The 58,517-nt window shown below is 40.0% G+C and overlaps 1 protein-coding gene across 1 annotated transcript; it reads right to left on the reverse strand.

Annotated features, from left to right (window-relative positions):
- Positions 1-10,709: 10,709 nt before the first annotated feature.
- On the reverse strand, positions 10,710-58,227 carry GARS1 (glycyl-tRNA synthetase 1). Its single transcript, XM_076006330.1, has 17 exons — positions 57,926-58,227; positions 47,295-47,396; positions 46,068-46,170; positions 44,427-44,568; positions 43,085-43,173; positions 42,252-42,328; positions 35,350-35,495; positions 32,933-33,082; positions 29,389-29,551; positions 28,186-28,350; positions 24,172-24,280; positions 23,201-23,345; positions 18,302-18,387; positions 16,423-16,532; positions 13,144-13,237; positions 12,260-12,450; positions 10,710-11,003 (listed from the first exon to the last, which is right to left on the reverse strand). The coding sequence occupies exons 1-17, from the start codon at positions 58,148-58,150 to the stop codon at positions 10,878-10,880; spliced, it is 2,223 nt and encodes a 740-aa protein (XP_075862445.1). The 5' UTR covers positions 58,151-58,227; the 3' UTR covers positions 10,710-10,877.
- Between the last annotated feature and the right edge of the window lie 290 nt (positions 58,228-58,517).

The raw sequence follows: 58,517 nt of genomic DNA on the forward strand, positions 1-58,517 counted from the left end.
TTCATTGCCCCTGTAGAATTTTATGCTAATGCAGTATTTTTATGGTTGAAAATCTTTTATTGCTTACCTATCATACTTCTCTGCTGCAAAATATATTTACAAATTGAAATTAAAATATTTCATTTCCTGTGACTAGAGGTTCTAAGGGTTTTTTAAAAAGTCTTCTGGATTGAGTTATTACACCTATTTTTTTTACTATAAAAATGTAATGAACAATTAATTTAAACATAGATATTGAACGTTTTTTATAAGTAATCATTAAACCTGAAAAGGAAAATTTCTTCGAAACACATCTTAATGAAATGGATAGGCATTTAATTGCTCATGAATCTATGGGTGAATATTTATTGCTAGAATGAATCAGGACTCAGCATCAATTCTTTCCCCTTTTTTGTTGTTTATAGCTGCTCAAGCTAAGAAGCCTTTTCAAATAAATAAGTAGATGATCGAGCAATGTCACTCAATTCTGTACACTCCTTCTGAGATGTATGACCCAAATTGCAGTGATCTGTCCTCAAAAATGATCTGTCAGTTGGCCATTTGATTAAGTCCTCTTTAAATTTGGCTGAAAAAAAAAATGAATTGAAAATTATCAGACCTGCAGTAGGCTTCGCTGCCCATGACTTCTGCTCATCCGTTTCTCCCGGTGACCCCAGCCAGAGCACGGTGGGCTGCATGCGAGCCCTGCTTCTGGGGCGTGGGGACCCCCCCCCATATTGTTTTCTCAAGAGGCAGGACACAGGGGTGTCTTAGAAAGTCTTCCTGTGCACGCAATGGCTGAGTAATGGCGCATCCACGAGCATCGTGGGGGCTCGAACAGAGCAAAGAGCTGCAAATGGCTTGGTCCTGAGAGGCCACTTGGAGAGCTGTCAGGAGAGACTGAGGAGAGACTGACTCTTCAGAGCAGACGCCACAGAGCCTTGGTGTCACGTCCCCAGCCACTCATCGCTGCTACTCAGATACAGCCCTTGGCATATTATCCCGCCTGTCCTCTGCTTCCTGGCGGGGCCAGGGCCTGCCCAGGGGTCAGAGTCGCTAACCTTTGTGCAGCAGGGGGTATGACCTGCTCCAGCTCCGGTTCCCAGGAGGCTCCTCTTTGGTCCCACCCCGATCCTCTCACTCCCTGGGCTCCTGGCCCTGGCCCCAGCCAAGCTCTGCCCTTGAAATGCCACCGGAGCCATTAGGCCATCGCTCTGGGTCCCCGCTCGTTAACCTCGTCAGGCACTTGTTCGTTGCCACCAAGCCAGGCCTCATTAGCGCCGGCCTCAGCGCTGGCAGCCCTTCCCTGAGCTGGCTTTCCTGGAAAGTGGCCTCATTAGCACACTGCCCTTCTCCACAGTAGGCAAGTTCCAGCACCCAGACCCCGTGGGCGCTCAGGTCCTCGTGTTGAACCCTGTCACCCACCCTGATGTGCAAAGCCGAAGACGTGGGCCCACTGGGGACCTGCACAGCAGTCTCCCGGGCCCACTCCCAGGGAGGAACCATGGCAGGGCCCTGCCCCCAGCACGCCCCGAGCCCTGGGCCATCATCAGAGCCAGGCAAGAAAGTGCCTGCTGGGCCACAGGCCGGTACACGACACACATGGCAGCAGGAGTGGCAGGTGACGGAGCATCTGTGGGGCAGGAAGGGTGAGGATGACATTTCCCTCCTCGGGGCCACGTGCAGGTGCTGCCCGAGGGAGGGTGGCTGGCCAGCAGTGGCCTTACATGCAGCTGAGACACTCACAGAAGATGCCAGCACCCAGACGTCCTCAGAGATGCAGGCACACCCTGGGGCCCCAGGGAGGAAGGCCCAGATGGACACAACATGTGTGTGAACATGGACAGGCCCCTAGGAACACACGTGTAGATCCAGAGACGGAAACGCACACACATGCCTCCGTCATTCGTTCCCCATCTACAGAACAGCACGCTGCACCAGGTGTGGAAATAGCAGGACTATGACAGTGTTCTTGCTCCAAGAAACTCAAAATCTAGTTGAGAAGTAAGGGCCCTGAGAACAGGGCAAGGTACACGTAGCACAGGATTGGTGCCTCTGCGTCTCCACCCGGCTGGGCCTGTCCGCATCCATCTCTGCACGTCACATTGGGGCCCACTGTGGGCAGGTGGGCCCAGCGGCCTGCACCTGTCCTCACGCCCTGGCTCTGCCCATCTCCAGCCCTCACCCATGGTGGCCCCAAGCCAGACAAGGTGCTGGGCACAAGGACGTCAGCTGACCTCCCCTCTTCTTTCCTCTGTCCCATCATCCAGGCCTGGGCCTCCCGCATGGCGGCACAGGGGAAAGTGTCGGGGGAAGCCCAGCTATGCCATTCTTGCTTCCCTGGGTGTCTTCACGGGCCCATGGCAGGTGGGGGCACACGTGGCGAGGCAGCCAGATGGGAAGGGGGCTGGTCTGTCCTAGGAGGGAAAAGGGCACACTCGGGGGAACAAGGCGTCCCGTGCACGTGTCATGGGGCTGGGGGACCAGGCCTGCGTCAGTGAGGCCTTTCCTAGAGTGACATTTCAGCCACTGGGGGAGTTTGGAGGTTAAGAACTATCCCTCAGTGGAACTGGTGGCTGGGGTGGCAGTGCGCTCTAGCAGGGAGTCTGGCCAGGGGCCACTGCTGGGAGTACACCTGGGCTATCATCGGGACCAACTCGGTGGTGCTGGAAGGTGCTGGAAGGTGCTGGAAGGTACTGGAAGGCAGGCTTTGGGTATCAGGCTAGGTGGGGTCCAGGAGTCTGCACTTCTAACAAGCCCCCTTGCCTGGGGACTCGGACTGCTGTGGCGAGGGGCCAGTGAGCAAGCAGACATCCCTCATTTCTTCTTCCCGCACACAGTGTGGACAGTGAGGTGCGGAAAGTAAAGGTGAGTGATTTGCCTTTCTGGAAAACTCTCAGGGAAGGCAGCTACAGCAGGAGAGGAGGAGATGCATTTAAAACATGTAAATTTACTCATCAGTATGCCCAGTATGGTTTCGGGCGCTGCCCTGAAGCTACCACGAGTGTTCCTGAGGGGGCTGCGCCACCCAGGCACGAGAGGAAGAGTCCGCGCTCGGCCTCCCTACCCCGCCGCGCCCGAGCCGGAGGCCAGCCCAGACTGAGCCCCACCTTCAGGCACATGACAGCAGACGGGAGGAGAGCCCTCGCCACTTCCTGCGGACCCTCCTGCAGATGTCCCCAGTTTACCCCACTCCAAGGGGCCCCAGGCCTCGATGGGTCTCGGCTTCCCGCTGGCAGCCCACGCAGCTGTCCTTCACCAGCCCGTTAGTGTGGGACGGCGTGGTTTGGCCCAGCTAGTCCAGGCTTCCTCCTGCTGTCCTGGTGTCATCAGCAGCACACCTTCCACTCTCAGAAGAGCCCCGGTTTGGACAATAAATTGTACGATCACCCTACTTAAGCCCCACATTTGTCTGGCTACACGGTGGGCGACACAAATGCCGCTTGAATAAATGACGAAAAGCCAGACCCGCAGAACATTCTCAGGGTTAGCTACTACCGCCCTTGGGGAAGAGAACCTGAAGGGACCTTCCGAGGCTGAGTCCCAGGTTCCATCTCAATATCTGCTTGTTGGAGCAGGGGCAGGTAGGAGCTCAAGATTACAGCTCTGGAAGAAAACTGTCCCTCAGCCTCTGCTGTGAATATAACAAAGTAATTAATGGTGCCTCTTAATTAGCTCTGCAAGGCACCGAGTAAGGCCCCCTCTGGCTCCCCGAGGCCCAACCATGATAAACAATACAGCATCGCGGATCCCCACAGAGGCCCCAAGACATCATTTCTCCTTCCAATCCCGGTTCCGGTCCCCGAGTTCCCTGGGGAGGGCCAGTGCGGGGCCCAGGAGCAACCCCGCAGCCGAGTCCTTTCCCTGTTTTTCCCGGCCTGCCCAAACACCGCGCCTTCCACTCACAAGGAGAGGCCATGTTCCCCCCTGCCATTCAGGGCTTCCCAAAGTGCACTCTGTGGCGGCTGTGGCCCAGTCCCCGAGCAAATCTCCACCCTCAGCGGCGGTGTCTCCATCTCATCCCTCAGCTTGGAGCAAATTCCAGGCCACCCCCCAGGCCCCCTTCAGGGCAGACTTGAATGCGAAGGTCTTCCCATCTGAAGGAAGGAGGTGTCCACGCTGGGGGGGTTCCCCGCAAAGGAGCCCCATCAGGAGAAAGAGGCCCTCCCCTGGCCTGCAGCCACAGCTGGGTTCATTTGGGTAGCTGGTCCCTCAGAAATGTCATAGGGCCATTTCCCTAGAAAAATGCAAATTTGTATAAAATAACGCATGACATTTCTACAGAGATCCTTGAAGAAACCAGAGGCCCAAGCTTACAAGCCCCTGACCTCAAGGGAACATTATGACGCTCTAATTTAGCTAATAATTCCCTAAGCTGGTGGTGCTCGGGCCTGGCTGTGTATTAGAAGCACCGGAGAACTTCAGGCCACGCGGGCTTCTGAGCCCGACCCCAGACCTCCTGAACACGCACTCCGCACAGGCTACAGGGGCGGCTCTCAAGGCCCCTCACCCGCTGGTGCCCACCTCCCCTCTGCGTGGGCCACTCCACCTTTCTGGCCCGGGCCAAGTGCTCCTGGGTGGCCACGCTCACTGTACGCAAGCTTAGGCCTCCACCGTGAGGTCGTGGGGGCCCGCGGGCAGGGCCGTGCCCGGTCCAGGTGGGAATCACAGACACCAGGAAGCCGGTGTCACTGTTCCCTTCAGGAGGCCTCACCCAGCCACAGAACTCTGGTCTCTAAAAGACCTCGAAGCCTTACAGTTTCTCTGCCTGGAGCCTCTTCTCAGAGCCTACGAGTTTGGAAAAGATCTTTAAGTTCGCTACTTTCATTTTAGCGATAATTTTAAAAAAACTCACTAGTTACATCTTTTTCATAGTGTCAGGGGAAAGAAGGTTTTACAGTAAGTACACAACAGTAGTTAAAGTCCATCAGAAGGGGCATTCCTGGTGTGTTCCAGTGGCTTTGAGGTTGTGTCCTTCAAAAAGGGGCACCACTGGGCTGAGTCCGTGGAACCTGCTCGGTACCCTAGCACTCAGCGGCTCAGGCTTTCTGCAGAGTGCAGACCTGGGTTTCAGCCAAGGCTTGAGTTCCACCTTAGTACCTATGTATGTTGTGGGGTAGTCATTTAGAAGCAAAGGCAATTTTCACATTGAAATACAGAAAGCAGGAGCTGCCCTGCAGGAGAGGATCCATTCATTCGTTAAGTCATTCAATTATTTACTGAGCATCTACTAAGTGCAAGGCACTTCTCTAGGCAATGAGAACAAAACAGATCCAGGCCAGGCGTGGTGGCTAGCACTCTGGGAGGCCAAGGCGGGTGGATCACTCAAGGTCAGGAGTTCGAAACCAGCCTGAGCGAGACCCCGTCTCTATTAAAAATAGAAAGAAATTAATTGACCAACTAAAAATACATATATACAAAAAATTAGCCGGGCATGGTGGCACATGCCTGTAGTCCCAGCTACTCGGGAGGCTGCGGCAGGAGGATTGCTTGAGCCCAGGAGTTTGCGGTTGCTGTGAGCTAGGCTGACGCCAGGGCACTCACTCTAGTCTGGGCAACAAAGTGACACTCTGTCTCAAAAAAAAAAAACAAAACAACAACAAAAAAACAATAGCCTGAAGCTAAAAAAAAAAAAAAAAAACCAACAAAAAAAACAAAACAGATCCAAATCTTTCTCCCCTTAGCACTTACATTCTAACGAAGAGAATGAAAATTAAAAATAAAATAGGTTATAAAGTGTTTAGTGCTAAAGAGGAAAACAAAGGAGACATGAGGTGTATGTGTCTGAAGGGGGGTGCGGCAACATGTTGAAAGTTTAGGTGACATGGCCGAGGCCTCACTGAGGCAACTGTGGAATAAAGTCCTGCGGAGGTGACAGGTTGGGAGGAGCCGCTCTGTGGAGGGAGCCCTACAGGCAGATAGAGTGGTGGGTGCCAAGGTCCCGCCCCGGGCACGCTGGGGCCATGGGGACAGGGCCAGAGCGAGCGTGGTTGGCCGGGTGGCAGGGGCTGTGTATGTAGCTCATGCAGGTGCTACGGGTTTTTTTTTTGGTTTTTTTTTTTTTTTAAATTTTGGACAGTGCTTATCCTGTCACCAGGAAGATGCTACTCTTGAGTGAGAAGAAAAGCCACTCCAGTTAGAGGACGAGTGGGGCCACTCTGGCGCTGGACGGAGAGAGAACGTGAAGGCATGAGGGTTCAGGCAGAGAGCTCGCACGAGTCTTTTGCAATAAACCAGGTGGGTGATGATGTGGGTGGCCCACGGAGGTGGCCACGCAGCTGGTAAGAAGTGGCCCAATACCGGACACAGAGTGCAGACGGCGCTGCTGGCCTGGACGTGGCACGGGAGAGGAAGAGGAGAGGAAGAGGAGAGGAAGTGACAGCACCCAGGAGCTGTCACTGAGGCAACAGGTCGGTGCAGCTATCAGTTTGCACGCTTGCTTCAGAGTTCCTTTTCCAAAAAATGGCAAGTCTGGACTCTATTTTTTTTTAAATGTTAATTAAGATTTTTTAAAGTTTGTCAGTGGGTTTTTTCTTCCCCACAATTTCATTATACTTAATCTCACTGTCAATTAATTCACACTCAGATGCAGAACAGTGAGTTTTGATGAGCCAAGAAAGGTTTTAATTAGCTCAAATTGTTTTAGTTAGCATAACTGCTAACTGCTAACTGCTAAGCACTAATTGTTGGAGATTTGAGTTTCAAGACCTAACAAAAGGAGGCAAAAATTCGATGCCAGCTCACTTCTACACTAACTCTTACACATTAAAAAAAGGAGGGCAGAGAGCTTTGGCTCCCAAAGAGAGAAGGGCTCTCTCTTTCCAGCCTCGCAATCCTGAAACTACATTCGGTTCAGACCCAGGCTGTGGCCTAGCACAGAGGCTTGGAGGGTTAGCGTAGCTGGCCCGGCTAGATGTTAGAAGCCACAGGAGGAGAAGCTGGCTTGCTTTGTGGCCTGCAGAGAGCTCACCGCACCCCTCTGCTCTTCAGCCCCAGCACACCTCCAGCAAAAATGTGGCTCTGTAAGATTCCCTGAGAGAAATGGCAATCCCACCGCTCACTTCTCCTCTCCCACACCTGCTTCTCTAATGGTCTCACCAGACAAGGTCCTACAAATTCATATTCTCAGAGGAAACTGCTTTTGGGAGAGAGCAGTGAGTCTGGTCTTTCGCATGGCAAGAAAGTTCACAAGGTGCAAAAGCAGTAGCAGTGGTTCTCCTAAGGGACTTAAAATACTGACACCCAGGCTCTACCCTAGAGAAACTCCTCCCATTGGTTTGAGGTGGGGACCAGACGTGAATATTTTCTGAAGCTCAAATGATTCCCATGTGCAGCCAGGGCTGAGAACCACTGTCCCAAAATCTTTCACTGAGCCAACAGGTTTAAAAAGATGTGTCCCTTTAGCATGCAAGGAAGACAACCTGGCCAGCTGAGAGGCAAGCATGTCACCAGCCCAGGCAAGTGAAGGAGCTCTTAGGCTGGAGGGCAGGGCTGCAGGCTGTTCCTCTCAGGCAATCCTTGGCGACTCTCCCCAATCATATCCCAATTTCTGGAGGAGACACTGATTCCATCCGCATGGTCTTAACACAATTATTGCTTAGAGGCAGCACAATGCCCAGCGGTGAATTTTGAAGCACAACATAATCATTCACCCATTCACTTATGGAATCATTTTTTTTTTTTTTTAAGAGGCAGGGTCTTGGTATGTTGCCCAGGCTGGTCTCAAACTCCTGGCCTCAAGCTATCCTCCTGCCTAGGCCTCCCAAAGTGCAGGGATTCCAGGCGTGAGTCACTGTGCCCAGGTCACTTAATCTTCAACCAACTTTCACTCTGAGGTTGACCAAATGCCAAAACCTTAAACATAGACTATCAGCAAAAATGCTAGTGCAGGCTCTGTATGTAAGCTATGCTCTCAAAGCCTCTCTAACCTAGCCTCGTGCAAAAGACACAGATACTAGTTTTCCCTTGTGAAGGGAGGTTCAGCTAAGTGCCGCTACATCCAGAGATAATTGGGATTTCTCTCTAGGGCATCCAGTCCTTTCAGGAATAGACTCCACCGACTAAGACAGTCACTGCCATTACCCTGAGATTATACTGATTAATGGAACAGTAAATAAGAGTCTACAATGAATCTATTTCAAGTGGCTTATTATAGAAGAAAATAATTTTGCCAAGTTCTTATCACAAAGAACTTGGGACATCTGACATCTCTAGTAGCAATTCATGAAAATAGTTAAGATCATTTCTATATTCATAGGACTTGGCAATGAATTCCTTTTCTGGAACATCTGTCTACATTCAGTATTTTGCTATCATGAGCTGTCAGGCAATATTAAGGTGCTGAAATCCTATAGAAGCCAGGCACAGACTGCCCTTTCTCTCTCTATATATATAACTCCACATTATATTTGACTGAATGCCCTGAATTCCAACCTCAGTTTTAAAGAATCTAACTACTGTGTTCTTACATATAGTCCGTGGAAATTAGTTAGAATCTGACCCTCCTCTACCACTATTTTTGGGGGAAGTAATGACAGGAGTAACTTCTCTGAGAAGCAATGCTATTTATCCAGCTCTTGTTTAACTAGCCCACAGTTCCACACACACAAATACATAAATAACAAAAAAGGCCTCATGGAGCATCCAGCCAGAAAAACCCCGGCTTTAAATAGACACTGGGCTTGCAGAGAAGAGGTGTGTGTATATGCACATGCAAACTCTCATGTCCAAAGAGCCTCTTCATTTAAAAAACAATTCTTGGCCAGCTTATACGTAAAACCAGGCAAAAATAATACAAACAGAGCCAGGCTACTGGTGGCCTGTCTTCCTCACTCAGGTAATTGATACTTTAGAAACCTACTTTAGGTCGGGTGCGGTGGCTCATGCCTGTAATCCTAGCATTCTGGGAGGCCGAGACAGGTGGATTGCTCGAGGTCAGGAGTTCGAATCCAGCCTGAGCAAGAGCGAGACCCCATCTCTACTATAAATAGAAAGAAATTAATTGGCCAACTAACATGTATAGAAAAAAAAAATTAGCCGGGCATGGTGGCGCACGCTTGTAGTCCCAGCTACTAGGGAGGCTGAGGCAGGAGGATCGCTTAAACCCAGGAGTTTGAGGTTGCTGTGAGCTAGGCTGACACCACGGCACTCACTCTAGCCTGGGCAACAAAGTGAGACTCCGTCTCAAAAAAAAAGAAACCTACTTTAGAGCAGGTGTTCTCTGGGAAGCAATCGTGTATTGCCACCTAGAAAGAAGAACAGAGAAAGGGAGGGCTTGCAGGTTCAATCCCCAGCCTCTACCTCATAACAAACGCATCTGCCAGTGAAAACCGAAGAGAGCTTTGGCTTCAATCCCTTTATGATCCAAAGTAGGTAAATTCCACTATGTATTTAATATCTCTTTCCCTAATAAGCAAAACAGTGTCTGAGGTGGTGGTGGCCATTTGACTATGGAGGTAGTCATGCTGTAAAAGGAAGTAAATAAATTGGAAGAAGACAACCCCCTGCAAGGTGACACTGCTAGAACATATGCCCAGTTATGAGCTACATCATAAGGAGTTAGAAGTGAGAAGACTCTCTAGAAAATGAAAATTCAGTTTATTTAAAATCTAGCTCCTTCTAATTTAATAACAAATGCTTCAAAAGTACCAGTCAGAAGAGAAATGAGCTTTAGTATAAGACTTTCTTCCCAAAGAGGTTTGTTCAAAACTTCAAGACCTATCTAAAGACTATTTATTGAATACCTACTATGTCCAGGACTGCAACAGTCCTCATCGGAGATAAGATACAAATGGGAGAATCCCTGGGCGATTCTTATTTTGCTTTTAAGAAATGACAACTTCAATTGTTCTTCATACCCAAGACAAAGGGAAATATTTTGGAGATCATGACTCTCCCACCCAGTACTGTATATCACACCTAGACAAGGTCCTAACTCTGCAAATAAGGAGCTGTTCAAATTCACACATCCTTGAACTTTTTCCTTACAAATAAGCAAGCATACATCTTCTGAGTATTCTAACAAAACCATAAGAGAAGTACCTTAAAAGCTGAGCCAAAAAATACTAGGCTAGAATCAAGACACTGGGGTGGCCGAAAATTGCTAAGTGAGACAAGACAGATGGAGTTCCTTTGGCAGCCGGAGCTCAGTGATTTTCAAGGCTACCAGTGAAGCCAAGCACAAGCATGACTTAAATTAAAGGTGCTTCTGTTGACGCAGGCCCTCCTGGAGACTACGAGAACAGTGGGGCCGGCAGCCCTGTACCCCGGAGCCAGCGCATCACCTCCTCCCCCTCCACCACGCCTGCCACCCCATCCTCGCCTTGGCCTTCTCAGAAGTGATTCCACCTACTCAGCGACTGTGGTCTCTTTAGCATAATGTATCATTTTCCCAGAAAAAGAGAAAGAACAGAAAAGGCAAATCTACGGACAGAAAGCAGATGAGTGGCTACATGGGGCTGAGGCTGGAATGGGGATTGAAGGAAATGCTCTAACATCAGACTGTGGTGGTGGATGCACAACTCTGTAAATATATTACACACTAAGGAATTGTAACAGCATTGAATTGTACACTTAAAACAGGCTAATTTTACAGTATGTAAATTATATTCCAATAAAGCTGTTAATTAAAAAAAGTATTGTGTTTAACATTAAGCTGTGAGCGTGTCTGCCCAAAGATGGGAGAAATAGCTTTGCTGAGAACGCGAAAACATGAGCCAATGGATTACGAGTTTGTCCAGAATTTCTTCAGCTTTAATTGTTTGAGTAAAATCAGGCAGCCACTGAGGAGAAAATGCAGTCCCTGGGAAAAATCACAATGCTGTTTTCTTTTGCAAAGTGGACATGATAAGAGTTATTTTTTTATTACTGCAAGTGGTCAAAAGTTGCCAAAATTGTCCTCATTCCTCGATTGTCTCTTTTTTTCCAGTCTCTTGCCCTTCAAAGAGAGGATACCTGGCCTCCACATCGGCCCACGTGATGCTGCCACTGGCCAGATCTCGGACTACACCGGGAAGTTCAGAAACCTGGAGTAAAAGAGAAGACTAAGTATCAATGAATTTGTTTAGATTTTCAAAAAGAGGATTCACCCTGAACTCAAGAAACCTTACACAGAGCCAAACAGTGTCATTCCAGGCCTGTGTTCATGCTCTTCTTCCAACCCAGAATGCCCACCAGCTCCCCTGGATAACCTAATTCTGCCACAAGACTTTTCCTAACTTTCCTAAATCTCTGGGTCACTTGGAGTTACTTCATGTGTGTTAAATTCAACTCTTAAAACAGGAGTCAGTCAAGTAACACGTGTGAAGGGAGTCAGGCGAGATCAGCAAACTGGAAAGCTCCTGCTACAAGGGCCAACTGTTCCTCAGCCACAGCCAATGCTAGCTGCCACAGGGCAGTGGTTCTTAGAATCATCTGGAGGTCTGCCTGCCCCCTCTCCCTCTCCAATCCCCAGTTTCTGACTTAGTAGGTCTACAGTGGAGCTTCTGCCCATCTAACAAGTTTCCAAGTGATGCTGACACTGCTGGAAACTTTGAGAACAACAGCAGATAGGGAATGGCCAGATCTAGTTTGTAGAAAGATAAGCCAGAAATCCATGACTTCTGGATTAGACTACAAACTCCTTTGGAAAAAAGCAGCCTTGGACTTCTGTTTTCCCTATTACTACCTGTATCAAGCCGAGCACATAATAGGCACTCTAAAGAAACATAATACTTGTTCAAAGTTAATACACGGGACAGACAGTTGTCAACTGAAGCCAGCCACTCTTTTCTTTTCCCATCCATTCCTTCCCCTGTTAGGCTTGTGCCGTCCCCATCATTCCCTTCCTACAGAGTGAAATTACTGAAACATTACTCACTGTGTTGAATAGGTTAACACAGAGAAGTTTATACATACACACACACACACACGTTTCTATAGAAGTAAGATAAAAATGTCTAAGCTCCCGAAAGCTTGCCAATAAAACTATGGCAACAACCTCTTGGGATCCTATTTCTCCTGCCCAATAAACAAACAACCATTAAAAGCAGCTGCTGGAGAATGGGCTCAGAGCAGTCCAAATGGCTAGAAAATATTAGAGAAGTGCTAATGGGTATTTCCATAATTAAACTAAGGGGACTTGGGAATCTGGACTCTGTCTGATACAAGGCTATCAGACGATTAAAATTAAAAAGAAAAAAAAGGAGGAAAGAGAGCATAAATACATCAAAATCCAATTCAAATCAGTAAGAAGCAGTAAACATTTCTAAGACTAAAAAACACCAAAGAGAATGCCAGATACCTCCGCTCTTATCTGCCGCATTGAGTCTCTGTCCCTCAGCGTTGCAGTGTGAGGGGTCTTGTTCACTGTATCAAAGTCAATGGTGATGCCAAAAGCCACACCGATCTCATCAGTCCTGGCATAGCGTCTTCCAATCGACCCAGAGGAATCATCTACTTTGTGAGACACGCCGTTCCTGGTCAGAGCTTCCGCTATCCAAAATAAATGAAGTAAATTAAAAATAAAATAATGGAGTAAGTCTAATGTTATCTAAATGCTGTCTTACAAGCTCAGGAAACTTATAAAAGGGACCAACACAAGACAGCAGCAGAGGTTATACTTCCAAGAGAAGGAAAAAGCCCCCAAATTTTTAATAAATCCCTTGCTGAAGTCCAAACCTTCCCTCATACCCACATCTGATACAGTTGCAGGGGACTGAGAGTTGGACTAAGAGCCAAGGCCAGGAGGCCAGTTCTGGCTCCACCACCGCTATTTGTATGGCCCCGAGCAGCTCAATGGACTCTTCCCATTTCCTGACTCTGAAGTATGCGGGCCGCACCAGATGACGAGAGGATCCCTTTCGGCACTGCAGATCCAGTGGCTGTAGACCCACCAGAGTTGTTACACTCCACTCGGGTTCCCTTGATGAAATAAGCACCAAGGTCAAAATAAGAGGTCAGTAATCTTTAAATCTGACTCTTGGGTCCTACCTTGACTCATTCAAATGCTAGGATAAAAAATCCTGAGCAAGCATACTCTCTCTCTACAAATAAGAGCACAGGCTAATATCACTTAGATTTATTCTTCATTCAGTCTATATTTTTATTGCAATCAATGATACATTTCCTAAAATTCAGTCTACTTGATGGTGTTCCCATGGAGATTACCCAATTCGATTTGCTTACATAATTCCTTGACAAACGGCACGAACTCCTGGTTTTGGCTCAGTGGGAGGACGGAACATTTGAATGGAGCAACTACAGCAGGAAAACTGAAGAACTAGATGGTTTAAAAAGAAAGAAACCCAAATATATTAATTTATAAACATTGAAATGCTAATGTCTCAAACTAAGAGGCTAATGTCTCAAACTAAGAGGTCAGTGAGTGTCCAAGCATAACTTCACTATCAAAATGCCAGAAAACGTGATATGAAAAGCAATATGACAAAAGAAAAAGAGGAGAACAAGAATCAGAAACACCCAGGGTTTTTTATTTGTTTTTAGTTTTGAGACAGAGTCTCGTTCTGTTGCCCAGGCTAGAGTACCATGGCATCAGCCTAGTTCATAGCAACCTCCAACTCCTGGGCTCAAGCGATCCTCCTGCCTCAGCCTCCCGAGTAGCTAGGACTACAGGCATGTGCCACCGTGCCCAGCTAATTTTTTCTATTTTTAGTAGAGACAGGGTCTCGCTCTTGCTCAGGCTAGTCTTGAACTCCTGAGCTCAAAAGATCTGCCTGCCTCGGCCTCCCAGGGTGCTAGGATTACAGGCATATACCACTGCGCCCAGCCAGAAACACCCAGTTTTTTATCTGAATTTGGACCAACTCAGAGAATTCTCTCTGAACCTTAGTTTCTTCACCTAAAATGTAGATCTCCACCACCTGCTCTGCTTACTCCTTAAGTCTGTTATAAAAAAGCCCAATAATGTGGAAGCATTCTGAAAGCTACACATATATTAATAGAAGATGGTAATGTTTTGGTCCAACATAAAAGCCTCACCTATTTCTGTGGAGACCACCTGAAGAACCTTCCCACAAATCATCAAATAACAAGCTGTAGTGGGAAAAAACTAAATCCCATTTTGTCTTTTAAAAGAAGAATCTGTGAGCCTTAGTGACCAAGTGAAACAAAGAAGTTTAATTAGCTCATAAACATATATCCAAAAGAAACAGTACAAAACCAAGAAAGATGTTCTGTATACCTATGCCTAAAAAGTAGAGCCTTCCTAAATTGCTCCTAAAAAATAGGTTTCTGAGTACTCAGAATCAAAGAAAGCAAAGATATTCTGTGGAAGGCAAACCAACCTATCGTTTGGGGTTGGAAATGAGAGCTGAAGGCAGCTCTTAAGTAATACTTGTATAAAAGGTTCACTTGAAGGCAAAAATATGGAAAAAATTTGTCCCATAAAAATAACAAATCACACAGATTCGAATTTAGCCCCTCACTCAAAGCTTAATTAACCTTTAATGCCAAGCAATGAAAAATATCCCATTATAAGTAAGCTCCATACTCCATCAATATAGCTGCCCACATCACAGAAAGTTCAGAATTCTACTCCCCTCCTCCATCCTATGATAATTTTATTTAACATGAGAGAGAGAGTAGGGACTTGCCTTTATATGAAAATACTTTTTTCCAAATTTCACTAGAAATGTTTTTATACCAAATTTATAGGCAAATGGATTGAAGGACTAGGTGCTAATAAATTAGAAACAGTTTTGGCTTCCCACAGCCTAATCAAATTTCTCTTCATGATGGGAATTCATAAAACACTGTGATGACTAATTCATTCTTATTTAGCCCTTACGGAATTTCTATTAAAGCTCTAGTTATATCAATATTGTTAGACTCAAAGGAACAGCTAAACAAAAAAATATATATATATATTTTTATTAGGAAAATAAGCAGAGACGGCTTGAAGCAAACTTGACATCTAAAAAGAATATGTGCAGTCATGTATGTTATCATTCTCCAAGAAAAATTGAGCCTTATGATGGCCTAGGTGGGGCCTGCCCCAGGTTCTTACTATCTGTTGAATGAATGAAGAGCTATTCCTTCAACATCAGGAAATGAAGATGCAACTTAAAGGCACAGATTAAATGCTAACTTTATTAGCTATATATTACAATAATGTGTCAGATCTCTTAAAATACTGGCGCCGAGAACTCACCAGTTCATTCTTCAAGATTAAATGTCCTAGAAAGAACCACAGGATTGATGTCCAACATTACGTACACTCAAGCTTTAGAATGGTCAAGCAGATGAGACTATTTCTCTCTTTGGCTTTTTTGTTTTGTTTTGTTTTTGTTTTGAGACAGAGTCTTGCTCTGTTGCCTGGGCTAGAGTGCAGTAGCATCATCATAGTTCACTGCGACCTCAAACTCCTGGGCACAAGTGATCCCCCTGCCTCAGCCTCCCACATAACTGAGACTACAGGCATCCTACCACCACATCTGGCTAATTTTTTCTATTATTTTATAAAGACGGGGTCTTTCTATGTTTCTCAGGCTGATCTTGAACTCCTGGCCTCAAGTCATCCTCCCACCTGGCCTACCAAAGCACTAGGATTATAGGTGTGAGTCACCACACCCAGCCCAAGACTGTTTCTTTCAATTAAGTTGACATATATACCCTCTCCTTTATATCCACTTTTTTGATTGGTTTTCCAAGAAATCTGTGCCTAGAAACTAAAGGAGTATAATCTCTGCAGGCAGAGGTGAGGTGAGGTGGTGAAGTAAGGCAGACAAGGAGATAAAGTGGAAGGCAAGGAGGAGTGATTCAGAGGCAGCAGTGCCAAAGAAAACATGTGGGAGTTGAAGACTTCTTATAAACGTCTATCTTCAGCAATGCTTGAGTGCTAGAAAAGGCTATACCCCAGATACTACTGCCCAATTTATGATGTGTCAAGCTCCCACACTGGAATCACTTGTGGTTCTTATTTAAACACACACACAGCCCTCTCCAAGTCTCAGACCTAATGAATCACCATCCCTGGAATAAAACTAGGAATTTACATTTTTACCCCAAAAGTACGCCAGACAATTTTATGCAGTTTGAGAGGCTTCCCTTTAATGCCTTACCAGAGTATAGCTACAGCTTGGTGGTTTAGCCAAAGACTATAAGCCATCTCATGAATCCCAATTTTCTGAAAACAAGTGTATACATAGAAAGTACCATTTCTTCCGTTGATACAATATAGATTGTGACCCAAAGTTAAACATTTAGTCTCAAAATAGAGAAGCACCAGGCAAATGAAACAATAGCTTCTAGAATAACCTATACATCCTAAAGCTCAAATAAGATTATATATGAAAGTGGTTTACAATAGTTAAGCAAAGATGAGTAACATCATTAATATGTTACAGTAAATAATAACTAATCAATCATTCCAGAATCTTATTAATGTACTTCGGTAAATTTTATTTTCTGACATGAAAGAATAGCACACCATACAGGACAACCTACCGTTCTCTGTTCATCTCCTTCTCGTACATGGAATGTATGTTCAAATACCGTATACATGATCCTGCCCAGGCCAAAGGAGGGTTCAATTACATTTGGAACAACTTCTTCCACTGCAAACCAGAAAGAAATTCAATACCATTCTCTGAAATACCACATAATGCATTTCAGATCCTTCCTAAACAATTCTTAGCCCTAAAAATATCTCTATTTCAAATGGATCTTTTGGGGTCTTGCTCTATTAACCTGGCTGAAGTGCAGTGGCTTGATCATAGCTCACTGCAGCCTCGAACTCCTTGGCACAAGCAATCCTCCTGCCTCAGCCTCCCAAAGTGCTGGGATCACAGATGCGAGCCACTGTACCTGGCCCTAGATGGATTCTGATCTCTGTACATCGGGACAAGAAAATCAGAACATACGTAAAAGCTATTTGCTGGTAGGAAACACACCTTTTGAAGAGAAAGAGTGAAAGAAATTTTCACCAAATTTAATTCTTTGTTTATAGAGTATAAAAATGAAATGAGTTACTAGAGAATTCCTTTCCCACTTGGTAAGCTACAAACATTAGCTATACCCTATTAACTGCCTTGCCTATCTAGAAAGCATAAAAATTTTAAAGCTTTTAGTAAGACTTTGTTATAATTAAAAATCTACCATTGCTGGAAAAATTAACAAAAACAATTCCTACATGCAAAAAGTATCACATGGCTTCTGTCTGTTTTACTTTTTGAGCTTGTTATCTTGATGAGAACCTGTTCAGAGCCAAGTTACTGGCACTGTGTCCCCAAGGTTCAGGGGTGAAGAGGCCCTCAGGAAAGAGTTTGCTCAGGGACATCAAAGACAGCTTTACCAGAGGCCCCATGAATGAGACAATACCTGTGGGTACACACAGAAAATGTACTGATAATTATTTGAGAAGGACACACAGCTAAGCACCATCCAGGTCTAAGGTAACTGACCATAATAACCTTGGAGAGTTTCTGTTTTTGGGAAATGAGATAATTAGAGCCAAAATTCACATATGGGGTGGGGGCAAGGAGAGGCTGTTTCTTTCATCTGGGATAAAGAGTTAGAATATTTTAGCAATATGATCGAGGCATTTTCCACCCATCCTTCCATGGCATCCGCGTAATGGTGAAGCACAGCTCTGAACCAGCTGCCAGGACAATGACCACAAAGCTCTGAAGCATGCAGAAGCAGCACCTGCTCACTCCTACCACCCCTCACTGAAGCCTGGCTATGGGGCAGGCCAAGGAAAATGGAAAGGTAGGTCTACTCTCTCCACTGACAGCAGCTTCTCAAACACCCACCACTCTGTTTCGAGGAGCTTCAATTCAGCCACAAGTAACCATCAGTACACTTTATATATGTTCCAAAATACTCATTGCTCAATTGATAGAATTTGTTCTACAAAAAATAATCTCTTTAGCTTTTAAAAAAGCATGAAAGATCACTCATCTAAATGACTTTTTTTAAGCAGGGCTAGAGGCTGGTACAAGGGCCACACACCCAGCTCTAAATGACTTTTTAACAAGTTATTTTGCCAAAAAAGACAAAGGGGTGAGTTCCCTCTTTTGCTTAAGAAACAAAAGGACTTTTCCTTATAACAAACAAACAAAAGAAAAATATTTTAATCAAAGAAATATTCTTCATATGCACCTCAGGCCACAGAAAACGTAAAGATGGTAGTATAAATTATTTTCAGTACAATAATGTTTTAAAAAGAAGAAGAGGCCCAAGTGAATGTCTTAAACATATTCACCAAATTTATGGTTGTGGCATTAAGGATTTTCTTTTTCTCTTCAACGTTTCTGTAAAATGATTATGTTATAAAAACATTGCTTTAATGAGTAATGAATTTTAATTATTTTTACAAATTTACCATGCAGTGTTTTCTGGAATCTCTTCACATTGACCATGTCTTTTGTTAACTGAAATGTTTTCCCTTCGGTTTCAATAGTGAATTCCCTACAAAGAAACAAAACACATTTTATATTAGTTAAAACACACATCCCTCTGCCTTAATTTAAAGGAGTTTACAGCTTGGTCAACTCTCCAGATATAATAGCTGATGTCACATTTAAATTATTTCATAAGGAACACCAAATTAAGTATTATTCTAACTTACTCTGGATAGGCACTCAAAAATTTGACTAGTTTTATAAAATTCCACAAATGACCTCATTACAAATTCCTTGGTTTTCAGATTAAAGTAAAACCAAAAACAACTTTTTAAAATTTCAGTTATAGAATAACAAGTTATTCAGAAGTAGATTTGCAGGTAAAAAGACAATTGTTCTCATTACTGTCCCAATGAATATAAAAATGAACCAGCTTGTCATTTTACAGAAGTAATTTTAAAACTCCCACACTATTTCCAAAATAATCTTTGACTCTTATGCTGATAAAGACCAGTTTAAAAGAAGTTTAATGATTGTTTGTTATGTCAATACAAAATATTAGCCCTCCAAATCAATGGCTGCCAAATGCTCATGTACAGAGATACACCGATTCAGTTTTAGGTTATAAGAATTCACCTTTACAAAAAGCTTCATGTAACACCTATATTTCCGCTTATGAGATATTTCCTCACATCAAGGAGATCATTTGGATTTCTCTTGCCTCACAAACAGCTCAGTGCTGGGAAAGAGAGCCCTCATGTGGTTATCTCTGAAGCTGTATAGCTGGCATGTGCTATAATTGCATTTTGCTAGTTTCTACCTGTGATAATGTCATGCCTCATTGGATGGTTTTCACCGAGTTCTTCCGTTTTTCACTATTCTGTCTGAAGTTTTTGTGTGCATGCATTAAAGGCTCCATTACATAGTATCTCATGTATCCTCTTTGTGAGCACAGTCTAAGTGTAGCAGAAGTGATAGTTATAAAAAAGCTGCAATTACCAAGGAAACAGACGTTATCTGAGAATAATTAATAAAGTAAATTGTGTTGGTATGTATTTGTGTATAATGATATCTAAGTGGTGATATAACTTTGTCCATTTTAGTGGAAGCTGATGCATAAACAGATGGTAATTCTAAAAGACCAGAAACGTATTTAAATTTTCCTAGTGAAATGGATAATTTTATCTTCAATGTGCAAGAGTTCCTCTTATGATAGTTCTTCCGACAAATGTATACACACATGCAACCAGCATGGCCCCAAAGGTTCCCTTGGGTCCCTTTCTTGACTATCTCCCCAACTCCTATTATAAACTAGATTGGTCTTTCCCAGAGCTGCACATTTACTAACACATAATTGTTTTGTGTAAGGCTTCTATCACTTAGCCTAATGTCTATGATAGGAGCTGGCCAACTTTTTCTGTAAATGCAGATATAAAATATCTCAGGATTTGCAGGCCATGTGTAGTCTTTCGTAGTCTTCATTTTTTTATTTTTTTTGAACAATATTCAAAAATGGAAAAACCATTCTTAGAGGGCTGTACCAAAAACAGTATGATGATGTTTCAAGTACACTTTTAAAAATGTGCACTCTAGCTACTACATGGAGTGTTCTATAAATGGCAATTGGGTTAAGTTAATAGTTTATATTGTCTAATTCCTATTGACTTTGTCTACTCCCTCTACCAATTACTGACAGAGGGCTATAGAAATCCCCAACTATAACTGTGGATTGATCTATTTTTTCCTTCAGTTCTGTCAAGTTTGCTTTGTATATTTTGAGTTCTGTTTTGAGTTGTACACACATTTAAGAGCAATATGCCTTCTTGATGAACTGACCTCTTTATCATTATGAATTGCCTTTTTGTCCCTAATAATTTTCCTGTTCTAAGACTTACTTTGTCTGATATTAATACAGCCGCTCTAACTTTTGGTTAATATTTGTATGGGAAATATCTTTTGATCCTTTTACTTTTAAACCTATTTGTATTGTAGTGAGTTTCCTATAAACAACATTTAATTGGGTTTTGAAATTTTTAACCAGTCTGACAATCACTGGCTATTAATTCTGGTGTTTAGATTGTATTTTTTTTTTTTTGGAGACAGACTCTCGCTTTCTTGCCTAGGCTAGAGTGAGTGCGGTGGTGTCAGCCTAGCTCACAGCAACCTCAAACTCCTGGGCTCAAGCGATCCTCCTGCCTCAGCCTCCCGAGTAGCTGGGACTACAGGCATGTGCCACCATGCCCGGCTGATTTTTATATTATATATATTAGTTGGCCAATTAATTTCTTTCTATTTTTATGGTAGAGACGGGGTCTCGCTCAGGCTGGTTTTGAACTCCTGACCTTGAGCAATCTGCCCGCCTCGGCCTCCCAGAGTGCTAGGATTACAGGCGTGAGCCACCGCGCCCGGCCTAGATTGTATTTTAATGTAATTATCGATATTGCTCAGTTTAAATCTATATCTCACTAGTTATTTCTTATTTGTAACATCTGTTTTTTGTTCCTTTTCCTCTTCTCTTGGAGTAAATCCATTATTGGTTTATTAGTTATACCCTTTTGGTTTTTGTGTGTTTTTTTCCAGGTGACTGATTTAGAGTTTACTATATGCATTTTTTTAACTTATCATTGTCTACATTCAAATAATAATACACCACCTGACACATAATGTATGTGCCTTACAACATATATTCCCAATTCTTTGCTCCCATCCTTTGTGCTACTGATGGCATACATTTTACTTCCACATGTTATAAATTCCACATTATCATTTTTGCTTTAAACAGTCTGTTATCTTTTAAAGAGATTAGGAGATGAGAAAGAAAATCTCATTTATATTCACCCACGTATTTCCATATTTCTGCCTGAAGAACTTCCTTTAACAATTCTTATAGTGAAAATCTGCTGGCAATGCATTCTTGGAGCTTTTGTTTGCCTAAAATTATTTTCTCTTTATTTTTGAAAGATATTTTTGGTGGATATAGGATTTGGCTTTGAGTGCTTAAAAAGATTTCATCCCATTGCACTGTGGACTTGCATAGTTTTTAAAGAGAATTCTACTCATTCTTATTTTTGTTTTTATGTAATGAGTCTTTTCCCCTCCAGCTACTTTAAAGATTTTTCTTTTTATCCCTCATTTTTTAGCAATTCAATTCTGATGTGCCCCTGTGGTTTTCTCAGTGGTTATGCTGCTTGGGGTTAAACTTCTTAAATCTGTAGTTTCATAGTTTTCATCACATTTGGAAACTTTTTAGCTACTATTATCATCAGGTATTTTTTCTATACACCCTCTCTTTGACTCCCAATTACACGTATGTTAGATTGCCTGATAATGTCTCACATTTCCCCCCCCCAGTCTCTTTTTTTTCTATGCTTCACTTTGGATAGTTTCTATTGCTATGTCTTTCAGCTCAATGATCTTACTTCTGTAATGTTAAAGATCATTAGATCTTCAGTAAAGATCAACAGTAGATGGATTCAACTACTGTTATCATATAAGGTGAAATTTCCATTTGAGATATTACCTCTAAGATGTTCCATTTTTTTTTTAACATATATCTCCATTTCTCACCTCATATGTTCATTTCTACTTTACAACCTTGAGCACATGAAGCACATTTATAATAACTCTGAATATTCTTATGTATTTACTCTATCATGTTTGTTATTTCTGGGTGTTTCTTTTGACTAACTTTTCTTCTCATTATGAGTCACATTTTCCTGCTTTTTCATATGTAATTTTTTTATTGCTTGCCAGATGATGTAAATTTTACATCGTTTAGTACTGGATATTGTTGCATTCCTTTAAAGACACTTGTCTATTGTTCTTTATTTATGCTTGAAAAACAATTACAGAGAGCACTCCAGACCTCCAAAAAGGAGAAGTGACTTGCGAGGTAGCAGATATAGTTTCTAATCGTTCTTCAGGCACTACCTGGGACGAGTCTCCTCTAACAAAGTTATTAGAAAAATAAAAATGATCTTTATGGTCCCTTTCAAATCTATTTGTAGGATACAATGCCAAAATTCCAATGTAACCTAAAAATAAAATCCTAAGCCCCCTGCCGACTGAGACCCCCTCTTGGCCAAGGGGACCCCTCAAACTGAGTTCCTGGCCATAAGGGGAAAAGAGGTCAGACACATCTTGTCATACCTCCTCCCTTTTAGAGTTCAGATACAACTGACCAACATTAATGTTATTAATAAAAAAGAGATAGGTAAGACTGACAAAACAGACTCTTGGTGCCAAAAAGATACTAAATTATTAATAGGACCTAAGGCCATGCAGGCAAAGGTTAAATCACACCTGTAGGCTAACAATTCACTTAACAGATGACTTGCATTTATATATTGTAGCTTGTCTCTGATTAATAGACCTCCTTATCTTAAAACATTCTAAGACTATAGACAAAGTTTTATTTCTTTAACCCATTTACAAATCAAAGAATCTCTGAAACCACCAACCTATAAGCCCTCTGCTTAAAGCTGCCCCACCTTTTGAGGCCAAACGAATGTACACCTTCCAGGTATTTGTTTATGATTTGACCTGCAATTCCTGTCTTCAGGATTTTATATATATGGATAAAATATACACACACTCCGAACTTAATCCACCTGCTCTGATGCATTTTCTCAGGACCTCTTGAGACTGTTTCCTGGGCCGTCGTAGTACATACTCAGCTCAGAATAAACCTCATTAAATTATTTTAGAGTTTGGACTTTTTTCTATTAACATCAGCAAAGACAGTCCTTTAAATGTAGCCAAGAAACAGTACTTACCTGCAAAAAATTTCTGAAGAAACTAATCTTACCCAACTTTCAGAAACTGGCAGAGAAGACATATCTGACTGGAGCCCAGGTAAAAGCAAACATTTTAAATCTTACCCTTTCTCACTCAGTAGCGTCTCCATTTCTGTAACGTAGCACTCATCACAAATGGCGAGATACTCCATCACCAGTTTTGCATCTTTCTTATATGCCTTACCAATTGCTCCCTTATTGGGTTCAAACTGAACAACATTGACTGTTTTGTAGGAAATAGTCAAGGAATCCTAAAATACAGGACTATCTCAGTATGTCAGAAAATGATCTTGAGAACAATCAACTTAAAACAACCCCAGTTTCTCCATTAGTACCCCAAATCCTATTCATGCTGATTTCAAGTGCAAGATGAAACAACTATCCACAAAATCATCCCGACAAACCTCACTCACAAGTAAGTCAACTTCATCAATAGAGACCTTTTCAGTTATGGTCTATGATGAGATAAAAGGGGTATCACCTCATCAGCAATATGACCCCATTCATAGCACAAAAACTTCTGATAAGTATTTATTTATATCTACAATGTCCAACAAGATCTATTTCTTGTCACTGGCCTACCCCTAAGAAGTCAGCTCACAACCTCACTGGCCTGGTAAAGAAAGAAAATTTCTACTTTGCTGATTTTCAGATCAAGTGAGCTATTATTTCATCTACCATAAAATGGCACTCATTTTTAAATAAAAAGTATTCACCAGGTACCCAGATGTAAAGAGCATGTAGGTAGGTACAGGTGTGGAGATACACATTTTTGGAAGCAGCTGAGAAAAACTGGTCAACTTTCTGAAAGACATTCAAAGCATTTTTCTGAATATGCTTCTTTTACGGGCCAATCACTGAGTGGACACATGTCAGACTATAATCATAAATAATACAAAAGAAGCAATGAGATGGGTAAAATAATAAGTTTAAACAAGTTTCATCACAGTATCCAAAACATCTCAATTTATCCAGAACAAAGTATAGACTTGAATTTATGCATCAGCAAGATGTTTACACTTCAGTCCTGAGTTTTGGAGTGACCAGAAAGGATATGGGTTCTTTCAGAGGTTTCTCAGCTACAAGTGGGACTTTGGTGGCTCGTGCATGACAAGAGAGGTCATAACAGGAACGATCAGCACATCCAACAATCTCAATCCAGCCCTAAGAAGACATGATCAATAAAAACATTACTTACACTGGGCTTGTTCACAAATGCATGCAGATTATCACAAACCCTTTCATATATTCAAGCCTGTAAGTATTTGAAATGGTAATAGTTACATATGTCAGGCAGCTAACAAGCTTATAAAATACATCTCATACTATACACAAAGTAGTAGTCTTATTTTCTGGATGGATTTATACTGCCACATTGTAACTGTGGGGTAAATGAATGTATTCTAGAATTTAATTATGGAAATTAAACATGAACCTAGACAAAGCCTGTGGATTTTGTTCAAATTTACAACAAAGATTCAAAGTGAATTTGGCAGAAACCACTACTCTCTTTGGTACTATTCTAACAACTTGCTATCAGATGGCTGACTAAACATACTTCAGCTGGCCGTGATGTGGGCATTCGTACTTAATTCACTTTCTTTATAAACAAAAGAAAAATCAGTAAAGAACAGGTAAAGTTTAGGTCACAGAATAAAATTAAATAACAGCATTACAATCACATCATTTCCCGGTTCCATTTCTTGTTAACACACACATACTCTTAAAAAGCAAAATTTAAAATTATTTTCAAAGAACCAGCAATGAACTGAAAACATGTGTCCCTTCCAAAATTCATAGGTTGAAATCCTAACCCCCAACGTGATGGTATTAGGAGGAGGGGCTTTTGGGAGGTGATTATGTCATAAAGGTGGAGCCTTAATATGAGCCCTTATAAAAGAGACACCAGAATGCCCTCTTTCACTATGTGAGGACACAAGAAGATGGCCACACACAACCCAAAAGAGAGCCCTCACCAGAACCAGACCATGCTAGCACCCTGACCTATGACTTCCAGCTTCCAGGAACTGGGAGAAATAAATGTCTGTTGTTTATAGGCCACCCAGTATGTGGTACTTCAATATTGTAACCCCTTAAGAACCCATTTTTTAATAAGAACAAAAGAGTTGTAAAAGGTTTATTTTAGTAGTTATCTAGTTAGTCCTTCTCATGAATATTTATTTGTATGCTTTTGATCCAAAGCTTGGGAAAATTTAACCATCAAAACTACTAAGCTGGCCAGGCGTGGCTCATACCTGTAATCCTAGCGCTCTGGGAGGCCAAGGAGGGAGGATTGCTTGAGCTCAGGAGTCTGAGACCAGCCTGAACAAGAGCAAGACCCCGTCTCTATGAAAAATAGAAAAATTAGCTAGGCCTCATGGCACACACCTATAGTCCCAGCTACTTGGGAGGCTGAGGCAAGAGAATTGCTTGAGTTTGTATATTGTAGCTTGAGCTCCAAATGCCAGGAGTTTGAGGTTGCAGTGAGCTACGATGACATCACTGCACTCTACCCAGGGTGACAGAGCAAGACTCTGTCTCAAAAAAAAAAAAAAACAAAAAAACTACTAAGCTTCCCCAGCACATGTTATCACGTGGGACACTGGTAACAAAGCTGGCAAATAGTAAAACTTCTGTGATAAGCTCAGAAACCTCAACCCAAAACAAAAAAGGAATTAAAGAAAATAAGAAAGCCTGAAAACATCTGATTTGGTAATCTGACATTCACTAAACATGCCAACATATTTATGTAGTAAAAGGTAAAATTACAAAAGTATGCCTGTGAATGATAACAAATTGAGGACAGTGGTTACTTCCCTGGAGGAAGAAGGAATTGGTGTGGTGTTAACTGCAACAGTAACTTGTTTTATTAATAAAATAAAATATGAAGTACACAAACAGAAAGTATTAAAGTTTGTAAAGAAGTTCTCCCCTCTTCCAAAGTTTCTGTTACTTTGGAACGTCTGGTTTTGTTCAGCCCTGTTTTCCACTGACCTTACATAAGTAGTGTAGCCTAATCTCAACGTTAGGCCCACGTTTCCCGATCCTCAGCCCTCTCGGGGGCACCCAGTTAAAAACTGGCAGGCACGTAGCAGGGTTTATAAAGCAGCACAGCATAAGGGTTAGGAGCATGGGCCTGGAGGCAGACGGCTGGGTTCAGACCTCAGCTTCACCACTTACTGGGCGTGAGACTTGAGCAAATTATGTAACCACTTGGCACTTCAGTTTCCTTAGAAATAGTACTTACAAACAGAACTACTGTGAAGACCTCACAAGATAATACATGTGAAACACTTAAGATGGAACCTGGCCCGTAACAATGACAAATGCAGAATGAACAAACAAATGAAATAAATGAAAGGTAAGACAGGTCAGATTCAGAATCTAAACTGAGATAGCAAAAATACCTGGTTTAACCTGAAATTAAGGGAGAGCAAACTAAAAAATGGAACTGGTATGGAACAACAACAAAAAAATGAAATAAACTTCTCTCATACAAAGGAAAAACATTTTATTGGTTTGATCTGAAAATAAAAGGAAATTTCAGAAAATCCAAAAAGTGTAAAGAAATTAATGATCACCCATAATCCTAAAATAATTACTGTTATTTTGACATGTTAGCAAGCTTGGTAAAAAAATTAAGTGATAAGAAAAACTCAACAGATTATAGTAATTCTTTCTCAATTCCACAAAGGAAAAAGAATATATTAAAACATTATTAATAGTTACTTACAGACATATGCATATCGTTATGCATTTATGTACGTGTATATGTTTGTAGTGTACAGAAAAATAATTTACAGTGGATGGATACACCCAGGACCACAGGACTAAGCATAGTTTTTTACATTTTTTTAAAGAGTTATAAAAAACAAAAAAAGGAGGATACGAAACCCTACGTGACTCACAGCTGAAAATACTTACCATTTGGTCCTTTATAGAAAATATTTGCCAATCCTCAATATAGAGAAGAGACATAAGCACTTTTGGGGAGAGGCATGCAATTAGAAGTTTTACTTTCTACAAAATATTCTTCAGAACTATTTTATCCTTTTTGTTTTATAAAAGTAATCATCACTTTTTAAATATGACTGACTTTTATTTTTAATTAAAAAAAAATGAGTCCATAAAAAGAAAGCCACTTTAAAAAGTAAAAACTAAAACCAAGGGTATATGGAAACCAATGACCCTGGGGCTCAAGTAAAGCCTTTTCTCTATTACTAAGGAGACCTCTCTAATACTCAGTAAGGGAAATACCAAAAGGCTCCCAACCCCCTTGTTTTAGACACCACCTTTATCACTGCCACCAATACAGAAAGCACTTCCTCTATCCAAATGCCTTTCATTCCTGAGCTTCGGTACTAATGTCCATGCTGTGGGGGTGGAGGTTAGGAGGGTACCTGGAGATTTTCTCTGAGCTTTTATTAAATACACAGAATTTGAGAAAGATAGTTCTTAAAAAGAGATCTGAATATACTAGTATATCCCCCAAATCTACCAAATAGCTCTCTAAGCTAAGAGCATGGTGAGTCTGTTTCTTTCTTTCTTTCTTTCTTTTTTTTAAAGATGAAGTCTCTCTATGTTGCCCAAGCTGACCTTGAACTCCTGAGCTCAAGTGATCCTCTTGCTCAAGTGAGCCTCCAGAGTAGCTGGGACTCCATAGTGTTTAAAAGCACTATGACTTTCTTTGCTCAACCCCACCACCATTTCCAACATTTGCTGGGATCCTTATCAGGAAGAAGACCACCCTCTCTTAGTTCCACTCAAGGATATTATCAGTAACACTGCGCATCCAGCAACATATACATCAGCACTGCCCCATCATCAACCTTCTCTCTCCATCTCTCCCTCTCCCGCAGCTAAGTCTACAAAAGGTCTTTCGGGACGTAAAGAGTAACTGCCTCCTTATAAGGCAAGGGGCAATGGCTTTTTGCATTTTGCTCAGGAAAATCTCTTTTCTTTTCTCTTTGTTCCACCTTGACAAAGTGCACAAAAGTCAATTTTGATATCTACACTTCTAAGTTAACAATGTGAAAACCACACAGCAAAAACCATGCCATTCTACTTACGTAGGATGTTTTGGATTCAGCATCCCAACAGTCACAGGCATAATGGGCCATCTCGTTCTCCATGTGCTGCCGGAAGCGGAGTTTATCTGGAGATACTCCAACCTTCATAAGGTAGAGGTAGATGCGGCCAATGAAATAGCCTAATACTGAGTTGTTAATCACACCCTAAATAAATAAACAAATACATAAGCAAGCAAGTATAGAGGAAGGAAACACACAGTAATACTTCTGAAGGCCAAAGTACCATTTGTAATTGAGTTAATTCATAATCTACTGAAAAATATTTAAAACAAAGTAAACTATTTTATCCTGTTTCAGAACAATGTCAAATACTCAGAATGTGATCTTTATTTTTAAAGGGGTTAATTTACATTAACAAGGTGATAATGGAGTCATTAAAAATCTGTCCAACATACTTACTAGGCCAGCAAAAATTCAGCCCAATACCTCATATCTTCTAATCCACAGTAATAAAAATGATATTCATAATAATGACCCTGAAGAATTGCAAAGATATCCCCTTCTCAATTAATAAATGTAATGAGACATGTTGAGGGGATTTCAATGCATTCTTATCTACTAATACATGTAATATTACCACTTTAGTACTGGAAGGACCTCAGAAATCATCTAACCCCGTCTCCCACCCACTGCAGAAGTCTTCTCTGCAAAACAGCTGACAAGTTACTGTCCAGCCTCTCCTGGAATATCTTCAGGGCCAGGAAGCTCATTGCTCACAAAGGCAATTCATTCCACTACTGGGCAGCAGCTACTGTAAGAAATATTTCACTCACTCATTTCTCCAGGCAAATATTTAGAGAAATTTTGCTATACACAAAGCCTTATCCCAACTGCTATGGGTAATACAGAAGAGTCTAAACTACAGAGGGCTTGGTTTCTGTGAGTCAAATTCTGTCTCCCCCAAAATCCGACCAGTAAGGCACAGTTCAAACCAAGATCTGTTTTCCAAGTGCTCTGCTAAACCTTTTTTTCATGTTAGCCCCAATGGCCCAGAAATTAGGATGTTCAGGTGACTTTCTCCCACTACAACAACACTGTATAATAAATTCTTCATAAAAACAAATACTGTATAAAAAGTAAAATGACTGCCAAAATAATTTTGTCATCCAGTGCACCCAGAATTTGCTAAGTGCTGCAAACTCCGAATGAGCACATCTACGTAAGTTACCTCCAGAATCTTACCTGTTCAACAGCATCTCCTAGGCGCATTTTCCTAGCAGACTGTCCGCTGACCTGGGCTTTTGCTGAATACAAATAAAGGTGGAGATCTGCCACATTCTGGAACTTGGGATGGTCTTTCTCATTGGGATCTACAAAGTGCTCAATTTCTGCCATTGTGAATTCTCTGAAAACAAAAATGTAAGAGATAAAATCTGCATGTTTAACTATAAAAAACAATAAATAAGGCCTCTATTTTCAACTGCATTCTACACTGATAAAGGCCTCATACTAATCTCCTTCACTAAAAAGAAAATTGGTTTTCTAAGGAAATGGCTCAAAAAAATATGGATTAGGTTCGTCTGGGTGGTTATCTTTATTTTTTTAATACATTATATTCATACATATTTATGGGTTATATGTGAAGGATGTCATTTTTAAATACACTAATGAAAACTTTATTAATCACTATCAAATTTCTCTCAAATATTCTTTCCTTCTAGCCACATTCAAAAAGGGTATTACTTTTAATAGAAAATAATTTTTAAAAAGCAGATTAATACAGTTTTTAAAATTAGAATAACATAAGCAAATGTCACATACAAAAAAAAGAAATAAGATACTGAATAGTAAGGTCCAAATAAAATAGTTTTCCTTAAAGCATTAGCAAGTCTTTATAAGTATACACTAAATGAAGCTCCCGATATTTACTTTTGAAAAAATGGGAAATTAAAAGCGAATTGAAATGGTTCTTTAGCTTTTACAGCAGTTTGATTTCTTCTTTTTTACTGAGATGAGTGAGTAAATGACTGATAATAGTATCATACAGTTAGTTTCTTTAGAATAAGAGCTTCTTAAACAAAGTGTTATTCAAGGCGAAGGACATAAGGCATGAATTGAACAAGCTAACATCAAGCTAATTACATAATGATGAAATAAATATGCACATAGTAATGGTTTCCCAAAAGGATTTCTTTGAATGGCAATTTAGTAACTATTGGAAGGAAGCGTTTTAAGTTAATTTTATGAGTAAAAATCAAATCTCTTCTTAAAAAAAACACATTTACTGATGCAATTTCATGATTATCTCAGATGTTTAGAAGTAATGTAAAATTGCTTAAATGGGTCCTAAAAATAAATAAAATACATTGCTGAAGAGCTTTAATTTTTAAATTTTATTTTTTAATGGTGTATTTTATTTGGTCCTGCAGCATCTACACTTCAACTGTCTTTCAACAACTATCAAGCATCTTCTGTGTCCACAGAAATGTGAAAGAGATAAACAAACATGGTGTTTGTCCTCACATAGCTTATAACTAGGCTGACAGCAACTGAGCACCTACAATGTGGGGCAGATAAATTGAGGGCCCTGCCTAGAATCCCCAAAAAAGCTGCTGCCAAAGTTTTTCCATCTGTTCTGCCAAAAATTGCAGCATGGTGACTAAAGTTAATAATAATGCATTCATTGTATACCTGAAATTTGCAAAGAAAGTAGGACCTTAAGTATTCTTACCACCAAAGGAAAAAAAAAAAGTACCCATGTGAAATGATATGTTAATTAGCTTGACTGTGGTAATCATTTCACAGTGTATACCCATCAAAACATCATGTTATACACCATGAATATATACAATTTTTACTTGTCAATTTTACCGTAGTAAAGCTGGGGTAAGAAAGTAATCTCAGCTCATAGACAAAAGGCAGCATTCAACATTAACACTGATTTGACCAGCTCTGTCTCTTGTCTTTGAGTTCAGAGACCATACCTGAAACTGTGCAGACCTAAAATACACACAGGCCAGGGAAGATAGAACCAGATAATCAAAATAAAGTAAAAATTTTAAAAAAAAAACAATGCTTCATATGAACAATCTAATACTTCTAACCTAAACAAAAGGAAATACAGCTATAGAAAGACTAATCACTTGGTAACTCTGTCATCAGGAAGAATCGTAACATGAAATGAACAACACTAAACAATGGACTAGGGTCCAACCATGAGGATGCTGACCCGTGAAGAATGAGTGGACTTCCGGTCAGCACCTTGCAGAAGTACGTAACAAAACTAGTCAAAACCCAGACAGGATACTTTGAAGGGAAAATGACCAAGGAACAAACGTCAAGAAGCCCCAGGGGCTTTCTACCAGTTAACCCCTGGGATCACCCCTCAGTTGCGAGCTGGTTTTCCTACTCATTACTTTTCATTTCACAGGCCCTAGGTGCTGCCTTCTCAGTCCTTTATAATTTTCCCGTAGCTACTGTATTTTATATAAATCCTCTCTGAAACGCTAGCTTTAGACAAGGTCAGTCTTACCCAGCTTTCTCCACATTGGGAAAGCATGCTTGCTAGACACTATTGGCAAAGGGGAGACCAAAAAGCAAAAACAAAAAAAACCAGACACCAGGAAATAAAACAAACTCAGATCTGACGTGGTTTTCATTGTTGTAATACCTGGTTAAAATTTCTGATTACCTTCTCTTCCTACATGAAAGCCCAGAGGCATCTTCCTCACCCCTTTTCCCTAAGTTATGCACATTCTTTCCTCCATGAAGTGTCTCCTTCCTAACTCATAAACCTGAAAGGACTATAGGCCTGAAGATACACTTTGGTCAGAATGCAGAGGCATCTGCTCACAGAGGACATGATGGGGACTAACAAGACTACGCAGGTGCTTTGATCCAGAGTCAGTGGCTGGGATATGCTATGACTGAAGTCTGTAATTACAGCGAGTAAGAAGAGAAGAGAAGAAATGGGTGAGGCGCTGAGGCTGGGAGAATACTTTTGGAGCCTAAGAAAGTTCAGTTTAATGACACATCCTATTTTTAAATGGAATGTATTACTCTAAGAGATGTTATTAGGAAGAAAATATAAACAAATCACAAAAAGCTTAAGTCATAAGCAGCTAGTCATAATGAGTTTCTAAAAAAAAGTGGAACTAAACAGCATCAGTATGCCTTCCCACACATTCCTGGATACATTGGACAAAAGCAGGCTATCAGAGCAGAGGCAGGTGAGTGTCTGAACTAGAGTATAGAGTAGATGGAGGTAAGCTTGCTAGCTGGCCTTTCTGTTATACTGGCATCCAGATATCTGGAGGCTGTGTCCAGGGTAGCTGGTTACTGAAACATCCTCACCCCAACTCCAGCAATGCTGTCTTCCCTGGACACCTAGAACGATCCTCCTGTTAAAACCATCTCCTCATCCCCACCCTATCCTACACTTACATTTATCACCATTGTCAGAGCTGCCTTGGTTTAGACAATCAGGATTGTACTATCCTCAAAACATATGATAAACAAGGGAAAAATAATTTTGGAGCAAGTGAGAAACTTAAGCTATTTTCCATCCTCCCTCCTTTACCTTCAAGTTCACTTTCATCAGTCAAAACCACCTGTCATCCCAGAGAGTACATTTAGAGATTACAAATGTAAAACATGCTTTTTGGAGAGGACAAAAATAAATCCATAATTAGGATTACGAAGCAATACGGTTTCAAAATAGCAAGCTTTCATTTCCAATTCAACATCAAGGTCTTTCACTAATTTATAAGAGTAACATGAGTAGTACCTGACTCTGATCAGCCCAGATCGAGGGGAGATCTCATTTCTAAAAGAATTTCCAATCTGGGCAGCAGCAAAAGGCAACTTTCCTTGGTTGAATTCCAAAAGTCGTTTGAAATTCAGGAAAATCCCCTGTGCAGTTTCTGGTCTCAAGTACCTACAAATTTAAGTAAATCAGTTTGTTACAAAGAAATAAATTACTTTTTCCAACAATCTTAAAATTCTAGATACAAATCCTTTAAGTCTTAAATATACCATTTTCAATATCAAAGCTGGACAGGCCTTAAAATGAAGTTTTAGAAATATTTTCCTTGGTAGCAAACATTTTCATAGCAAGTATTAGAAAACGCATTAAGTATAATAACTGGTAAGGCAATACTATTGTTAGCAATGCCATTTCATTTAATTACTCCAGTGGGCCAAAACACCCTCTCTCAAAAAGTAGAAATAAAAATAAATTTTAAAACACCGCCTCTCTTACAGTGCACCTAAAACCTCTGATGTCTTCTTCAGTAATCATACACATAAAGGCAGAAGACAATTTTAGATCCTTCTGAAAATAAGATCCATGCCTACGCATGCCTCATTTAACCCACATTTGAAAACATAACTGTGCAGCTAAGAAATCAGTATGAGCTAACATCTACCATTAGTGTTCACTTATCACTAACACCCCACCAAGCCAGGTAATTTTAAAGGTTTTTCATATCATCTCATTCTCTGTAGTATTTTATATTTCTAGCCAAAGGTTTCTGCATTTATCTGTATTTTACAGATATAGTCAAGCAAATACACTATTATAACCATTGTTTTCTCCTCAATTTCAAAGAAAACATTCCGTGCAAAACATCCACTAAGAGTGTTCCCAATGGCCTAGTTCAAAATAATTATTTTACTAAAATAACTTTAAAACCAAGAGGGGAAAGAAATCTTAAATTTTTACCCTTTTCTCACTAACACAGACCAATTCTTTTCATTTTTGTGGTCCTTTCCAGATTTCACCCAAATGTAAGCATAGCTATAGTTAATATGCACATTTATATGTAGCATGTATAAAATTACATACTATTTCTTTCACTTATTATATACTTTTCCATTTTCTAAGTAGTTGTAAAAATTTCTCATATTTAACAGTGGCAGATTATTAGACTGAACTATTTCATTTTACCATAACTTGTTTAACCACCCTCGAAGTATTGGATGAGTAGGTTATTTCTACTTTTTTTTTGAGATGAAGTCTTGTTCTATGACCTGGGTTAGAGTGCAGCAGTGTCATGAAAGCTCACTGCAACCTCCAACTCCTGGTATCAAGCGATTCTCTTGCCTCGACCTCCGAGTAGCTGGGACTACAGGGAAGCTCCATCACACCCAGCTAATTTTTCTATTTTTTGTAGAGACGGGGTCTCACTCTTGCTCAGGCTGGTCTCAAACTTCTAACCTCAAGCAATCCTCCTGGCTTAGCCTCTCAGAGTGTTAGGATTACAAGTATGACCCACTGCATGCAGCCTATTCCTATTTTTAATTTATATACTTTTTATATGTATAGTTTCCTTTCCTTTTGAATTATTTGCTTAGACGAATTTCCAGGAATGGAATGTCAGAATCACAGGCTATATCCCATTTTGTGACTCTACATGTATTGCCAAAACAAAAGGCTTATTATTGGCCCCTTTCCACAAAATATTCCAAATCAACCTAGTGTCTTATTAAAATAATTAATTGTGACACATTTTGTCACAATTTTTATTATTCTTTAGTTTCTACTCCAGGAAACATGAACTATCTGGCTTCATCTAACAAAAACCTACTCTCTTACCATAAAGGGAGACCATAAGAAAAGTATCTAAAGCTACAAAATGAAACACTGGCTAATCCATTAACAGGGACAAGGAATCTGGAGATACAGATTCCAATTCTGGATCATACTGTAGACTGTCCACATTTTCTTTATCTGTGAAAAACCACATATTTCAAATCAACAGGCTACACCTATACTAGCCAAGATGGTAGGCCACTAGTCACATATCTATTCAAATTTACACTAATTAAAATGCAATACATTTTAAAATTCAGAGTTCCTCAGAAGCACTAGCCCCATTGTGAGCACTCAACAACCACATGTGGCTGGTGGCTAACCATGGTGGACAGCAGAGAACACAGAACATTTCTATCACTGAAGAAAGTTCTATCAGACAGTACTGTGCTAGACTAAATGGTTTCTAAACTATCCTTTAGCAAAAAGTTCATTGGCTTTCAAAATCATTCTTTAACTGTCCCTTCTACCCTATGTAGCTATAACTAGAAGATATAATGATCACAGACTTTTATATACATTTTATGGCAAAAAAATGATATACACTAAAAAAGATTATATTCAGGAAGAAATAAAATTTAATGCATAAATAAACAATAAATGATACATACCCAGGCATGTTTCCACCAGGTCCAATGAACGTCTTGAACATTAAGTTAAAAGGTACTGGAGGGGACAGCTCATTTCCAGTAACGGGAGATTTTACATTATAGTTCACAAAAAGATCCCCAAGTTCTTGTTGTCCATAGTTATCAAGCTACAGGATTCACGAAAATAATTAGTGTAAAAGACTGAGAGAAAACAAGGCATTAAGTATTATATATAACCCCATTCATCCAATTTACAACTCACACAAAATTCAAGCACATCAGATTAATCCAACCTTCAGGATATCCACAGTAAAACCATAACTAGTTTTCACACTTTCCATTTACTAACAGAGAAATAGAGTACTTTTCTGGGACTGACCTAAAACTCACATATTCACCATTTTACAATGAAAGATAAAACAAAATACCTTGTTTTCAATTATAATAGTTATTGGTTGGCAAGAAACTGAAATTATATAAACAAGTTTTCAAAGTTGAATTTTATTACACTGAACAAATTTAAGAGTCAGGTGCATTTCCTTGTTTAATAATTATATGTGCATATAACTTTTCTTTTCCACAAGATTATTAAACTCCTTGAAGGTAGAAGCTGTGTCTTAGTCATCTCTGCATTTTCCAGCATACTGCACATTCTATACATTCATGATAAATGCCAAATCCTATAAAATGACTTCTAATTCAAGAATTTTAAATGACTATGACAAACCATCTAAATAGTAAGCAATATTTCTGAGGTCAGAAAGACCTGGGTATGTGTCTCCCAACTCTACAAATTATCGGTTGTGTGACTAAAGATTAAATTCTTACCTAACCTCTCTGAGGCTCACTTATCTGTAACATGGGGAGAAAAGAATCTATCTCACTTAAAGGGCTACTAGGAAGATTATATGAAATACACAAGGTGGCCAGGCGCGGTGGCTCACGCCTGTAATCCCAGCACTCTGGGAGGCTGAGGTGGGTGGATTGCTCAAGGTCAGGAGTTCGAAACCAGCCTGAGCAAGACCCCATCTCTACTAAAAATAGAAAGAAACTAATTGACCAACTAAAAAATATATATATATACAAAAAATTAGCTGGGCATGGTGGCGCATGCCTGTAGTCCCAGCTACTCGGGAGGCTGAGGCAGTAGGATCGCTTGAGCCCAGGAGATTGAGGTTGCTGTGAGCTAGGCTGACGCCACGGCACTCACTCTAGCCTGAGCAACAAACTGAGACTCTGTCTTAAAAAAAAAAAATACACAAGGCACTTAGCACAAGACCTGGAGCATAATACCTACTCAATATATTAGATCTAGTGTCTTTTCCCTCCATCTTATTTCCTTCCTATCTCATAGGTAAGCAGTTTTTAGTTTAAAACAACTTCTTTTTATGAAGAACAATTTAAATAAAGACATACAGATATTTATATGCCTCCCTTTCGGGGTAAATGGTAGCACTCCATACACACTTTTCTCTGCCAGGTTTTTCATGTAACAAAATATCCCAGAGATTGCTCCACAGTACCTACTCAATAAGGGATGACTACTACAATTTCTATTTGCTCCCCTTATAAATTCAGTGGCATCTCCATCCACAAAAAAGCAACTGCCTCACACTAACCACATGTTCCAGATTTGAATGAGCAATTTAAAATATTAAACCTTCTAGGCTCTATTTCTACAGACTTTCTAGAGGGAATTCACAAAATACCATACTTTATACCATTGCCCAGGAGGCTGGATCAATGAGGAAATTGTTCTAGTGACCTTCAAAATATGAATACCATCAATATAAGCTTGTCTACCTACTTGAGGAAAAAAGTCAAAAAGCCTGGGGAACATTTCCTTTACCTACCTGAGGAAAAAGTCAACAAGCTTATTTCCCAGGTAATTCAATATATAATGCTTTTCAATAAAAGATATAATAAAAAAAGAAATAAGGAATAAAAAGATTCTGACAATACAGATAGCAATCAAAACCCCTACAGAGGGGAATTTGGCAATGTCTAACAAAATTACATTTACCTTTTTTTTAAAAAAGAGTCTCCCTCTGTTGCCCAGGCTAGAGTGCCGTAGTATCAATCTAGCTCACAGCAACCTCAAACTCCTGGGCTTCAAGCAATCCTCCTGGCTTAGCCTTCCAAGTAACTGAGACCGCAGGCTCTTTATCCAGTTAATTTTTCTATTTTTTTTATAGAGACAGGGTCCCGTTCTTGCTCTGGCTAGTCTCGAACTCCTGACCTCAACGGATCTTCCCATCTCAGCCTCCCAGAATGTGAGGATTGTACCGCACCCAGCTTGCATTTACCTTTCGGCCCAGTAATCTCATTTCTAGGAATCTATCCCAAAGATACAATAGCAAAAATATGAAAAGATACAAACACAAGGTTACTCAATGTAGCACTATTTGTAATGTTAAAAACAGGAGATAATGCAAATGTCCATCAATGGAAAACTGGTTACAACTACTGGTTACAAACTACAACCACAGAATGCAGACTTATTTAGTTATAAAACGAAATAAGGTATATCTCTTTATATTACTATGGAGCAATCTCTGGGATATTTGTTATATGAAAAAACTGGCAGAAAAAAGTGCGTATGGAATGCTACCATTTACCTAGGAAGGGGGGCATACAAATATCTGTCTTTGTTTATATTATTTTTTTTAAAAAAGGAAATTGTTTTAAGCTAAAAACTGCTTACCTAATGAGATAGAAAGGGAATAAGATGGAGGAAAGAAACACTAGATCCACTTGAATATGCCTCATTTTTTTTTTCAGCTTTCTTTTTTATTTTGGCATATTATGGGGGTATAGATTTTAAGGTTTCAATAAATGCCCATTCCCCCTCTCCCCCCAAAAGTCTGAGTTTCCAGCATGACCATCCCCCAGATGGTGCACATCTTACTCATTATGTATGTATATACCTGCCCCACCCCCACCTGCCCAATACCCTATTACTGTAGTACCTATGTGTCCACTTAGGTGCTGCTCAGTTAATACCAGTTTGCTGGTGAGTATATGTGGTGCTTGTTTTTCCATTCTTGGGATACTTCACTTAGTAGTATGAGTTCCAGCTCTAACCAGGAAAATATAAGATGTGCTATATCACCGTTGTTTCTTAGAGCTGAATAGTACTCCATGGTATACATATACCACATTTTATTAATCCATTCTTGGATTGATGGGCACTCGGGCTGTTTCCACAGCCTTGCAATTATGAATTGTGCTGCTATAAACATTCGAGTGCAGGTGTCTTTTTTGTAGTGTTATTGGATCTTTTGGGTAGATGCCCAGCAATGGGATTGCTGGATCAAATTACCTCATTTTTTAGATTTGACTTTAGAGCAATGAAAATTTTTTGACATAATTATAAAACAAATTGAAAAAATTGAAACTCTAAATATTGCAACTAAAACAAAATACACAGACTAAGTGCATCTAGCTGGTGACCTAACTACCCAGAGATAATGACTCCAAGTGACTTTAAACTACTCCTGCTGATATATGCCTAACGAAAAAAAAGAAGAAAAAAAATTTTTTAAAACTATTTTCAATATTCATATTGTTGATGGTGGTATTGGTACTGTTATTATGAGACTGTTAATGTATATAGTGGGAGATAAGGCATATCAATAATTATGTTGGTGTTGCTGAGAACTGGGATTTATGGTGTAGGTAAAGGAGACAGAGATTTAAGATTAATAAAGTAAAAATCCCATAACCCTAACCTTAAGTATCAATTAACTCATGATGATTTTATCTTTAAAAAAAAAAAGTACCAATTTCCTAGCTCTGTCCACTGAGAAGGTCTAGTGACCTTGTGACTTGGTCTAGACCTTGGTCTAGTGACTAATGACCAATAACATCCTCACTACTAGTACCCCTTGGAGAAATGTCAGATTCTAGATCCAGGATAGGAAATATACAAGATGAGGCTGTAATATATTGTCATACTAAAAAGCAAGGAAGTTACCAAAGACTAGTAAGGGCTGTGTCAAAAGGACTTAGCAGACAATTCCTGGTAGCCAAAGATTGAATAATTTAACCATCAATAAGATAATGACTACAACTAACTGAAGATTAAATGTTTTAATCTATAAATTTGTAACAGTAGAAAGAGGTAGGCAGGAACTCATGCATTTCTGAAGGTTGCTAGGAAAGCAACTCATTGAAAACAGATTTTAAAAGATGGGGAGTGGGAGGGTGGATCAAGCACTTTACAAACAGTTTCTCAGAAGTCAAAGAGTTGATAAGGGAAAGCTTTTCCATATAGAAATATTGTAGCTAATAAACAAAAAAGGAATAACATAATGACAGAATTGGCATTTGAAGCCCCTAAACAAGTAGGGGATCTACACAATTGACATCAATGGCTGCAGCTCACAGAAGAGCTAACCAGGTATTACTATGTACCTCCTGAAAGAATATAACACCACTTACTAAATGTCTTGTCAAAAATATCTGGTTAAGCCTCTCAATCTAATACAGAAACAGATGAACATATTTAACGTCTCTACGATAATGCAATTAGCCAAATCCAAACAGTAGAAAACATTAAGGAACAAATGCCTCAGCTTCTTAAAAAAAATTTTAAGTGACAATGTAAGGAAAAAAAAGGGATGAAGGAAGACCATATAGACTGAAAGATTTAAAAAACATTATCAACCAATCACAAAGTACCTACTTTATCTGGATCCCAATTCAATAAAAAAACTAGAAACATTTAAGACAGCCAGGAAAACTACAGGTTTTCAGTGAACACTGACTAAATATTTGACGATACATTTATAAATTATCAATATTTCCCAAAGTAATAAGCACTGAGCTCCAGTTTTTGAAGGAATTTTATCTTCTAGAAATATATAATGAAATGTTTACAGATGTAATAGAATAAGGTTTGTGATTTGTATCAAAAAAATTCAGGGGAAGAAGTCAGAGAAATGAGTGGGAAATAGATTCAAAAAAGTTTGAAATGACTGATAACATGCAGGGTGTTGGGTACACAAGTGTTCATTATGTTTTCTGCCTTTACATGTTGTGAATTTTTCCTAATAAAAAGTTTAAAAAATGATTTTAAAAAGCGGTACATCCAGATATGGTCAGCAAAAATAGATAGAAAAGAGAAACAAGAGAATTAATTCTGAGCTATTAAATCTACATAATAGAAGCTCTTCCTACTACACATGGTAAATCAGTATCTTTTAAAGAAATTATCATGCTTCATAAAGCTGAAAGCGAGTCAGGCACTAACAGGTGCAGAAAATGCCATTATGTCCTCAAGCAACAGATGGGCTTTCAGCCAGTCAGTCCACCAGGGCCATTTCTGAGTACTACACTATTTTCCATGGGTCTCTTACTTTCACTGAGGATTATATTGACAGCCATATATATATTTGATTTGGCAAATCGAAACATAGATTGCTCTCCTAGAACTTGGTTCTAAAATGAAACAGAAGGCCAGAGCTCCAAATATAAATTATGACTTAACTACTTAACCTCCCAATTTTGACAATTTACTTGGAAATGAATTAATCTTTAAGATCAAAGACACTCAAAGAAATATACATACAGAAACTTAGTAAATCTGAATTCTGAATGGAAAATAAAACAATTTAAGGATAAGTAGAGGCATTCTTTCATTTTGTCTTTCTAATAAAGGTCATGTCTTTGGAAAAGAAAATGAGATGAATGTATGGCCATAACAGTGTCAAAAGACAAGAAATATTTTCTAAACCATGAGTAACAATATGAAAACAATGAGCTTCCAGCAAGGAATTAAATACTTTCCAAGAATCAAAATAAATTAGCAGATGATTCAACAGCCAGATTAAGAAAGTTTTCTATTTAAATGAAGGAGAAAATATCTCAACTGGTGTTGGAAAGTTACATACCACAGAGAAAAATTAGCATGTTAAAAAAAATTAGGGCAACAGTGGAAAAGAATCCAGCAATTCCCATGAGAAAAAAGCAAAAAGAAAGCTTATATTCATATTCAGCCTCAGCTATTTATAAAGATACATATATAAATAGATACTTATAAAAGTTTCTATATATAAATATATAATGTAAAGAAAATAGGTATAAACTCATTACTGGTCTTTTGTTTGTTTTTCATCCAAGAAAATAAACAAAATTTATTAAAGAGGTGAACCTTAGTGGACCTCATGACTAAACATGGTGTTGGAGAAATGTACTTTGCTTAAACAGAACAGCTGACAGATGAAGTGAGAAACCAGCAATGTGTATATATGGACATGTGCATCTTCCTGGAGAGATGTGCAGTTTTGATTATATTCTTAAAATGGTCTGTGACTCCAAAAAAAGATGAATTACTTTTAATATAGAAGGTATTCCTGCATTTGGTAAAAGGTCAGAATAAGTTAATCTGTACAGTCACTTTTGCCTTCCCTAAAATTTGTCAACTTAAACACAAATTATAAAACTTACATCTACAGGCAAACTGGGAAAAATCAAGGGCAGAAAAGCAGGGACCTGCTCATCAGGTTTTAAGAATAATAGCATGCAGTCAGGGACAGTCCAACCAGAGGCAGATCAAGTGGCCAGTGAGACAGGGCTCACAAACTTATCTGCCCCAAAATCTCACACCAACATAGAACACTACTCACCAGCAGTTACTCCTCTGGCTTTAGCTACTAAATTCAGAAAACTGGTTTCCAAGGAGAGACAATTTTAAAGCCTAGTTACACTGACTTGTTAGTTTTGGTTGAAATAAACGGTGAGCCACAAAAGACAAAGAAGAAAATAAAAATGCAAAAAGAGATGTTATCAGAGACAGAAGGTAAACTCTCCTTCTTTACAATGGTGAAGAGTGTCAGCATAATATGGAATTCAAAAGTTATCAAATGCTGAAAGGACAACAACTACTTAGGTTTCTCTGATAACATCTCCAAAGTACTCACCTGAGCTAAGACACTTTCCATCTCTGATTTCTTCTCAGCAGAACACTTCTTATCAGACATCAATTTCTGTAAATGAGCTACAGAAAACAGTGTTAATTTGTGTCAATTTCAATCAATGGAAAAAAGCAGGACAATGTATTTTTTTAACATATCTTTTGCCTGATTCTTGTGGCTTTTCATTTCTTTTTTTAATTATTTTTTAATTGACTTTTTTTGAGACAGGATCTCAGTCTGTCTCTTATAAGGACTGCAGTGGTGTGATCAGAGCTCACTGCAACCTCTAACTCTGGGGCTCAAATGATTCTCCCACCTCAGCCTCCCCAGTAGCTGGGACTACAGGCACATTCCAGCACACCTGGCTAATTTTTCTTTTTTTTTTTTTTTTGGTAGAGACAGGGACTTGCCATGTTACCTAGGCTGGTCTTGAACTCCTAGGCTCAAGCAATCCTCCCACCTCAGCCTCCCATAGTGCTCAGATTACAGGCATAAGCCACCATACCCTGACAATACACTTTTGAATTTCCATATTGGACAGTTAAAATATAATTCCCAGGATGATGTTAACTTATATGAATCCCATGGTTGATTTTATAGGGACAGTCATGATATTATCTTTATTCTTTTTTTAATTAGAAAAATCATCTGCATATAACTAATTATCTGTATATAACTTTTTTAAAAAAAGGACTTGATCTGTATACTTAAGATCTGTGCAATTTACTCTTTGTATGTTATGCCTCAATAAAAATTTTAATGGAAAAATTCTGAGAAAAAAGTTTAATTTAAACCCTTTGTTTTGATTAATCCTACCTGAAGGAAATGAAGAACCATACCTTTCAGTAGATGGTCTGCACGAAAACACTCTCCATTTTTTACATCTTTCACCATGAAGTCAGCAAATTTGTCTACATGGCCAGAGGTCCTAAGTTAACAAATGTCAAACCAATCTGTCATTCTCAAATATGTAGATATTACCTTATAAAACAATCCCCCTTCAGTATGTTTATCCATAGTTTATATCTGAGTATCTCAAAGACAGAAGGTCACATATCTGCAGTGATATATCCATGATAGATAGTAATGCACACCAGAGAAAATTGTTACTCAAATCTACTCTTACCCTCTCCTACTTTCCTCCTTCCCACAGGAAAAAAGACATTAACTAAAGCTATACTTTTTCACAAGTTGTTATAAAGACTGTTGATTTTCAGAATCAATTAATCCACGTCCATGCCATTTTTATTAGTGATCTAAGCAAAGGCCAAAATCATCAGAAATTTAACTAGCTAAGAATTTGTGATAGCTCAATACAGACACTAAACCTTAAGGAAAGAGTTTTCTGCCACTGAAATCTGTACTGACACTGGTATTACCTCTACACAGTTCCTATTGGTGGAACAAATAGCTAAAAGAATAGGCAGTCCTGATCTTATCCTTCATCAGTAATTCCTCTTGTCCTAATTGGCTGAAATTAAGACCACCTAAAGGATGTCAGTAGTAAAAATTAGCGCTTTATCAGGCAACATTAAATGAATAGTGACAAGATATAAAATGGTAATTTCCTCTTTCACAGTTTTATATTCAAGAAATTCGGCCCTACTTTCAACAATGTTGGTAGGAATAATCTACATTTCTACATGGAAACGTATGTATTCTTTACAAATACTAAAGTATTTCACTGAAAATATATGCACATACCTTTGCTCAGAACTTCTGATTTTACTTAATTATTGAGGAAAGCATACTAAGGAAATAATCAGGGATATACACAAAATCCATCTATCAAGATGTTTAGTGCAGTCAAAAATCAGAAATGCCTTAAATGTCTACAATATGGCATCAACTAAATAAACTGGCATATCCATAAAAAAGAATACTATGCTGTCATTAAAAATGCTTCAAATGAATATTTAATGACATGAGTAAATGCTCTCCTACATTACAAAAAAATAGGCAGTGTGCTAACACTGAAATGTACAGGGACATACAGAAAAAAAGACTAAAAGAATAAATACACAACAATTTTAACATGGCTATCTGTGAGCAGTAAGTATAGATTTCTTTGTTTTCTTATATTTTCCAGATTTTCTACATGAACACTAATAGCTTTTTGTAATCAGAAAGTTATTTAAATATGTGTATTAAGGAATTTCCCCTCTCAGATTAGGATCTTACTTTAAAACTGGTTCAGGGGTGAGCATGGTGCAATCAATCTCCAAGATCTGTTCCTCTTGGATAAAGTGCTGCCTCCAGGTCTGAATAATATTGTTCTTCAAAGCACATCCAACTGGCCCAAAGTCATACAGACCACTAACACCTGTAAAATATGAAAGGAAAATGTGCATTTTACCTTGTTACTCTAAACAAATGAAGGCAAGGAGAGGTAAGAAACTGATACCTCCAAGACTTCACATACTCCCCCCGAAAATGCATTAAAGTCAATGAAGCAAATACCTCAATACCAAAGAGCCTTACTTCCAGCTACCTCATAGAAGTAAATAAGCTCTTACTCCACTTCCTACTTCCATATTTATGATTTCAAATAGAATTAGCCCAAACTTTAAAACAAAAGAAGTCCCCCCATATATAACAGAATGAAAAAGCAGAGTATAGTTTTCTGCCACAGAAATCAGAAAATAATCTGTCACAGCAACTGATAACAATGGTCTAAAATTTTAGCACCCAAGTCTCTAATTTATTCTTGAGCCTCTATTTAAACTTTACGAAGTTAAACATTTAGAGATCTGCTTTGCCAAACTTGAATCAAGTTTCACTGGTAAATACTAAAAGTCTAATGTAATAATCTGTTGACTGTGAAAAATATATAATAGCTGTACATTTAATCAATGAATTGTTTTTGCCTATATACCTTCATATAGCATTCAGAAAGATGTGATTTATCTACATACCTATGAAGAATAATCTAAGGACTCTGTTTTATCACTGCCCTTGTGTGAAGGGTCACAATACAGTTAGCTAGTACTATAATGGCCCTCTATTACTCCTAAGTTTCCACCGTATTTTTAAAAGGAGTATGTAAATACATGGACATATCAAATGCTTAACACTTGGGCCCCCAACAATTCCCTACATCCTAACGGAAAAAAGCAGTCTTCAAGAATAAATAGGCCGGGCACAGTGGCTCACACCTGTAATGCTAGCACTTACTCTGGGTGGCCAAGGCGGGTGGATCGCTCAAGGTCAGGAGTTCGAAACCAGCCTGAGCAAGAGCGAGACCCCCATCTCTACTAAACGTAGAAAGAAAATTAACTGGCCAACTAAAACATATAGAAAAAATTAGCCGGCATGGTGGCGCGTGCCTGTAGTCCCAGCTACTTGGGAGGCTGAGGCAGAAGGATTGCTTGAGCCCAGGAATTTGAGGTTGCTGTGAGCTAGGCTGAGGCCACGGCACTCCAGCTGGGCAACAGAGTGAGACTCTGTCTCAAAAAAAGAAGAAATAAAGGAAAGGAGAGAATGGGCAAAACCTACCCCAACAGGTACAATGAACACTATCTGGGTAAAGGGCACACTTTTAACCCTGACTCGAGCATTACAAAAGCAATCCATGTAACCAAATAGATTTGTACCCCCATAATACTTTGAAATAATAATAACAAAAGAACAAATAAGGTGGAGAGAAAGAACAACAGGTATTACACCAAACGGCAACTCTAAACAAATAAAAGCAAAATATCTACCATCTGCTTTACGTGACCTGACACAATTAGATACCAATTAGCAAGCCAACTTCTTAATTTAAGACCAGTATTGGAACCACTAACAACACAATTGTTCTTTCTATCATTATTCCCCTACCTCCATAAATAGCAAAAGCTTGATCATAGAAAAACCTCCTCTTTAGGGTGTCTTCCATTTTTGCTCTGTCTACAATGTCATCTTTGGGCTGTAATGCCAGCTCCTGTGAGGGATAAAATAAAAAGTGTGTAATTGGAGGAGTGGGTGGGAATGTGAACTCTATACCTGAATTTAATTTATTCCTTAGCAAAATTCAATATAAAATTTATCAAATAGACAAGATTACAATAAGTTAAAAAATTAGAAGACTTAGCTATTTCTTCCCCTTTGAGTAACAAAAAAGATGATTTTACTTAATTATTAGGAAAGCATATGGTCATTTCCAAGATTATAAGATTAAGCCTCCTTAGATGTAGATACTGATAAGCAATATATATAATATCTGAATATTTAATATTAATAGATCACTATAGCAAAATGGTGATTTTAAAACTGCAAACTATTTAAGTTTAGAGATGGAGGGTTTATTGTTTGAAAGGTTTAGAAGCAGGTGTCAGATGGACAGACAGATGTTTTTCTTTCCTTAAAAGAAAAACAAAATTAAAACAAGAAAACCGCCTGTAATCCTAGCACTCTGGGAGGCCGAGGCGGGCGGCTTGCTCAAGGTCAGGAGTTCAAACCAGCCTGAGCAAGAGCGAGACCCCGTCTCTACTATAAATAGAAAGAAATTAATTGGCCAACTAATATATATAGAAAAAATGAGCCGGGCATGGTGGCACATGCCTGTAGTCCCAGTTACTCGGGAGGCTGAGGCACCAGAATTGCTTGAGCCCAGGAGTTTGAGGTTGCTGTGAGCTAGGCTGACTCCACGGCACTCACTGTAGCCTGGGCAACAAAGTGAGACTCTGTCTCAAAAAAAAAAAACAAAAAACAAAAAAACAAGAAAACCATTACTTCCAGGCATAGGAGAATTCATAAAGAGCACAGTGCCTTCCAGGGAAATTTATGTAGCCCACTGAGTCTAGGATTTGGGGGGCGCTGGGTGGAACCAGGGGTTAGGAAGGCTTTATAGAAAAGGTGACATTTTGAGTTACACTTTGAAATGATGAGGAGCCTGCCAGTTAGGGGAGAGGGAGGAAAAGGCATTCTGGATAAATAGATAACCCAAATGATGCTATTCTGAAACTTTTTTAGGTCCCTACCACCCAAAATGATTAAATTAAGATGAACAATCCTATATGTACTTATGTGCCTTATGCTAACTTATGTCAGCATCCCAAGACTCACCTTTGCTTCCAGAACTCTCTTCCGGGCTTTGAGCTCAGCCACTGCTTTGTCTACATCTACTTGGGGTGCTTTATCTTCTTTCAATTTTCGCACAAGATCTCCCTAGCCAACAAAGAGAATTTATACTCAGGATTGGTTTCAGAAGTCAAGAAATGTTAGGAATGTGTTTCTAAGCATGCCTTTAAAAAAGTATCTGTGTAAGAATGATGCAATTCAAATGTTTATAATGTGAGAGGACATTACGAATAACTGAAGGTTTCTGCCCTCAGCATCTATTATCCAGAAGAACATACAAACAAGTTAATAAATAACTATGCTTTTTTCAATTGCGGGGTGGGTGGTTGAGAAGCAGGCAAGAAAAGCATTGATAGAAAGTAGGAAAGAGCAGGATTTGTGCTTGGAACACAGAAGAACCAGTAAATTACTCTTAGTTTTCCACCTATTTCTCTGACCATTCTTCACAGTCACTACTGGCTATCTTCCTTTGCCCCCTTTCCTTACAGTCAGGATTTTCTCCTTGCTAATTTGTCTTGAGGTATTTGATTCAATTCCAACAACCTACTATTGTATACTGATTCCGCATTTACAGTAATGTGGTGGGATAGGTAATCTGAGAAAACAAACAAAACACTATCTACATGGAATGAGAAATGAAAGTTGTCAAATTGATAGAGCCCTTGGATGTCTGAAAGGAGCAATTATTTTCTGGAGGAGCAGACCCTCCACATAGGCCTTTCAGGATTTTCGCAGGTTAAGGCTACCACATAGTAAGTGCTCAACTCAAAATTCAAACACCAATGAGGAAACAAGCCACCATGAGTAAGACTCAGCAGAATGAAAACGAAATTAGATTCTCCAAAAGTATTAGAATGATTGAATATTTTTAAATGCTTAAACATGTTTAAAACAAATAAAAGGAGGAGTCAAAAATATGAGCAAGAATAAGAAACTATCAAAAACAATCATGTAGCTTGAAAAAGAACAATAAAGATCATATGGAAATGAATCACTAGAATTAAAAATTCTCCCATTCTAGCAGCTGAATAAAAAGAAAAAAAGAAAAATACCTCACTGGACAGGTTAAACAGCAGATCAGACAACTGAAGAAAGAATTAGTGACCTAGCAGATGGACCTAAAGAAATTATCCAGACGAGTATGGAATTTAAAATGAAAAATAGATGTAAAGAGACATAGAGGAGAGAATGAGTGTAATATTTATCTACCCAGAATATGGATGAATAAAAAATTGCATTAAAAGGCAATATTTGAAAAGATAATGGCTAAAATATTTTCTATTTTCTATAACTGCTCAAAGACATGATTTCTAAGATGCAGAAAGCATGCGGAAATCTAAACAGTACACAAAACAAAAATCCACACCTAGACAAGCTGTAGTAAAATACAGTGCTTAAAAAGGGTTAAAGGCCAAGTGTGGTGCCCATAATCCCAGCACTTTGTGAGGCTGGAAGGCCAAAGTGGGAGGACAGCTTGAGCCAGAGTTCAAGATCAGCCTGGGCAACACAGTGAGACCCTGTCTCTACAAAAAATTTGAAAATTAGCCAGGCACAATGGCACACACCTGTAGTCCCAGCTACTTGGGAGGCTGAGGCTGGAGGATGGCTTGAACCCAGGTGTTCATGGTTACATGAGCTAAGATCATGCCACTGCACTCTAGCCCTGGCGACAGAGCGAGACTCTGTCTCTTTAAAAATTAACTCTGAGCTCCCTCCATTATAAAGTCAAAATAACACTTATACCTCATTGCATTGTTATAAAGAATAAAACACTTTAAATAATTTTTAACAGTACTAACACACAGCAGACATACACAAAATGATAGCTGTTATTATGCTACAAAGCACTTCAACTTTGGTGTGGCCACAGAAACTGCAAACTCAACTATTTGCTCTACCCCAAACCTGTTCCTTCTCCTGTGTATGCTCTCCATCTGTTAATGGCAACAAATCTACCCCTTCCCAAGCAAGAAACATAAAGTTATGCTTCTTTATTTCTAATGCTTGGTCTTCAAAATTTTCAATCTAATCCCTCCTTTTCACCCCTCATAGAATAGATTGCTACAACCAATTACTAGTGTCTTTCCCATACAAAGGTATCTACGCTAAGATTAGACCTGGCTCCAAATTACTCTAATTCATGTCATTTCTCACCCATCTTGTAAGCCTTCTTTTCACAAACACATGGCATTCCTAATTTGGTGACTGTTTCTAGCAGCACGCCTTCAATGTTTATTCTCTGACCCAAAAGTGCTTCCCTTCACTTACCGACATTCTACCATATCCTTTATAAAGCATTTCTCAAATATTCGAACCTTACAATTGTTCCTTGAGGACATTTCTCCCCTTGAAGTTGTCTTGAGTAGACAAATGTAATTATCTGAACCTAGAACCTGACTCTGCTTACACATAATCATAAGTGTTTCCCCACAGTTTTAACATACACTGAATTTTCCAGGAATACATGCAATAAAATGCAATTTAAAAGAGGATACCTAGCTCCTCAGGAGGCTGAGGCAGAAGGATAGCTTAAGCCTAGGAATGTGAGGCTGCAGGAAGCTATGATCATACCACTGCACTCTAGCCTGGGCAACAGAGTGAGACCCTATGTCAAAAAATAAATAAAGACTGATCTTGTTTTGTTTAGTTTTACAAAGAGTTGTTCCTCAAGGAAGTTCTTTATTTTTTTAAGAATGCAAAACATGTCACCAATGACAGTGCTACTACGGTACCTGAGCAACCGACACAATATACCTTTATCAGTGTGCATTTAAAGCAACTGCATTCATTGCAAATTCATGGATAGGTGCAAGCAGCTGCTTATGTCATTATAACTTCACAGCGGAGTCATACGTAAGAATTTATATACTGAAATACATATTATAAATGTATTATAAATTGCTTTTTCACTTCTTTGTATTATATTTAGAGCATTATATATATTTTTTTAAATTAAATCTAGGTTGATATTTTGTATGAATCTTATTAATACTTGATGTATTATAGAAAGGGAACACTGGGTCTGATATAGCAAAGAGCTATGGAATTAAACGCGTATCTTGGCCAGGCACAGTGGCTCACACCTGTAATCCTAGCACTCTGGGAGGCTGAGGTGGGAGGATTGCTTAAGCTCAGGAGCTCAAGACCAGCCTGAGCAAGACCGAGACCCCATCTCTACAAAAAATAGAAAAATTAAGCCATAGCCATACCACCGTGAACGCGCTGGATCTCATCTGATCTCAGAAGCTAAGCAGGTTGGGCCTGTTTAGTACTTGGATGGGAGAAAAATTAGCCAGGCATGGTGGTACACGCCTGTAGACAGACCCAGCTACTTAGGAGGCTGAGGCAGGAGAATTGCTTGTGCCCAGGAGCTTAAGGTTGCAGTGAGCTAGGCTAATGCCACTGCCCTCTATCTAGCCCAGGCGACAGAGCAAGACTCTGTCTCCAAAATATGAAATGAAATGAGATAAAATAAAATAAAGGCATATCGCATTTTATTGCACTTCACAGACATTGTGGATTTTACAAATTGAATGTCTGTGGCAAGCAAGTCTACCGGTGCCATTTTTCCAACCGTATGTGTTCACGTCATGTCTCTGTCACATTTTGGTAATTCTTGCAATATTTCAAACTTTTTCATTATTATTATATCTGTGATGGTGATCTGTGATTAGTGCTCTTTGATGTTACTACTATAATTCTTTTGAGGTACCATGAATCACACTCATATGAGACAATTAGCTTAATAAATATGTGTGTTCCAACTGTTCCAATGACCCGTAGTTACTGTCACTCTCCCTCTCCTCAGGCTTTCCTATTGCCTGAAACACAACAATATTGAAATTAGGCCAGTTAATAACCATACAATGCCCCTAGGTATTCAAGCGAAAGGAAGAGTTTGCATGTCTCTCACTTTCAATCAAAAGCTAGAAATGGAGCCGGGCGTGGTGGCTCACGCCTGTAATCCTAGCTCTCTGGGAGGCTAAGGCGGGCAGATCCTTTGAGCTCAGAAGTTCGAAACCAACCTGACCAACAGCGAGACCCCGTCTCTACTATAAATAGAAATAAATTAATTGGCCAACTAATATATATATATAGAAAAAATTAGCCGGGCGTGGTGGCACATGCCTGTAGTCCCAGCTACTTGGGAGGCTGAGGCAGCAGGATTGCTTGAGCCCAGGAGTTTGAGGTTGCTGTGAGCCAGGCTGACGCCATGGCACTCACTCTAGCCTGGGCAACAAAGCGAGACTCTGTCTCAAAAAAAAAAAAAAAAAAAAAAAAAAAGCTAGAAATGATTTTAAAGCTTAGTGAGGAAGGCATGTTGAAAGCCAAGACAGGTAGAAAACTAGGCCTCTTGTGCCAAACAGTTAGCCAAGGGTGATGACAGGAGCTTTTTCTTTGCATTTTTCTAGGCTATACAAATAAAAAGAAGAAAAATAAAGTGCTACACGGGTGAACACACGAATGATAAGAAACAGCCTTATTGCCAATATGGAGAGATGTTTAGTGATCTGGAAAGAAGATCAAACTAGCCATAACATTCCCTTAAGCCAAAGCCTAATGCAGAACAAACTCTCTTCAATTCTTAGACATCTGAGAAAGGTAAGGAAGCTGCAGAAGAAAAGTCTGAAGCTAGCAGAGGTTGGTTCATGAGGATTAAGGAAAGAAACTGTCTCCATGACATAAAAGTGCAAGGTGAAGCAGGAAATACTGATTTGAGATGGAATCTACTCCTGGTGAAGATGCTATGAACATAGTTGAAATGAAAACAAAGGATTTAGAATATTACATAAATTTAGTTGATAAAGCAATGGAAGGGTTTAAGAGGACTAACTCCAATTCTGAAAGAAGTTCTACTGTGCGTAAAATGCTAACAGCATCACACAACACAGAAAAAATCTTTTGTGAAAAGAAGAGTCAATCAATATGGCAACCTTCACTGTTGTCTTATAATATTTTAAGAAATTGCCACAGCCATCCTAGCCTTCAGCAACCACCATCTCTGATCAGTCAGCAGCCATCCACGTCGAGGCAACACCCTCCACCAGCAAAAAAAGTATGACTCACTGAGGGCTCAGATGATCATTAGCATTTTTAAGCAATAAAGTATTTTTAAATTAAGGTATATGCATTATTTTTTAGATATAATGTTACTCCACACTTAAAGAGACTGCAATATAAACATAACTTTTACGTGCACTGGGAAACCAAAAAATTTGTGTGACTTGCTTTATTTCAATATTTGCTTTGTTACAATATTTACTTTATTGAAGTGTTCTGGAACCAAACCCGCAATATCTGAGGTATGCCTATAGTTATTCCCCTCATTCTCTTATCATATACAAATCTGGTCTGTTATACAAGCAGTTTGTATACTATTATGCTGACCTCTCTAGCTAAAGCAACATCTCCAGTCACCTAACTTCATTTTATCTTCTTCATTACAAAATATGAAATCACCCTATGAATGCATCCGCTTATTTAATTCATGTACATGCATTTTATCTATACCTGTCACTATAAAGGAGGCTCTCTTAGGACAGGAATTCTGGCACTCAAATATGTGTTAACTGATATTGCAACCTAAACCTAGCATTGTGCCAAGTATTATACTTCCTATCCGGTAAATATCACTGGCTTATTCTTTACTCATTCCTCTACCTGTCAGAACCCCTACCTCATAAGTGTTCACTAATTGTGCAATATGATGGGGATGAGAAGACTGTGGGAGCCTTTGTTCTGAAGAGGTAGTAGTACTTTCTGAACATCTGAAAGAAGTAGACAAGTCTTTCTCCTGAATGTCTCCCCAATGTGTCAAGCACTGGCACTCCCACGCAATTCATTTAAGTTTCTCTTGGAGCTTCTCAAAAGGCCCTGGGAAGCAAGACCATAAGTTAATAGGTAGAAAGAATTTAAAATTCATTGTCTGGAATTACTTCTTTGTCTTTTAAGGGTCAGGTACAGAATTAGGCACACATATATTTAAGCTATCACAGAAGTAGTGTGAGAGTAAGGATTCCTACTCTGAGTTAATCATCTCTAAAGTCTCAGTGAAGAAAGGAAATAGTTATGTTTATTCTGAATAATGGAATAATTAAAATCACGATTTATAATGATCCAGTTCTGAAAACAAAAGAATTGGAGGTGATCCAGACATGGAATGAAAGTACTTAAGGATTCCTAATTTCTAATTATTTTTCTTCTTTCTTTACCACTCAACTCTATTTTGGAGTTTTCTGTGTGTATACTGAATAAAACTGACATGAAATACCATCAACATCTCTAAATCACTCTTAGGAAACATCCACTCGAGGTTTAGTTCCTGGATAATTTCTTACCATAATGATATATATTAGAACTAAGAGTCTGTGATTATAAAGCAGAGTAGTTATTAGATGAGAAAATTATTCCAAGGGATCTTCCTCTTGGATCCTTCATATATATTCATGGTGTATATTCAGTTAGCCAAGAAAAACAAGAAAACATCTCTCACCTCTGTAAGATATTTGGTTTTACACACATGGCTAGAAGGTTTTTATTCAAATTGAGTTGATCTCAGATTTCCAAATGTTTTATAACTATTGACAAAAATGTCATAAACTTTTCATTTGCCCTTTGTAGATTAAGCAAGAGCTTTTAACAGGCACTCTCTGTCTAGAAAAATCAAAGCAGAGGAAAACCCAAGGCTCTTCATGCTAAGAAGTCCTTTCACTATTACTAGGGTCTGAGTTTTACTGTGTTGCCCCCAATTCCAAAAGAAATCCTGAAATGCTGAACCCCATGTTCTGTTACCCATGCATCTATTCACATCATTAGTGATTTAGAGAGTAAATCATTTAAAGACCTCCCAAGAAATCACTTAAAAAGACTTTTTTCTCTCATCTCATCTTACCAATGTCAGAAGATGTCAATTCTTTTACAAAGGTTCAAATATTATCAAACTTTCAATTACAAGAAAATATATGAGCTTTGTGTCAGCAATGGTTTGATAAAACCAGCATTCCAATAAGCCACAATCATTTCAGAATAATATCTCACCTTTTACCAAAAGCTTACTATGGTACTGTGGGCAATATTCTCAGCACTTCACATATTGGTCTATTTTAACATTTATAACTCCATTTCCATGTTACAGATGAAGAAGTTTGGCTACAGAAAGATTAAATCATTTGCTTAAGGTCATCAGCTAATAGACAATAAAGTTAGGATCAAAACTCTGTAAACATAATTTCAGAGCCTAGACTCTGAATTACTAGACTATCTTGCCACTAGTATTTAATCCTCATCAACATAAAAAGTAAGGAGTACAAAGAAAGTCCATCTAGCAAGTCTTCAAAACCTCGTCTATCTCAACAATTATTAAGTTCCACGACAGGCTAAAAAAAATCCTCCTTGGTTACTTTTCTACATACTAGTTACTCTGTTAGACCATCAAGCCACATCCACCTAAATCATTTTAGAGTGGCCTCTTAAGTACAATGATACTGAAAACACCTCACCAAATCTCTACACAAGTTCCTCTCTAATCCTCCAGATCAGGTAAAAATCATCTTAACAGATCCTACTTGCACCAAGAGACTCTGAGACATATATTTCTTCAACTACTGAATCTCACTTAATATTCAGACAAAGCCAGAGGGGGGAAAAATCAATTCCTGGACAGGCAAGAGTGGGCAACAGCTACATGCTGAAGACAAGTAAAACGTGATGATCACAGAAAAGTGCCCTGTAGGGTAGTAGGCAAGAGGAGTGGTAGAGGCCAAAGGCAGAGTGAGTGCAGAAGACTGAAGAATGAATGGAAAATGAGAAAGTTAAGACAGCGAGAGTATAGGAGAAAACCCTTGGCTGTAAAGGAAAAAACCAACTGGGGAACAGGAGCTGTGTTCCAGACAGCAGTCCAAATCTGTCTTCATATAATTTGGATAATTCCATTCCCCCAAAGCAGCAGTTCTAAAACTTTGTGGTGCCAGGACTCTTCTATACTGTTAAAAATCACTGAGGACCCCTCCAAGCTTTTGTTTATGTGGACTATCAGTATTTACTATATCAGAAATTAAAATGGAAATTTAAAAAATATTTATCAATTCATTTAAAATGATAAAAGTTCAATATATGTTAACATGCATAAAAAATTTTACGAAAATAACTATTTTCCAAAATAAAAAATAGTGACAGAATAATGACAGAGTAACAGTTTTATCATTTTTGCAAATCTCTTAATTTTTATATTAATAGAAGACAGCCAGATTCTCATATCTGTCTTGGGTAAAGTATATGAAGAAAATCATATGGAAAAGGGAGGAGAATTTTAAAAGCCTTTTCAGATAATTGTAGATATCCTTCTTTGATACTACTTTGAAACTCTGACAAGTGGTAGTTTCAAGGTTATTTCTAATTAAGAAACTACAGCAACGAACTTTCTGTACTCTGTTACATTAAATTCATTAATGTATCTTAGACTTTGAGTGGATCTTTTACCAATATCTGATTTTATAGCATCATGCTTTAGTCATTTAGAAAATACTGCTTAAATGAGTTATGCAGATTTTCCAAATATTAACCTATTTATTATACAATATCAAAAAAATCCACATTTGCTAATATCACCACTTATCTCATCAGAAAAGTCTTTAAGTTCTGTGGAGCTGCCAGACTCACAATATCAAGTTTCCCCAAATTCCCAAATTTCCGGAAAGCTTGAATTTTATTATTGGCCACAAATACTATCAGCTGTTTTCGTAAAGTGACAGGCTCATTTCATTCATTTTCCAGACCAGCAGATTTATATGAAAACCGTGCCACTAACAAGAACAGTTGTTAAATTCCTTAAAAATCCCACTCCAGGGAGGTAGGTCTTCAACTGGACAAACTTCACAATGGAAATATGTAAAATACATAGAGGTAACAGTGTATCTCACTTCCCCATATGCAAATGAGATATCCAGACGATCTTTAAATTCCCTTCCAGCTGACAGTGGACTCAATATGATTCAACATTCTAAGCAATTAATTAACCGATGCATGTTCTTGGAAAATTAGAAGAACCCAAATTAACTTACATAAACTAATTCACATATTCAAAAATATCTTAAAGTACAAAAAATGTAATCAGACAACATAAACAATACATGAGACAACAGTAACACTGGAAGGCTGTTCCAGGATCAAAGTTTCCTTGAGTTGGCTAAATCCAGTCTTAGTACAGATGGATGATTTGCACTGCAGTTCCAGGCTAACGTGGCAGAGGGAGGGGTTTGAGGGTGTGTGTGTGTGTGTACCGGTTTTTTTTTTTTTCCAAATTAGATGTATTCTTCCTTCCAAAGGCAAAGATATAGGAAAAAATTGAGAGTTACAGAAAAGACAAAGTAACCACACCTAGTTTTATTTGGGGAGTGGAAGGTGGGTGGAGGGAGACAAAGAATACGAATACAGTGTTCTCATACCAATAATAAAAAAACTAAGTCCATAGTGAAATTTCAAAATAAGAGACTATTAAATCAGGCTCAAACTAGCAAGAAGTAGAGATTGCAAAGTGGCAGAATTTGCTGAATTTGCGGCAGCTGTGCTCCAATGAACTATTTCCGAGAGAGGGTTCCTCCCTCCGTAGCTAAGGCAAATTATTGCATCAGGCACCCGTGCAGGAGAAACCCGTTTGGTGTTTACTACTAGGTCATCGATCCCCAGGGTCCTGCGGCAAGCTTTTAGCTCTACCTAACTAACCGGATATGAGAATCATTTGAGATAATCTTTTCCTCGCCCTCTCTATATTCTATCCTTTACGCGGTGCCCCCAGAAAAGGAGGCCTGTATTAAGTCACCAAGTCCTCCAGCCTTCCCTCCCTTCCGCGAAATCAAATTTCAAGATGTTCCACCACACCAAGGATGGCTGACTTCGCCGAGTAACTCCGCAACATTTACGGCTCCCCGGGTTCACGACCCGAGAGCTCACTCGCTCCAAAAAGGCCTTTTCAGAAGCCAGAGAAGATGACAGGCGCGAGGAATGAGGGACTGATTCACCGCACTATTAGAAAAGAAAGTTCGACACCCCCTCGCATCCACGTTTCAGCTCTATTTTCTCAGCCACCGTTCGGCTGACTAAGCACTGAATGAAGGACGACGTAAAGGAGGAGACGCTATTCAAAGCATCCCGAAGAGGAGAGAGTCTGGGCGCACATGGGAAGAACAGGCGGCTTCGGCTCATCACAGACCGGGGAAGCATTAGGAGCCTCCACGCCCAGGGCGCGCAGAGCGCAGCGCAGCCCGGGCCACTGAAGTTAAGGTTATTCGGTTAGGACACGAGGAGGACCGAGGGGACACAGATCCCAGCCCCACTGCAGACCTGAGAGGCGCGGGGATTGGGAAAAGAGGACAGACCGGGAAGGCAGACTCTCCAAGGGGACCGAGGGAGTCATCCAGAAAGCAGGGAGGATGGGAGGACGAAGGGAGGAAGGTGGCCGATGCGTGGGGGACTTGGGTCCAACGTGGGGACGCGAGGAAGACACCAGAGTCGGAAGGGAAGGGGTGACCCACGAGGCATACGGGTACCCGGGGGAGGAAGGATGACCAGCGGAGAGGTCTGGGGAGGGAGGCTGAGCGGAGGGCGCGAAACGCCGGTACCTGCTGGCGCACGGCTAGCCTGAGAGGCGCCAGCACCTCCTCAGCCCCGGCGCCGTCCATGCTGCTCCGCGCGGCGGCGGCGGGGTACGAGGTCGGGGCGCGGGCGGGCGCGCCGAGGAGGCGGCGGGGCGGGAGCGAGGGCCGGGCCGGGAGCCGGGGCGGCAGCGACAGCAGCAGCAGAGCGGCGCGGGCAGCTCTAAGCAGCGCCGGGCGCGGGGAGGGCATGAGCCGGCGGCGGCCCTGGGCGGTCCGGAGGGGGCGGCGGCGGAAGCGGCGCGCGCGGCCCGGCCCGGAGCATGATGAAATCGCCGCGTAAACGCCGCGGCGCGCGCGCAGCCGCACATTCCGCACCCGGGGCGCGGCGCCGGGCCGCCGCCCGCAGATTCGACACAAAACCCGGAAGGACCGGGCGGAGCGTTGTCTGCACCTTTGGGTGCCGGGCAGGGCTGCGAGCGAACAGATTTGCACAGAAGTGCGTCAGGCCACCCCAGCAGGGTGGACATGCGAGGACACAGCTCCATCCGAGACCTGCAGACCCAGACGCACGAGGACCTTCGAAGCATAGGCTCGTACGCCGGCGCTGACACCCGGG

The sequence above is a fragment of the Microcebus murinus genome, chromosome 9 (genome assembly GCF_040939455.1).
Source record: "Microcebus murinus isolate Inina chromosome 9, M.murinus_Inina_mat1.0, whole genome shotgun sequence".
NCBI lineage: Eukaryota > Metazoa > Chordata > Mammalia > Primates > Cheirogaleidae > Microcebus > Microcebus murinus.

What these genes read in the sequence shown, in the direction of transcription:
- GARS1 (XM_076006330.1), bottom strand. Translation starts at nt 58,150, where the DNA reads ATGCCCTCCCCGCGCCCGGCGCTGCTTAGAGCTGCCCGCGCCGCTCTG. An exon ending in AAGGAGATGAACAGAGAACG is followed by an intron (nt 13,238 to 16,422) that starts GTAGGTTGTCCT and finishes TAAACCATCTAG; the next exon opens with TTCTTCAGTTTTCCTGCTGT. An exon ending in TGCGGCAGATAAGAGCGGAG is followed by an intron (nt 11,004 to 12,259) that starts GTATCTGGCATT and finishes CTTTTACTCCAG; the next exon opens with GTTTCTGAACTTCCCGGTGT.